The sequence below is a fragment of the Mizuhopecten yessoensis genome, unplaced genomic scaffold (assembly GCF_002113885.1).
Source record: "Mizuhopecten yessoensis strain PY_sf001 unplaced genomic scaffold, ASM211388v2 scaffold5737, whole genome shotgun sequence".
In the NCBI taxonomy this organism is placed as follows: Eukaryota; Metazoa; Mollusca; class Bivalvia; order Pectinida; family Pectinidae; genus Mizuhopecten; species Mizuhopecten yessoensis.
The window spans coordinates 69840-139405 of record NW_018406198.1 but is presented as its reverse complement, the minus strand read 5'-3'; the positions used below and the strand labels follow the sequence as shown (position 1 = coordinate 139405).

At 37.1% G+C, this 69566-nt stretch overlaps 3 protein-coding genes across 4 annotated transcripts in view; all 3 read left to right on the top strand.

The window, feature by feature from the left end:
• LOC110451026 overlaps nt 1-6157 on the top strand; it is a 14826-nt gene extending 8669 nt beyond the window's left edge. The window contains exon 3 of the mRNA XM_021498860.1: nt 2893-6157. Within this exon, the coding sequence (XP_021354535.1) occupies nt 2893-5336 (2444 nt within the window). The 3' untranslated portion in view covers nt 5337-6157. The remainder of the gene's footprint in view (nt 1-2892) is intronic.
• A 2890-nt stretch (nt 6158-9047) lies between these two features.
• Nucleotides 9048-26557, top strand: LOC110451025 (hemicentin-2-like). The gene is made up of 15 exons (XM_021498858.1): nt 9048-9340; nt 11837-11965; nt 12790-12841; nt 14558-14575; nt 14912-15079; nt 15632-15721; nt 16472-16738; nt 21021-21314; nt 21916-22034; nt 22688-22838; nt 23800-24069; nt 24588-24663; nt 25330-25396; nt 25743-25864; nt 26311-26557. The coding sequence occupies exons 1-15, from the start codon at nt 9104-9106 to the stop codon at nt 26393-26395; spliced, it is 2145 nt and encodes a 714-aa protein (XP_021354533.1). The 5' UTR covers nt 9048-9103; the 3' UTR covers nt 26396-26557.
• A 4748-nt stretch (nt 26558-31305) lies between these two features.
• LOC110451024 (sodium-dependent glucose transporter 1B-like) lies at nt 31306-66320 on the top strand. 2 transcript variants are annotated; one of them, XM_021498857.1, is made up of 4 exons: nt 31306-31424; nt 60458-60669; nt 61882-62167; nt 63784-66320. In XM_021498857.1, exons 2-4 carry the CDS (start codon nt 60466-60468, stop codon nt 64893-64895), a joined length of 1602 nt encoding a protein of 533 aa, XP_021354532.1. In that variant the 5' UTR covers nt 31306-31424; nt 60458-60465; the 3' UTR covers nt 64896-66320. The 2 variants fall into 2 exon arrangements, with proteins under 2 accessions (XP_021354532.1, XP_021354531.1); XM_021498856.1 differs by lacking the exon at nt 31306-31424 and adding an exon at nt 57223-57424.
• The last annotated feature ends 3246 nt before the right edge of the window (nt 66321-69566 follow it).

The following is a 69566-nucleotide window of genomic DNA, read 5'->3' as shown; positions in this document are numbered from 1 at the left end:
TTCAACAAGGTACTCTGTCCCTCCTGTCTTCAACAAGGTATATTGTCCCTCCTGTATTCAACAAGGTACTCTATCCCTCCTGTCTTCAACAAGGTATATTGTCCCTCCTATATTCCACAAGGTACTCTGTCCCTCCTGTATTCAACAAGGTATTCTCTCCCTCCTGTCTTCAACAAGGTACTCTGTCCCTCCTCTCTTCAACAAGGTACTCTGTCCCTCCTGTATTCAACAAGGTATTCTCTCCCCCCTGTCTTCAACAAGGTACTCTGTTCCTCCTGTCTTCAACAAGGTACTCTGTCCCCCCGGTCTTCACCAAGGTACACTGTCCCCCCTGTCTTCAACAAGGTACTCTATCCCTCCTGTCTTCAACAAGGTACTCTATCCCTCCTGTCTTCAACAAGGTATATTGTCCCTCCTGTCTTCAACAAGGTACTCTGTCCCCCCTGTCTTCAACAAGGTACTCTGTCCCTCCTGTCTACACTAAAATCTCATGGGTTATACAACTCTCAAAATTCATGCTATTCACAGAAGTTATACAAATCTCATACTATTTTTTGAAGCACAAAAGTAGAACAACGACCGAATGCGTTGCAAGCGGTCTGTCGGGATGTACTTTAAATGGTCTAACAAACTCTTTCTTGATTTCATTACCACAGCCATACACTTTGATTAACGATTCTAAACGTGTCAGAATAATGCTTGACAACCCCTTCAGATCTATATACCATACAAGCATAAGTAGTGACTTAGATTACGATCTGATTCACAGATCGTCATCAAAACTATGTTTACATGAACGCACCAGAGAAGACATGTTTAGCATTTATAAGTATTCGAATAAAACAAACGATGCTGTTGATGAACATTGCTTGAAATTGATAAAATTTATATCACTAGAAATACAGGCTAAGTATCATATAAGACAAGCTCAACCTTTTACTTAATGTTGTCAAAATATTATGTTTGCATCGAGAGGCACTGGCTTTATTGTGTTATGCCTTGCGAATATGAAAAAGATGAAGTGTTTATATGTAGTGTAAATAGGATGCAGTTTTTCACATAATAAATATGTAGGTTAAACATGATCAATATTTTTGTAAACATATAAAAACTGTAGTGTGAATGCGATAAAGATTAACTGCAAAACAAATATTACGAATACGTTTTTTCTCGTGAAAATATTTCTGTTTGATCATAAGTCAGTTTGTGTTGGCATTCCTGTCGTGCCTTGTCCGTAAGCTTCCTGTCCTACTATTGAACGTAGTCAGCGTTTGTGAAACTGTAACTGTCTGATAAGGTTTTAAAACATAAAACTGTTTTGAATATTTTCCAGACAGGTATACGTAATTGGTTTTTATAACATGTTTGTTTGATGTTTATTGTATAAACGTAATATATAGGTGACCCGGTCGTATTTACTCACGTGACTGGCGGCGTAGACGTTTACGTTGTATTATTTCTATTTAAAAATTCAAATTCATCATTTTCTTGTTTTTCAATTAGATTTGATAAATGTATTGCAATATAACAATGACTTTGAAGTTAAACTGCAGATTTATTTTCAACGCATTTTATAGAGGATTTTTTTTTCGTTATAATTTACTATTTGAAATATATTAGGAGTTATGGTAATATTTAAGTATAAATAGAATTTCTATGAATATTTCAAATTGAAATAAAATTAAAAAGATGAATAATATAAATCTATTATTTTTGTCACGGTAATACTGAGATTTGGGTCGATCAACTTATAATTTTTAATGTAGATATTGACTGCACACATCAAGGGAAGGTAAATCCTAACACGCTTTCTTTTGAAATTACACTCATTCAGTAATACACAAAGAAATAGGATGACATTAGTCAGCATACAGTCAGTTAACTTTTTTAAGCAAATTCCAACGAAATGCTTCATATCTTATACTGTTTGATTGTTTTTAAGTCGTCTTCTATTCACAAGAATAAGAAAAGCATAATATTTGTGTCGAAAATACCCAAAATAGGCATTATAAAATAGCTATCACTACAAAGGGTTCTCTATACCGGGACATTTCTGCTCAGTCAAACTTTCGCTCTTCGCCCGTGCAATCAATTTTCGCCCAGTAATAATTTTGCTCTCACATTTGATGCTATATATGTTAGGTCGTTTATCTATATTCGCAGTAATGATAAATTCGCCCTTACACCAGAGGGCGAAAAGGCTAAAAACTGCAGCGAAACATTCCAAGTGTACAGAATTCGATCCAGTTTTTTTTTTTTTACCTTATATTCATTGAATAGCATTAATTCTTCGCCTGACTCAATTGTTATGCAGTGTTGATATATTTTTACTTAAATATTATATATTCTGCATATTGTTTCATGCAAAACATCGATTGTGACGTCAAAATGGAAATTACGATAAAAGACATGACGTAATGCCGTCACAATAGACATGACGTAATGCCGTCACAATAGACATTACGTTATGCCATCACAATAGCCATGACGTAATGACATCACAATAGACATGACGTAATGCCGTCACAATAGACATGAAGTCAAACTGGCGACTTATCATAGAAAAAATATGCTTTACGTGAATATTCGCATATATTCCTGGTCATGTGATAAAAAATATACCAAATTCTTTCCATTCCAAAGGAGATTTAAGACACAAGTCAAGCAGTGTTTGATATTAGAGAAATTTGTTTGACGAAACTTTTTTGAAATGGATATGAATTCGAGACAATATATATATAAACATGATAGATCTAGCCCTATAGATAAGACATGGTTATTTTCTAGAGAAATGTGTTGCTCGAAACTAATATGAAACGGAAACGAAATCAACACATTTTATATATAATATATTTAGCACTATATATAAAACATCGGTATTTTCTATTACAGGTAACTTCTGGGGAATCGACAAGGCGAGTGGGGACGGCTGTCTCGGGTGCGGTGACCAGGAACAATTTGTCAACTGTGCAGACATCGCTATCGGTGACGACACGTTCTACGTGAATACAAATACCAACAGCATTAAGAGCGCCACCTATGTCACACACGTCGAGAAGTCACATGATCATGGGTCTCATTATCGTGGTCTTCACCATGAAAACGTATCTCGGACGTACAAGTCCGACAAACCGGAAGAATGTAATCGATGTTACGCATTGCCAACGTGGCAACATTTCCCGGATATGGATAACTGGTGTGACTCGAACTGCAAACTGGGAAATTGTCCTCCTTGTCGCTGTTATTGTGGTTGTCCTCGGATCAAATTCGATAACCCATGTGTCGGAACAGGAGAGTATGACACATTCGATAAAATGGCAGGTTGGTGCTGGAGGGAATGTTGCGAGTCGGAATGTCCAATCGACAAGTGCGCATGCTCAGAGACTGTAAAACATCCTTCCTCTTCCGGTTATGAAGTTCAAAAACAGTTTTTCGAGCTTCCATTAGTTAACTTAGTCCCCGGATCACAAGTATCACATCACCATGGCGACTCACATGAGAATACGAGCAGCGACGACAACGATGACAGTAACAACGAAAGTAAGAAGGCAACACCAAGTAGTGAAAGTGACGATAACGATGATGATAGTAGCGCTAGTGAAGATCAGGATCATGCGATGAGCTCTTTATATGGTGTGAATAGTAAACCTCCGGGGGAGGCCCTAACCAATGCAAACATTCTCGCGGACCTAACCCAGTTGCACCGGATCAGTCTCCCAGGGGTGCTTCATCCCAAAAAGCACAAAGTGTCATCAAATTCAAAGGAAAGGCATTCCTCTAAAGACAATCATCTACGCGAACTTAATCAGGGACCAGATTCAGGAGGGCAATATTCTTCTGGAAGGGGAAGTAACTCTGATGCATCTCGACTAAATCCATTTGTACTGAGCGAGGTTCGGGTGATGAAGGTGAACAAATCACAATCAAAAAGAAAAAATCATGTAACGGATTCCATCCGACCGAAAGGAAACTTTCTATCTCAGTTCAGTCTGAGAGAAGTGCACAGGACCAAGGTCAATACAACCTCACGTGGTGCGGAGACGTCGACTCATCACTTAAGTATAAGTTTGCCTCAGTTGGTATCATTTATATTCGGAGACAGGACCCACAAAAACAAATCTGATCATGCGGGATATTCGACCAAGCTTGCATCAACCAAGTCACCGCCGAATTCAGCGTCTGTAATGTCTAAATCAACATCACTCTCAATTTCCCCGTTTACGAAAACAACACCCAGCGAGCGGATCGCGGTAACTAAATCAAAATCAAGTCCATTCTCCTCTGCAACTAAGCCATCAACAAGTCCATATTTCTCTGCAACCAAGTTAGTATCAAACCTACTTTCTACTATAGGCAAGTCAGCATCAAGTCAAATTCCCTCGGTTACCAAGCCAGCATCAAACCCGCATCCTCTGCTAACCGAATCAGCGTCCCTCAAGGGGGTTAGGGCTAATGATAGGCCTTTAATGGGTGGATCATTAACAGCCCAAAGACGCACAGCCTATGCGGGCAACGAGCAAGTTCAATCGACTTATGTGTCCAGTGCCACGGCTAAACTTGAGAGTCGTCTGACTTCGAAGGACCCGCTACAGAAAGATAAGGTCGACTTTATACAAAGGATGGCTGTCGATCCTCGACTTCTGTCATCCGTTCTAGATCTTGATCAGTTTTCAACTGACACAGAAGAGAAACATCATGTCAAAACAACATCCACTGCTGATAATTCTACTAAGATGCTGCCGAAAATCAAAGCTGAATCTACATTTACGGTAAATCACTCTAAAACTACAGCGCAGCCGGAAGATATTAATAGCACAGACAATACATCTACGTCAAACACGTCTAATCATACACCACCTACTTCCGATATTACATCAAAGGTAGATAACTCTATTAATACAATGCTGCCGGAAGTCAATGATCATACTAGTGCTGGCAGTACATCAGGGAATAAGGAGCAAGATCACTTCACTACCGAGATCTTCCGAAAAGACAAGCATAAGATTACTCTCTCATCTGAGAATTTCTCGTCAGTCACCCAAACACCACAGATCAAAATGGTGTCTGATAGTGACAAACTCTTTCGGAAGGTTTCTAGAAATATCCACGAACAAAAGATGGTCGTTGACAATATACTTAAAAAGGAAACAGAAGTTAACGGCAATCGTCCACAGGCAAATGGTGTTACTTACCACAAACTTAACTTCGCTGAACCAGAAAAAATAAACGAGGCAGCTTCCGGTGACGCACCGTATGTTGTAGACGCCAGACTTCTGAACAAAATGTTAGAAACTGTTCAATCCTGGATCAATCACCCCATGTATGTTGTTCATTGATGACGTCATCATTGTTAGTTACGAAAAATATTGTAATGATGTCTCTTGTTACATATTGTTGTTTATCATGCGTGTCCCTTTGAAGATCGAGTGTTCTATATGTGTTTCGTGAGGGAGTCCTGGATTCATCGCCTCCAACAACCCTAGTTTAATTAAAACATTATCGCTAGAGTTGGAACCACCTGGTTCACCACTAAAGTAACCAAGTTGGATGAACAGATATTTTGCAATGGTTAGGAGCTCTTGGTTTACCCCTCTATCAACCATGCTCAGTACTTATGAAATATTGTTGCATGTTTATCCACCTTCGTAAATAATTTTAAATTATTATTCTACATGCATAAAGTACATTGACGAGTGTTGGACTGGAACACACACTGGTCGGGACGACTGCTTTTGTCGACCGGAAGTGTAAGTCGGGAAATATGGAAAGCAGAATTCCGTACGATACCTGTGGTATACATACAGAGGTCACATGCTTATTATGTATCTGGTTTGTATACGTGTCAGTTTGAGACATGAACAATGGAACCTTGATCATAAGTGCGTTAATTGTATAACATGTATTACCAGAACAGTTCTGAAAGCACGGTGGATCGGACGATTGAAGCGATTTTATAAGAAGTGCAATTTTCATAAAGTGAATTTTGTCGGATTATACAATTGCGGTGTTGATATTTGCATACTATAGTTTTCTGTGGTCGCTTTCATGTTTTGTTTGAGTACAAAATGACACAAATCAATCAACACCATTTTCTACCATACAGCGATCACCAAATTCCTGAAATATGAACTTGGTCTAGATAAATAAATTATTACTAAATGACAGGCGTGTATGAGTCTTTGTGTGAAACTATATTTATATTATATCCTTGATCTATTGTCTCTTTGATTGATAAAATGATGTATTGTTTAAGTAAACGCCCCAACAACAATAATCGGTCATTCAGTGTCGAACCGTGATATTTCAGGTAAGCTATTGTTATCATTCCGAATCTGTCTAAAAATGAAATACGCTGCAGAGCAAAATAGATTAACACAGAAAGGAGGAAACAGAAAGGCGTTACTTTAAATAGATAGTGATGACCATTCCGTGCCTGATACGCTTTCTACGTTCCAGAGAATATTCCTATTCTGGGCATCAAACCAAACGTCATACATTATAAGTGAAGTAGAGACAAGGCCACCAATACACGAGGATACACACGCTACCAAACGACAATAACAGATAGTAGTAAGACTTCAAAACTACAAAAAAAACAACAGAACATGATTCTAAAAAAAGAATAGATAAATAAATGATTTATATCAAAAGTATTCCATTTTAACTTTCTATAGCGGTTTGGTATCAATCTTAAAATGATGCTTTGGTGATCACTAATTATATAAATTGATGCTCGCCAGTGTTCCACATTCCATATCTCATTTTACTACCGTCGTCGAGATAAGCATGGAAAAAAACAAATGAGTCAGTTAAAATTACATTTTAATAATTTGGATTAAGTCAAGAAAGATAAATTACACGGATAATCACAACTAAACCACCTCTATTTTAGTAAATACGTTTGAAATTACATAAAATCATAATTATATTGTATAGCGCCCTTTGTTTTCTCAGAATGACACACATACAGTAAAACATAGTGACGTGCCGTAGGTCTTTCACGATACGTTATTTTTAGAATTTGGCTCTATACCCCTTTGTTTGTTTTCAATGAGTTGTCCTGACATCGATTTTCGTCATATTTTGGTAAAACTTTGCAAACAGGCAGAGAAATTATTCAGTCCGTTTATTTGTTATTCAGATATCAAATTTTGATCTCCGCCTAACAGTTATTTTGACGTCCTCCCCATAGACTCAATGTTAAATTTTACCGTAAAAGTGTTTGGTCAATTAAGTTACCATGGTTAAATTCAGATACTAATATCAATATTACCGACAGAAGTGTTTGATAATTTTTTAATTGTGTGCCTAATTTCATCAAATATTGAACAAATAGTAAATTAACATAGAACCCAATGGGGGAAATTACGTAACGTGAGGACTTATTTCAGTAGGATATACGGTTTGGAAAAATGGGTTAAATTTTTATTCCTTAACTGTCGGGTTAAATTTTTATTCCTTAACTGTCTGGTTAAATTTTTATTCCTTAACTGTCTGGATAGAGAATTCTGGACAGTGGTGACCGCATAGAATGCTTCATTATCAATCTTATTGTGATATACGGTAATGCGCTTTGTTAAACAAAGTTAATTATGGCCATCACTCACTACAGATAAAAGATACCACACGTGGCAACATTGTGTGTTTTATGGCTGACGAAGTTATAACAAATTACCGTCGTTTTAGCTTGAACAGACAAAGAATTGTTTTATTATTTCAGAATGGTCGTCATGGACATCTACAAAAATAATTGACCAATTGATCATTTAAAGAAACATCACTCAAATTCTACATCTCTTGTTAAGAAACACCACTGACACGTTCATAAAACACCTCTCCTACACCGAGCAATACCCCCAAACAATATTTCCACTGCCGACAGTCTGAAACGTTAGATGATCGTTTACAGAAATCTTACACCTCTTGTTAAGAACCACTGACACGTTCCTAAAACGTCTTTCCTACACCGAGCAATTCCTCCAAACAATGTTCTGCTGCCGACAGTCTGATATATTCACGAAGGAGATGATCGTTTACAGACAGCAAATAGCCATGTCTGGTGTAAACGAACAAATATGACAGCCATCGAGATTTATTTCACTACCGGATGCATGTGTCTAGGAAAACTTACCCAGCCATCTATCAAACTTATATAATAAGACTCTCCATTAAACAACTGACATGCTAGCAAGTTAAATAAACCAACCAACAAAAAACAAATACAAGTAAACAATACTTAAAACAATCATAACAAAGCTAACAAATAAATTGATACCAACTTGTCGTCATATTTATGACGTCGATAATGAACACTAGAACAGGAGTAACAGTTATCAAATTAACGTTTTTTAACACGATAATGTTCAAGCTTATTTTCAAATATTTACCATCGTATGGCATTGCCACTATTCCGTCTTTGCGTATTGCAGAGTTATCTTCTCTTGTGAGCAGGTATTGATTGTTCTGTCATTGGTTTGTGTGAGAAAATTACGTCGTTTTCTCAAAAATTGATGACGTTACTCTCACAAACAAATGACGTAACAATCAATACCTGCTCACAATAGAAGATAACTCTTTCATACGCAAAGACGGAACATAACCCTACCAAATTCAGTTGGCATTTATCTAGGCTATGCATGTCATGAACCGATTGTTGACGTCATCATTATCATGACGTCATAATTGTTACGTTGGATATCAATGACCCTTCCTGGGCGATGACCATGGCTGTTCTATTCATTGAAAAATATACACGATATATACATTATTTGAACTTAATGCTGAACAACAGTAAGTGTAATTCAATTTCCTATGAGATGAACAGATTCCAAAACAGTAAATATCAGTATTGAACTCCTTTCAGTTTGTATTCATAGGCAATTTGAATTCATTTTCCCTATGAATGCCAACTGAAAGCAGTTCAATGCTTAAATGAACGTTATTATTATTCTGTGTTTAATTGTTTACATATCTCTTGTTATACCGTGCATGTCACATTTACATTACAAGGGAGTCATTCGGCAGTAGCTTATCAGACACCAGATAAGGCGACCTTTCCGAAGGAACGAGCGTGACGTCATCCGTCCTCTAACAGTGAGGAATTATGGCAGGGGAAGGCAAAAAACCAGGTATGACCCAGGATGAGGCTTCCGCGGGGGTATCGGGCCCAGTACGAGGTAACCATGGAGTCTGGCTCTTCTCCATCATCGCAGTGATCGTGTTAGGTTTCTCAGTTTCCGGAGTGTTGTTATATATACAATTTAATGAAATAAGAACTCTGAAAAGTCGCGTGCTGACCCTAGAACTGTCATCATGGGCTAGGCAGGACGTCGGAGACCAGGTTAGTTTGTTAGTCTAGGTATTTTGTTTCTAATTCTGTACAGTCTGTGGCTCGACCCAACAGGAGACACACACTGTATCGAAATCAATTGCTATATATATTATTTCCCGATGTTCAAAATAACGAAATGTCAAAAATCGTTACTGTTGAAACTAATTAAGGATTGAATCAAACTTATTACAACCTCGGGTGTGTAAGGAACATTGTAAGTGTGATTCTGCATACTGGGACACGTTCGTAATGTCTGATATTCGCCCTTCACTGGTTAAATCTGTATTCGTCCAGTTAAAATTTCGCCTTAACATGTAATTACTATATATGGTAAACTGTATACTTTTATTCGCTGTCATAATATTTGCCCTCACTGCGGAGGGCGAAAAAGGCGAAAATTAAACTGCAGCGAAAAGTTCCTGGTATACAGTATATAAGGAATTCATTCATCAGATACTTCGTTTGATAATAGTTCCCAGATCAGTCAAAAATATACATAAAGGAATTATCATTCCCAGCCCAATTACAATGTAATATTATTTTATAATATCACAATAACAATTTTCCCTGTGAGAAATGACGTAGTAATCATTCATCGTGCCGTCATATTTTACTGGCTGTGGTATTAATATCACTGAACGATTGATCCGGAACATATCTTGTCTTTCCTTTTTTAATGAAGGCCGAGGAATCGCGAATGGTACGCTTTTAGTGTTGATTGTGATAACATTTTTTATAGATATTAGGCTATCGTACCTGTATGACATGTAAACACACCTGCTGTATAGGTTAAGGGTCATGATCATGTGTCCGGACATCTGACCTACATACAGACACGCCCCCATGTATCGTGACGGCCAACTGACCTATACATACTACATACTTGCATGGCATTAGCAGAGCACCACTGTACTGAAGTAAGGTCATTACGTAATACAAAAAGTTCTAAGTATTATACATTAACATACATTAATTACTTTACATCGCTGTTTTACAATGTATTGTGTCATGTACAATGTATGTAATCGCTTTGTCTTTTTGATTCTTCTTCGGTAATATAAAAAATAAAATAAAATAAAATATGCTTTATACCGTATTTTATAAATTAAACGGTGTGGATTTATTTCAAATGATTAACATTTCCGTGTATTCTATGTAATTTTTTTCCAAACCCTCAAATTAGAAAAGTAGAATTTTTAATACCATTAATGAAGTAACTTACAAAATGTCAATCAATCAATCAATTAATCAATCAAACAATTAATCCAGCCCTACCACTGAACATTGCGTCCATTAATGTTATATAGGCCTTAAATGCCGATAAACGTTTTGACATAAACGAATACAGGTGTGAACACAATCTAACTTTAACCTAAATGTCCCAGAATAAGTTCAACAGGAAACGAGGATTGACCTCTGGGCATTGTGATACGTGAGGTAGTGTATACGATGTACCACGTCACACAGGACGCTTCAGACCAGAACCGATATGTCGTATAGGTAATGAAACTGTATTCCTGATAAACTGATATAATTTATAATAGGATTGCAGTAAAATACTGAAAAAATGTTTGAGCTGCGCTAACTTCCGTTATTCGATTTGTCTGTAAACCTGCTCAGAATGATATCGCTATAAATGTGTGAACAGTTAACAGTTTACCATTGAACAGCTACACCAATAAAACATTGTCTCTTTAAAACATTCAGACAGAAATGTAGGTCATAGCAAACACTGGGACTAATGTTTCTTGTGTCGAAGCGTCCATTTAGAAAAAAAACCCAACAATAACATTAAAGAAATAACGCTAATATTATGAGTGCTTTGCTACTTATATAATACTACTAATAAGTCGAGGTTCTTATTTACCGCTTTATCACAACCAAGTTCGTAGGTCGCTCAAAGCGGTTCACAAATTATTATCCTTGGCCATAGGGCCTTTGCACCATTCAACAATATTCTAGCACTGCCCAACTACGTACTCATTTATAGCTGAGTAGACAGGAACAAGCGGGGTAAAGTATCTTGCTCAAGGATACAACACAGTGCCGTGATGTGACTCGAACCCACAAACCTTCGGTCACGAGCCCGGGGTCTTTTGGTGGCTTTTGAAAAATGAAGTCACCTATAATTTAAAAAAAACCGGAATATTTTCATTGCATTCTTACTACTAATATAGACCCTTCTTAACGTGTCAGTGATGTGCACATTAATCCCACAGGTCAGAGGTCAACATCACACGTCAGTAGTCCATATTAGTTTACACGTCAGAGGTCAACATCATTAAATAGGTCGAAGGTAATATCAGTTGAATCGTTATTGATCGAATAGAATGTCGAGGTCAGGTGCCATATTCTTGGTTGAATTTAACCACTAAATTCATTTCGCTAAAATCTGCACATGTAGTTTTTCCTAATATTGTATGCTGAAGTAGATTAATTGAAAGTTGTTTGTGTTACGTAACACATAAAGGATGGTGTAGGATTGTTTTAAATGTCCTGTTACAGGAAGGAACGGTGAGTTTGCTGACCAGTCCAGACTTCTTAGAGTCGCTAGCAGCACACCTACCAAAGAGGAGCCGCCGTCAGACCGCCCCCGACTATACTGCGTTGCTACAGCAGTTTGCAGCGAGTGAGGTAAACCCAATACTCGCCATTAATGTCGCGATATCACCAACATTATACACAGGACTTTCAATGTCTATTTCAAGATATTTTTTTGTCACATAAACAAGTGGTTGTGAGTGGAATGATAACATATTTCTCTGACTATTGTCAAGTTTTCAACGATGCCGTCCTGACGTCTATGGCGTCACATTAAGGTCAATATACATTGAACGCTTGAAAGTCCACCTCAAATAGTAAGGTGAATAGCTTTGAAACAATCGCTGACATGACTTAGATTATTGAACAGTGAAACAATTAGAAATATACTTTAATTAATGACCGAAGTCTTATTTTTGTTAAGAATTTACGCTAACGCAGTGGACTTTTTTCTATTGTATTTCCGTTTAGGACATATACGACTTACATTGTAATAAAACACCAACATTTACAACGAAGCTCTAGCGCGTTTGATTTACTATATATTTATCTGTGACAATGCACCAGAGGTAATATGCAGATAGTTGGAAGAAGAATGACAATCAGAAACAGACTTCTATGTCTCGTTAATAACACGTATGTAGGAGATACGACACGTTTAGCCTGATGTCCTATTCCTTTTGTTTAATAAATAAAATTGAAGGAAATCAAGACGACAGTTAAGGATATATGATATCTGACACTAGCATTTCTATCGCTTCAGGTAGCTCTCCATTAAAAACAGTTAAATACATTTCGTGAATGGTAATTAAACTAATTAGTTAATGAAACGGTTATATTTATATTTTTAAGTAATTAATATATGATAAAACATTTTAACCACGACTGTTATTCAAAAAATGTATTATGTTTTTCAGCTTCAAGTTTTGCGGACGTACTGTACAAACAGTACAAAGATATGTGTGCGAGGTAAACATTTTAATGATTATGATCAGAAACAAAGAAACCATTTCCAGTTTGTCCGATATAACTTTGTCATTATTTAAGGAAAAACATGTTTTTTTTTATGTAATGGAAATATAACACAAAAAAACGGAGTGTACTCTAATAAACCGCGAAGCGGTTTATGATGAGAATACACTCTGTTTTTTTGTGTTATAGCTCAATAACATTTAAAATATATTCAAGGTAATCCTTAAAACTTAATCTACTATACACAATCCCAGTGGAAATCCACTTTTATTGATGGACTCTTTTCTCTTAGAAATTGTTACGCCGCTGTATCAGCCAATCAAAAGCGACGTCACAAACGGAGACGTCATTTTTTATGTTATGGGCTGATAACATATTTTTTTAAGCCAATCAAAATGCTTGTAACCAGCAGGATTAAATTATAAAGAAATGAACAAAAATTTGAAACGGGACTTACAAACGTTTATTATTAGTGGTAGAGTGGCGCAGTGGATAGCGTACTCGTCTATCAAAGGCGGCCGGGGTTCGACTCCGATCGGACGTGAAAGGTATTGGGTCATCTCCCCGCCCACGTGGGTTTTCTCCGACCACGTACTTCGGGTTTCCTCCCGCATTGAAACCCACTTCGTGCTTCAATCGGAGTCAATAAGAGGCATAGAAATGTCTTTCAAAATACGGAAATAGTTTAGATGTACGCTATGTAGAAATGTTGTTACATTAAGTTTTGTATTTGCTAATGTTTTGCTTTGACAAAATATCGGGTAAGAGGCGGGAAATAAGCCTAGATTATCAAAAAGGTATGTTGGGTACGTGGGGTATGGGACGCCTACCCGAAGTCTCGATTCTGACCAAACGGTAGAATATCTATACCCCACATACCAACTTATATTATGACAGACTCCATTAGGGCTATGTATTGACTGTGCATGTCTAAGCAAGGTAAATTCTTGGACCCCTTCAGTAGAAAGTAGACCCGCTCTACAACATAATAAGTCTCCGGACACTTGCTACATAGCTTACTGTTCGTCAGGGTAGTGTATCTAGAACGCAAAGAAAGTGTAATATAAACACCGTACCGTTTGTAATATATACACCGTACCGTTTGTAATATATACCCCGTACCATTTGTAATATAAACACCGTACCATTTGTAATATAAACACCGTACCGTTTGTAATATATACACCGTACCGTTTGTAATATACACCGTACCGTTTGTAATATAAACACCGTACCGTTTGTAATATATACCCCGTACCGTTTGTAATATAAACACCGTACCGTTTGTAATATATACACCGTACTGTTTGTAATCTACACCGTACCGTTTGTAATATAAACACCGTACCGTTTGTAATATAGACACCGTACCGTTTGTAATATATACACCGTACCGTTTGTGATATATACACCGTACCGTTTGTAATAAACACCGTACCGTTTGTAATATATACACCGTACTCTTTGTAATATACACCGTACCGTTTGTAATATAGACACCGTACCGTTTGTAATATAGACACCGTACCGTTTGGGTTATTTAGCAAGTTTTCAACGCAAAGATAACTATCAAAAAAACTGAAAAATAGTTCAAACGAGAAATTATTTTCAAGAATAGCAACTTCATAAAATATTTGATTGTTTCGAAACCTTTAGTTATGTTTATTGCAAACAATTGTTTGACTTAATGCAAAAAACTTGTTTCCATTTTAGGTCAGCCAGGACAGAAAGGTAAGTCGATAGTCTACGGGTACTTCACTTCCTGATTGTGTATTTATTTCTAGGCTAAATCCGTCAAGCATTGTATATTTATGTTCAGAGCAGAAAGTCGTTTTTGTTGAGGACACACGACCGTAAATCTAATATTATACCTATTACCGAAATATTGTTTAGATTTTGAAAACGAAATGTGTTTTTCTTCTTTCTTTTCCCCCTTTTAACATGTAGTTGGGTACATTTAGAACAGGTAGGACCTTTTCTCAATCAACCCTCCACCAAATTCTTTTCAAAATCAGACCTACACGCCGTTTTCTATTTTTAAACCTGAACGTGTTTTATTTTCTGTAGGGAACCGAGGCACAGACGGGTTCCCCGGGACCAAAGGAGAAAAAGGACATTACGGTATTTCCGGTCCCACGGGACCTCGGGGATATGATGGTACACCAGGACCGCGGGGACCAAAGGGCGAACCGGGAACCATGTTGCAGGGTATGACGGGACCCAAAGGAGACAAGGGTAAAAACACAATATAACTCGTATAGATTGTTACTTACTTATAATAATTATTATTATTTTGATTGACGATCGATCACTATCCGATAAAACTGCATATGGCTAATAAGCATAATTTTCTGTGTTATAAAATAGCAAATACCACTACCGCTTTTTAGGGTTTGTAAACTTGATCGTCATATTTGATGAACGTTTTTTTGTGTGCATACAAATGACGTATATTAAAAGGTATAATATCGTATTTGATGCTTTATGATGTTTCACATGGTCGGGCCATAGCTGTTGGCGTTGATGATTGCAATGATCACAATCATGAATTCACGATGTGAACAATTGATAGAGCTATCGCTTGAGTGTTGTGATTGGGCTTTAGTCGGCTAACAACTGTTCTACAAAACAAATCGACATCAATAACGGTGACGTAGTACACAAATAGTGGATTGCAGTCAATTGCAGTCCGGAAAAGGGCCGAAAAGTACATGTTGGAAGGTTTAGCTAAGTTTCTATGTTTCCTTATGTTACAATATATGTTAATCAAACTCTGTTTTCATGCAGGAGACCGAGGAGAAATAGGCCCTCAGGGAGCCATGGGAACCGCCTCCGTGACGTCACCGGTGAACCCAAATAAGTGCTGCGACAATCTATGTAATGTCTGTTTGCTGTCCGTACTGATTTCATGCTCATCAAATTATCATCTCATTTTCTTTTGCCGGTGTTTGAGATTTGAGAGCAAAGTGTTTTCCTGATGTTCACAGTCTTTAAGTGATTTCACAACACCTGCCATGTAAACACAAACAAATTCAATGTTTTATGTTTTTATGAAAAGTAAATATAAGTGTGCGATTACAAAAAAGAAATATTTACAAAAATGAACATCTAAGTTATATCTTAGCAGCGGTTGAGAAGTTTGCATATTTAATTCAGTTTAATTTCTTTGTGTTTTGTAAGTTTTGGAGGACTCGGTGTTAAAAGTAAAATAGTTTAAGACTTTCAGTTGTATATTTCCAATTATGCCTTTTGTCAAGAACGAAAAATTCAATTAAGTAGGAAAATCCGTTGAATAAAATATTATTGCAAATATGTATTTTTTTCTGCAGTTCTATGTCAAAATGCGATTTTACATGATTACACATACTTATGAAGCAGATATATACAAGTTTACTTTAATGAGTTTGGTATGATCGACATTTAAAAGAAAGATCACACGATTTTAAAATATAAACTGATATGCTAGGACTGATAACTCTAAGGGAATTAAGACGCATTAGAGAATAATTATAATACAGGGAGATAACTCTCACATAAATCAGATGCATTTGGTAGCATACACCCTTAACAAAATACTGTTTTTATTAGTTCGTCATTTTGAAAACAGAATTTCATTTTTTTTTCCAGCGGCCCCTCAGTTTTTGCGTCCCCAGACGGCCGTAGTTACCGCCCCTTACGGCTCCTCAGTTATTCTGCCGTGTAGCGCCGTGGGATTGCCACATGCAGATATCTCGTGGGTCCCCCCGGTAGATCCTTTGTCACTCGGGAGGTATATCCAGGAGTACAACGGTATGGAGCTCCAGAACGTCAAGTATACCGACTCTATGACGTTTAAGTGTCGAGCTCACAACATTTTCGGAACCGTGGAGAAATACATCAAACTCATCGTTACAGGTAACATTTCTTTTCAATTGCTGGTAACATCAGTATGATTGAGGAAGGTTTGATATGCACACAGCTTGTAGAAAAACTAAATGATAATGAGTTTATTAATACTATTGCTGAATAGGATATTATTTGCCTGTATGAATGTTGGGTGAATGAAAATGACGATGTTACTTTACCTGGTTATGATGTTAAATCTGTTCCTAGAAATGACGGAAGGGGTGGAGGAATTGTTATTTATTGTAAAGAAACCATTAAGCAAATAGTTTCCATCGAAAAAGTTGTATTTGATCATTCTGTTATTATCAAATTAGATTCAAAGTATATGAAAGATAACAAAAATTGTTTTATTATAGCTAATTATGTGCCTCCGGCCAATAGCGTATACTATGATAATAATGACGTTGATATTTTTGAAGTCATAGAAGAAAATGTATCTGTGTATAATGAATACGGAAATGTGATTGTTATTGGTTATCTAAATAGTAGAACCGGAACAAGTAGCGATTTTATAGAAAATGACAATATTGGAAGTTTACCTTTCCATGTTTTATCGAATGTTTTTAATTACTTACCTGATATTAACGTTACTGAAAGAAAAAGTACAGATAAATTTGTAAACACAATGGGAAGAAAACTTTTGAATTTATGTTAAGCGAGTGGTTTTAGAATCGTAAATGGGCGACATCCGGGCGACGATAAAGGCAGTATTACATTCTATAATAGTTTGGGAACAAGTTTAATCGATTACGTTCTTGTTGATGAGTCAAATTTCGAAATTATAGGAAATTTTAAAAGCGGAGAGTTCAATAATTTTTCAGACCATTCGCCTATTGTGTTTACGGTAGAAATTAAGATTATAGAAGAAAATATACATGGTGATAATGAGCTGTTTTATTCTACGCGATGGAATCAGGAACATTTTGAGTTAATTAAAACAATGGTCAGTGATAATGCCGATAGTCTAATGCATACATGTATAAATATGGATATGTCTTTGGATAGTGTTAATAAAAGTGTCGCAGATTTTTCTGAATTACTTAGAACCATTGTTGAACCTTATTGCGTTCAAATTCCATCTTGTAATATATCTAAAAACTATAATAAGGGAGATAAACCTTGGTTTTCAGAAACTTGTAAAGTAAAATTCAAAGAATACAAAACTGCTCTCTCAGTCTTTAATAAGAACAAAATACGTGACAATCATACAAGTTTGATCGATAAGAAAAAGGTATACAAGAAGCTAGAATTAAGACTGAAAAGAGAATACAAGACCCAGAAGGGTAACATGATGAATTACTTGAGAAAATATAACCCGAAAACATTTTACAAAAGTTTTAAAAGAAAGACAAAAGCGAGAAAATGTGATTTGAAAAGAGAAGATTTTTTTGAACATTTTAAAAAATTGGCGTCTACTGTTCCTGATCGTAATGAGGATGTTGATGCATATATGAATGCTTATGATGATTCTGGTAATTATATGAACCCTTATTCTGAATTAGATGTAGAGATCACTGAGAGAGAGGTTTTACATGCAATATCTAATTTAAAACAAAATAAGGCTTGTGGTCTTGATGGTTTGTTAAATGAAGTGTTTGTTACTTGTAAAGATGCATTGGCACCATGTCTAAAATTGCTTTTTAATGGAATATTTAGTTCTGGATTTTTTCCAGATAATTGGAATATTGGAACAATTATACCACTATTTAAGAAAGGGGATGTGAATGTAACTGATAATTATAGAGGTATTACATTAGTAAGTTGTCTTGGAAAAAAATTCACTGCCATTTTAAATGAAAGATTAGTTAATGTTGATAAAATACATAATATTATCACAGATGTACAATTTGGATTTAGAAAAAAACTTTCCACGATAGATGCTATTTTCGTACTACAATCATTAATTAATAGAACTCTCAAAAAACGAAACAGACTTTACTGCTGTTTTATAGATTATAAAAAAGCTTTTGATTTTGTTAAAATCTTTGGTATAAAATGATTAAGGAAGGTATAGAAGGGAAATTCCTGAAAATAATAAGAAGTCTCTATGCCAATGTAAAATGTTGTGTTAAATTCAAAGGTGTTACTGAATTTTTCAAATGTGATTGTGGTTTATTCCAAGGGGAAATATTATCTCCCTTGTTGTTTACATTGTTTGTTAATGATTTAGAAATGGATTTTATAAAAAAATAATTGCTTATCACTAGAAATTCAAACCATTAATTTATTTTTACTTATGTATGCAGACGATATGGTCATACTATCGGAAACACCAGAAGACTTGCAGAAAATGTTAGATTCACTAGCAGATTACTGTAGAAAATGGAGCTTAACTTTAAATGTAGATAAAACAAAAATAGTTATCTTTAGAAATGGAGGTTTAATAAGAGCAAAAGAAAAATGGTTTTATAATAATGATGCGATTGAAGTAGTTGATGAGTTTAATTATCTTGGTCTCACTTTAAATTATAATGGAAAATTTACAAAAACAAAAAAAAACCTTGCAGAACAAGGTCGAAAAGCACTATTTGCCATAAATAATGTATGTAAAAAGAATTATTTTAATATAGAATCTCGTCTTGCTGTTTTTGACACGTTTGTCAATAGTATTTTAATGTACGGTTCAGAAATTTGGGGATTTCATAAAGCACCCGAAATAGAAAAATTGCATATTGGATTTTTGAAATCATTATTAGGATTAAGAAAATCTACAAACACTGCATTTCTTTATATTGAATTTGGAAGATCTCATTTAGAGCTGTTAAGAAAAGTTAAAATTTTTAAGTATTGGATTAAATTACAACGTTCTGATAACTGTGTGCTGAAAGCTTGTTATGATGATATGGTTGAAAATAAAGACCCCTGGATCCTTAACTTAAAACATGATCTTTCAAGAGTCGGCCTTGGATACATGTTTGTGACTGATAGTATTTATCATTCTAGTGAAGTATATAAGCAGCGATTATGTGATAGTTTTCAGCAAGATTGTCTAGAGAAAGTTCATTCTTCTTCTAAAGGAGTATTATATCAGCATTTAGTGGAAAGTATTAAATTGCAACCATATCTTCATAAGGCAATTAATTTTAATTATTTAAAACATATTTCTAAGATACGTTTATGTGCGCATGACCTGTCTATTGAACGTGGCCGTTACAGAGATATACCTAGAGAAGAAAGAAAATGCATTTTATGTAATGAAAATGATATAGAAGATGAATTTCATTTTATAATTAAATGTAATCGCTATTCAGACCTCCGGTCTAAATACATAAAGAAATATTATTTCAAAAGGCCTAGTATGTATACATTTGTTCAATTACTCAAAATCGAAAACACAAAAGAACTTAATAATTTAGGAAAGTATTTATCACTAGCGTTTAAACGTAGAGCAGATTTATTAAGAGGTCATCAATAGAACAGGTCATGTTAAGATACATGTTGTACATCAGTTTATTGTATACAAATTATGTAATACACTATTATATTGATAAGTCTTGTATGGGTGAATGATGGTGAAGAATGGTTCTGGCGTGTGTATGATGAATGACGTATGATTGCTGCTGCTGTTGCTGATATGGTGATGATGATGATGATGATGATGATGTAATGATGTGATGATGATGATGATGATGATGATGATGTGATGATGATGATGATGATGATGATGATGATGATGATGATGTAATGATGTGATGATGATGATGATGATGATGATGATGATGTAATGATGTGATGATGATGATGATGATGATGATGAAGATGATGAAAATGATGTGTGCGAGTCAGTGTGAGTGTTCTTGATGAGGAGGATGATGTGTGCGAGTCAGTGTGAGTGTGTCCTTGTGAGTGTCTTTGTCTTATCTGTAATTGCCATAAGTTGTAAAACTTCAGCAAATAAAGAACTATGTTAACTATGTGAACAGCTGCTCATTTGCTTACATGGCAGATACGCGCTGATTAAAAATCAGATCCCTCTCTGAAATGTCATTTGAATGGCATTCTCATTAGATAACCTACTTGAAATATGTATCGTTGATGGGATTTTAAATGACATGCATCACGAGACAAGTCTTAGCCATTGAGCACGCGACAATACGCTGTTGCAGTTATTTAACAAATCTGTGCAGACTGTCGATAAGGCGGGAACTTTAAACTTTGAATATTATTTGTAACTTAAAACACGTGAAAAACGTAAGTACAAGCATTGGACTATTTTCAAATTTAAAAACGATGTTACGTTATTGTTTGTAAATCTATATTTGACTACTCGACATTTATGACCAACTTGCAGACAAAGTGACAGCCTCGGTCTCACCGTCTCAGTCGTCAGTTGTGGGCGGGCCAAATACAAACGTAGATATCGTCTGCTCCTGGACCGGAACGCCGCCTCCGAACATTACGTGGACTCACGTGCTACCTGGCGGAAAATCTATTCCGTTGACGGCGGGGACGGCATTGTCTACCATAACAAATACTAGTACACTGCACGTGACGGGAGCTGGAGCGTTAGACGCCGGGATGTACCAGTGTACAGTAACTAACGGCATAGAGACGCAAACTAGCACGGCCAACGTAATCGTCCAATGTGAGTATCATAACCACATTATGTCGTGAAGGTTAAATTGACGGTGTTAATACTATTTATACAATATATCACAAATAAATGCACGTTCTTATACGCCGGGTTCGTAACCGAAAGGTTGCGAGTTCAAGTCACAGCACGGCACTGTGTTGTATCTTTTAGCAAGATGCTTTGCTCAGCTTGTTCCAGTTTACTCAGCTGTAAATGAGTACGTGGTTGGGCAGTGCTAGAATTATTGAATGCTAGCTGTGAGCGCCAAAATAGCAGCACCAGCTGTATGCTTCCCAGGGAGTTGAGGAAGTTATTGGCTGCTTGCAAGGCCCTATAACCACGGATAATAATTTGTGAATCGCTTTGAGACAACCTACGAACTAGGTTGTGATAAAGCGGTATATAAGAACCTCGAATTATTATCATTATTATTATTATTTGAAATATTTATTGGCAGATAAGCAATTCAACAACATTCTATCATTTTCCTACCGAATGTATTTAAATATTTAGACATTAGGAAATTGTCCGAGGTTAACCGAATATGTTGTACGATATTGCTATTATTCATATTGCGTTATGTCGACTTGAAATAATCCTGGTGTTCCCTCAGCAAAGCCAGGCATACTGACTGGTCCCCTTTCTCAAACCGTGTTGGCGGGGCAGACGATCGTACTCCGTTGTGACGTCATTGCCACGCCTCCCGCCAGTGTTGTTTGGACCTACCCTCATGTGAGTATCGTTTACTTTATCACAGTGTTAGATTTGTATGTTTACGTCTCTGATTGAGCCGGTCGTTAGAAATTCCATTCGTATGTATTTAAGACAGGGACTTTACGATTTGTATTTTAATGAGACGGAGGCTGTCACCCGAGATTCCAATATTCACGTGTCTCAATTTATAGCTGAAATTGCACCTAAAGGTATTTCTCACCATTTCCTTCCGTTTGGTAAGGATAAGTTGTATATTGGTTCATATATCAGAACTAGTGAATTGACGTTACGGTAACTAATACGATGTATGTTCTCCGTCATTTCATCTGACAAATGACCAGTGAAGCATATGCGTACTTAAGTGTAAAAAAATGTACGAGTTGACAATACAAAGTGCCGTCGATTCGGCTTCGCTATTAACTCATGTAAACTTAGTTGTTATAATGTACGAAATGACAGTCAAATCAACAAGTCGATTCGGCTTCGCTTTTTAATACCCAATTTATTGATGCCGACACGTACATATCGCTGGTTGTGTTATATAGACCTATATGCAATGTCTTAGTAGTAACAGGTCAAATCGTAAGTATTTCATTATGGATGGGGAAACGCCCATCATATGGCATGAACTTTGACAGTGATGGCCCCTTACCGTACTTGTTTGTTTGTAGACGGGAACAGCCCCTCCAAAGGACGTGCTTGTAAACCCGGACGGTTCCATCACCATCCAGAACATCAATGATTTTAACCAGGGCACGTACACCTGCTCGGCCACGAACGGCCTCGGTACCACCACAGCCACCGGACAGGTCAACGTCATATGTACGTAATCAGGTCAAAGGTCACAAAGTATGTTTCAACAGTCACGTGGGCTTTACTCTAGTCATCATGAGATTAATGATATGTTACCATCAATATATTTCCAAGAACAAGTTTTTTCATTGGGGAAAAAGTCAAGGATATCAAACGTTATGCACGTGCATAATGACTAAGTCGGTCATGGAGAACTTGGTGTCTACGCTATATATGATTTCTTTGTTCCCGGAAAGTACTTTTTTGCAAATAGTAAAGCTTTCGCAAAATTTACAAATGAAACTTTTCGTAAAAATGATCAAGTATACTATAAATCATATTGCACTTTGTTTTTAATCCGGTACTAGACTCTACGACTGTTTATTGTTTATAAAGTTGTTTATGTATAGTTTCCTGTATAGTTGTGTCGGCAGACACAAAGTTAATAACCCGAATCTTGTCTACAATCATATTTACATTGCCTGCATGGAAAAGCACAAAGTTGCTTGATTAACACCTACCCCGATCTTTACATAGAATATAACCTTCAGGCTAACTACTTACATTTTGTAGTTGTACGATCAGACGAACGGTTTCGATTTTACAATCATTAAGTTTCCATTTCTTGATGTTTACGTCCCTTACATCGACTGCTGACGGAAAAACTTGCGACAAAAGGTTTCCAAAGATAAAGGTTGAAGGACAAGTGTTATGACCGCAAGCATGATCTCATTGGGAAAATATCCTTTTTATTTGTGTTTTATGATGGATGATATTTGTGATATTATGTTCATTCATGAAACCTGTCGATTTGTTGTCATTACCCCGTTGTTTAGTTTTTAGGACGTGGTTAGTGTGGTCGATGAATGAAAGCACGCTTATCATTGAGGAACACCTGGCCATATTCTTCTTTGTTTTGTCTTAGTTTCCCAGATATTGAGTTTGAATTATGGTTATATTTACACTTCGATGTTTTCTTGTTTTTTCGTAGCTCCAGTAACGGTTAGCGTCACTCCAAGTAAACTTCCGGTGCACGCAGGTGATACATTTACTCAAATAGCTTGCTCCGGAACAGGCGATCCGAATCCGACATTGACATGGACAGCCGATAATGGTCAACCGGTGACATCTAGTGGCGGGAAATTTCTGTTACTGGGCAACGGAGAACTTATTATAACAAATGTAGACCCTGATAGTGACTCGGGGATATATACATGTACTGGGAACAATGGCAAAGAGACAGCCACGGCTCAAACCATCGGTAAGTAGCCATTAATTAGGGACCCCTTTACCACTGCCAAGAGCTGTTACTGTGCAACGGAAACTTGTTTTTGCTAGCATGACTATACAGCTTTGGTAAATCAGTTCTGACAGAAAACCATACGTTGCGGTATTGAAATGGAAATATAATGAAGGTGGAAAAATACCAGTATCTTGAGGCATAAATGAAAAGTACATTGCTGGATTGAACGACACTTTTTTTCAATTTCATGCTGTTTGCGTTCATAAAAATAATGACCTCGATGTATATCTTCGTACCGTCTTCGTTGAAGTTTTCGTGTGTGGAAATGTTCGCGTCGTGATTCGCTAAACTAATCAGTGTGTAGACGTTTTCGCGTAAGCAATGGTTTTGAAATCAAATATTCTATGTATCTGTAATCTATCTAATCTATAAATTTGCGTGTGTATGTTTTCGCATTAATGCCTTTAACGCAAAAAACGCGAGCATTTCCACACCGCGAAAATTTCCTGTTTTTCAGCATTTTTCTCTCTGTCTAGTGTATAACGATCTCGGCACACTCTCATGTACTACGACGTTTGCCGATTGTTCAACAACAACGGGCAGAGCATGCGGGTAAGTTAAGATACACGGACATCAAAAATAAACAATTTTTTTCATCGATAGGTGCTAAATCATTTTTTAGATAACTCACTGTAAAAATCGTTGTGACAAACACACGACAGAGGGCGCTGTCTAGAAAATTTTGACGCTCAAGGTGGCGCTGTATACGGATAGAGCCTATCATCATAAACAATGGAGAAATAGTATTGTTTTCAAAAATTCCAGAAAGGATTATTACGATGAAGGATTGTGAAGTCACAAACATGTGTAGTTTGTCTACACGCTAGGGTATGACAAACGGATTTAATGACTTATCTGGACGGACAGGGATAACGTTTTATCAGTGATTCGATACAGGGTGATTGTAATGTTAATAGCCATAGAAGCAAGCTATTGGTGCTGTTTGTAACGTTCGTTTTGATTGGTCAAATTAAAGTGCAAAATGTCCATTCAAGCAGTGACGTGTTTAATGTACAAATGCACCTACAAGGTCGACATCAGTTTGCGACAGACTTATTTTGATAGACATGACCATTCTGAACCTGACGTCTTTTAAGTTTTAATAATTAATTGCATGTTTAACGTTGACATCTCTGATATGGTATCATGCTTGTTCATTTTGCCATTATTAATAAATACAAAAATTAGTTAGTTTGATATAAACTTTCCCTACGACAGAGGGCGCTGTCCAGGAAATTGTGACACACAAGGTGGCGCTGTATACGGATATAAATTATATACGCCGGTGAGTGACTTATCCGTATCACTAAGGAGAATTGGTTTGTTACACACTAACATAGTCATTGATTTAAATAAATAGAAAATTTACTGAAACTGTGGTTATCAATTCTTTAAGTTCATAATTTTACACTGATTTGAAATCCTGAATCTAAAAAGAAGTTGTTTTTCAATTTTTGTAAAGAAAAAATATTCACTTAGTAGATTTTTGGCTGAAAATTTCTAATATTAAATTTTCGATGAATTAAATGGGTCATTATCATTTTTTGTAGGCAATTAAACTTTTTAAAATTGACACTTTGACAATTTTGATGTGTTCTTATTGTAACCGTGCACTTCAATCGGCTTTTTAGCAATCGGTGGTGTGTTTGTCAGCAAAACATGCCGGAACAGCAGGAAATGACGTCATCTGGCACATCATCAATGGCGGCAGTACATACGAGAGTAAATTAAGCAATGGAATCCAAAGTCAATTGTAAGTAAACAAACTGATCACGTGTACATGTACAGGGGCGTACAGGGGCGGGGCACGGATCCCCACCCAAGGACCACGTGTACATGTACAGGGGCGTACAGGGGCCCCAATGATCGCATATGTACATGTATTTTGTATCCTTGAAATTTAACTCTCTAAAAAAGCAATCTTTACCAATTTTGATTTTGTTTTAAAACTATGTTTATTCCCGCTTCAAGAGCTTTAAGCATAAGAAAAAATGTCTGACAAGGCGTAGTGTTTACTTAGCTAACCTGATGTAATATATATGTTTGTATATATTCAAATTATCGGAGCCTGATTAAGTTACTTGTATAATGATAAAATAATCAACTTTGCGGTTGAAGTACTGACCGGATGTAATTTACATTGTATATAATTTTATATGTATGCCCTCAGTTTTAATATGTTTGCTCTAATCATTCCAGTTCCGGTCCTCTAGCAGAAACTGCGCAGATCTGGGAGGAATCTTCAGCCCCCGCCCATCAAGCCGGCGTACCCATATTAGGATAATGGCTCAGCCCGGCCAGTTGATATGCCCATATAAGGATGGCGGGTCTAGTCATGCTATCTCATCACCTCATCATCGTCCACGTTGTCGTCGCTATCACTGTGAGGACTTCTTCAGATGTATCAAACAGTTGTTATTGTGTTGGATCTTTAAAATCATATATTAACAAGTTTTCTTTGTGTCTTCATTGATTATTTCCTTTTCATGTAATATGATTATCACTGTAGAAATTAGTCAAATCTCTGAGTGTCATTCATTTGATTGATATTTAATAATTAGATTAAGTGAAGTTAAACGTCCCCAGTTGATGGATTCCATTGAGGAATTTACTTAAATCCGACCATTGATCAAAGAGGTGACCATCATAGCGTACTGCCAAGGTGGTAATGCTAATGTTTTAAGCGTTGGGTAAGTTACCGCGAAAATATCCACACGAGATTTTTATTTATACATTATGTAGTTTATAGATATAGAGAACATATAGATTTCTGATCCATTGCCCAAACACAAATTCCATCACACCGTGATCAGTTTATAGGGTCATAACTCAAATATTTCCACTCGCGATAATTGCCCCTTTTACAGTAACTCTAACAGTAACGTTTACATATTTATCTCATTGTTAGGTTTCAATGAAAGCCCGAACATCTTATTGTTAGGTTTCATCGAAATTACGAACATCTCATTGTCAGGTTTCAGTTAAAGTACGAACATCTTATTGTTCGGTTTCACTGAAAGTACGAACATCTTATTGTTAGGTTTCACTGAAAGTACGAACATCTTATTGTTAGGTTTCACTGAAAGTACGAACATTTCATTGTTAGGTTTTACTGAAGGTACGAACATCTCATTCTTAGGTTTCACTGAAAGTACGAACATCTTATTGTTAGGTTTCACTGAAAGTACGAACATATCATTGTTAGGTTTCACTGAAAGTACGAACATCTTATTGTAAGGTTTCACTTAAAATACGAACATCTTATTGTTAGGTTTCATTAAAAGTACGAACATCTTATTGTTAGGTTTCACTGAAAGTACGAACATCTTTTTGTTAGGTTTCACTGAAAGTACGAACATCTTATTGTTTGGTTTCACTGAAGGTACGACATCTCATCATTAGGTTTCATTAAAAGTACGAACATCTTATTGTTAGGTTTCAGTTAAAGTACGAACATCTCATTGTTAGGTTTCAGTTAAAGTACGAACATCTTATTGTAAGGTTTCACTTAAAATACGAACATCTTATTGTTAGGATTCACTGAAAGTACGAACATCTTAGTGTAAGGTTTCACTTAAAATACGAACATCTTATTGTTAGGTTTCACTGAAAGTACGAACATCTTATTGTTTGGTTTCACTGAAATTAGGAACATCTTATTATTAGGTTTCACTGAAAGTACGAACATCTTATTGTTTGGTTTCACTGAAGGTACGAACATCTCATTATTAGGTTTCAGTTAAAATACGAACATCTTATTGTTAGGTTTCACTGAAAGTACGAACATCTTATTGTAATGTTTTATTGAAATTACGAACATTTTATTGTATGGTTTCATTAAAAGTACAAACATCTTATTGTTAGGTTTCATCGAAATTAAGAACATCTCATTGTTAGGTTTCAGTTAAAGTACGAACATCTTATTGTCAGGTTTCACTGAAAGTACTAACGAACATCTTATTGTTTTGTTTCACTGAAAGTACGATCATCTTATTGTTAGGTTGTACTGAAAGTACGAACACCTTCTTGTTAGGTTTCACTGAAATTAGGAACAACTTATTATTAGGTTTCACTGAAATTACGAACATTTTATTGTATGGTTTCATTAAAAGTTCAAACATCTTATTGTTAGGTATCACTGAAAGTACGAACGAACATCTTATTGTTCGGTTTCACTGAAAGTACGAACATCTTATTGTTTTGTTTCACTGAAAGTACGATCATCTTATTGTTAGGTTTCACTGAAAGTACGAACGAACATCTTATTGTTCGGTTTCACTGAAAGTACGAACAACTTATTGTTATGTTTCACTGAAAGTACGAACATCTTATTGTAAGGTTTCACTTAAAATACGAACATCTTATTGTTAGGTTTCATTAAAAGTACGAACATCTTATTGTTAGGTTTCTTTAAAAATAAGAACATCTTATTGTAAGGTTTCAGCTAAAGTACGAATATCTTATTGTTAGGTTTAAGTTAAAGGACGGACATCTTATTGATAAGTTTCACTGAAGATACGAACATCTTATTGTTAGGTTACATTAAACGTACGAACATCTTATTGTCGGGTTTCACTGAAATTACGAACATTTCATTAAAAGTACAACCATCTGATTGTTAGGTTTCACTGAAAGTACGAACATCTTTTTGTTAGGTTTCACTGAAAGTACGAACATCTTATAGTTAGGTTTCAGTTAAAGTACGAACATCTTATCGTTCGGTTTCACTGAAAGTACGAACATCTTATTGTTCGGTTTAACTGAAAGTACGAACATCTTATTGTTTGGTTTCAGTTAAAGTACGAACATCTTATTGTTAGGTTTCATTAAAAGTACGAACATCTTATTGTTAGGTTTCTTTAAAAATAAGAACATCTTATTGTAAGGTTTCAGCTAAAGTACGAATATCTTATTATTAGGTTTAAGTTAAATTACGAACATCTTATTGTTAGGTTTCCCTGAAGGTACGAACATCTCATTAGGTTGTACTTAAAGTACGAACATCTTATTGTTAGGTATCACTGAAAGTACGAACATCTTATTGTTTGGTTTAAGTTAAATAACGAACATCTTATTGTTAGGTTTCCCTGAAGGTACGAACCTCTCATTAGGTTTTACTTAAAGTACGAACATGTTATTGTTAGTTTTCACTGAAAGTACGAACATCTTATTGTTTGGTTTCACTGAAAGTACGATCATCTTATTGTTAGGTTTCACTTAAAGTACGAACATCTTATTGTTAGGTATCACTGAAAGTACGAACATCTTATTGTTTGGTTTAACTGAAAGTACGAACATCTTATTGTTTGGTTTCACTGAAAGTACGATCATCTTATTGCTAGGTTTTACTGAAAGTACGAACATCTTATTGTAAGGTTTCACTTAAAATACGAACATCTTATTGTTAGGTTTCATTAAAAGTACGAACATCTTATTGTTAGGTTTCATTAAAAGTACGAACATCTTATTGTTAGGTTTCACTGAAAGTACGAACATCTTCTTGTTAGGTTTAAGTTAAAGTACGGACATCTTATTGATAAGTTTCACTGAAGATACGAACATCTTATTGTTAGGTTACATTAAACGTACGAACATCTTATTGTTGGGTTTCACTGAAATTACGAACATTTCATTAAAAGTACAAACATCTGATTGTTAGGTTTCACTGAAAGTACGAACATCTGATTGTTAGGTTTCACTGAAAGTACAAACATCTTATTGTTAGGTTTCAGTTAAAGTACGAACATCTTAGGTTTGAGTTGAAGTACGAACATCTCACAATTCCCGTACCTACATAATTGTAATTTTCGTTCCGAGTGAAATATCATGGATAAACATCTGATAGTATTGCCAATCTAGTGACAAATAGCCGTTTAGTTGTAGATTACATGCTTGAGATAACGTTAGATATGCTGATGTATGGAACACGAGAGGTGTTAATACACTAATGGTATGGATCTGTCGCCATTATTAGGATGTAAGTACCGAATGGTACGAACAACATGTTAACATCAGATGCTATCGAGGTGAAAAAGTGTCAGTTAATGACTGCATAAACAGATATTGATTGTTACGTCATTGGTTTGTGTGAGAAAATTACGTCGTTTTCTCAAAAATTGATGACGTTACTCTCACAAACAAATGACGTAACAATCAACTGCAGATCTGATGCTTATCCATGTATGACTGCATAAATTATCTTGCACAGTTTCAACATTGTCATAGTGACTGTCTATCAGCTCACATATCTGAAGGGCGATTTGTCAAATGCGAGTGCGTTACAATTGTGAGTTTTTAGGTCACCTGAGCTCAAACTCGTCAACGTCGTCCGTTAACATTTTATATTTCAACTTCAGCTGAAATACTGTTGAAGGGATTTCATTGATACTTTATGGGAATATTACTGACATCTCCCTGAACAAGTGTTGTTATTTTTCGGGTCGATCAGAAATCCAATATGGCCGTGGCGGCCACCATTTTTAAAAACTAGTTCAAACCTAAAGTCAAGTTCTATTTGTTCGATTTCACTTAGACTTTGCAGGAATGATCGGCTCATAGTCCTGACAAAGCATTTTTTTTTTTGAGTCGATCAGAAATCCAATATGGCCGTCACGGCCGCTATTTTGAAAAACTATTTCAAACTTAAAGTCAAGTTCTACTGAGCCGATTTAACTGAAACCTGGTATGAATGATTCACTCAAGGTCCTGACAAAGTGTTGTTAATTTTCGGGTCGATCAGATTTCCAATATGGCCGCCATTTTGAAAAACTTTTTCAAGCTTAAAGTCAAGTTATTCTGAACGGATTTAACTGAATCTTGGCAGGAATGATCGGCTCATAGTCCCGACAAACTTAAATTAACATTATACTTAACTATTTTTTGCTCAAATATGTAGGGATGATTGACATCCTTATCTCCACTTCATATTTCAACAACAAAAATAAATACTGAAGTACTAAGGTGACCGTGAAGGCCCGTGTGCCTCTTGTTCAAAGTACAATATGAGAGCTAACCGACTATAGTATACACACTGTACGTAACTACTCGTGTAACAAAATACATCTGTCGACCTTCATCTGACTGCGATTCACCTGCTCCACAGCTGTTGTAAATAAATACTCTATAGTCAAATTACGTCACTCGGAACTCCTCGGTCTTTGAATGCATCCCAACTGAGAGCAGAACAGACAAACTCTCTAATCAAAACACCAACAAAATCGACGACAACGACGACAAGGAGTAAGGACGTATCAAAAACCACAACGAGGCTACAACGAGATTAGACAACGAACACCAGTCGATGTTAAAAGTGTGTAAGTTGAGTATTTAAAGTGACAATTTAGTGAAGTAAGCTTTTTTATAACCTTGTCACGAAATTCTTCATGATTCTATAGTTTTATACTCCTTATGAACCATTCAAGTCGAGCAATTGGCAAGAGACAATCTTTTCTTGGCGTTTGTAATCAGTAATTGCTAAATTAGCAGCAGCTGTCGGTAAAATGTCTTTCCAGCCGAGGAGAGAAGGTAAGTTGTCGCTTTATTCACCTAGCCTCTCTGGAATACAAGTACAAGCATTTATTCTGAATCGAAATCATATTCCAACAGCATCTCAAACATCGTTATAAATGAATGATCTATTTTACGTTTCAACCTATTGATATCGCACTTATTCTCCCTGTGGCACCCTCTCAGTGCGTCTAATTGAACATGTTCGTTTTTATTCAATTCCAAATGTGAACAGAAATATCTGATACGAGTTATGTATTATGATATTTATAATTCTAGCATGCGATATATTGTGCAAATTCAAGAATAGCTGACACTGTCGTTGTCGGTCGACAGCGTGGTACTGTACATGTTTACTGCTCACTGAAAGACCCGGATATTGCGCTATTTCGGTCGTAGCTATTTTTATCACCGGCTTTCCCATAAGATAAATCTGACCACACTGGACGTTGGCTTCGGGTCGTGTCATTATTAACTACGTAAACTTTAGTTAGAAGATATATACTTTCAGTATCGGCTCAACTTCAGGTTGTCATTTGACTAAATAACCCATTTAACTTCATCAAACAAGAAGCTTCTCACTTAACCGTCATTAAGATACCACTTAGTTTAAGGTGAATTTAGGAGAAAAATTAAGCCACACTATTCGCCAATTAATTTGAAAAGAAAGAGGTGCCCTTAAATCTCCCAAACTGTAAGAGTCCATTACAGAATACAGTATTGGGGTAGACCGACATTAGTCTGTCATACACTGTATTATGTATTTATAGAATACAGTAGTGGGGTAGACCGACATTAGCCTGTTATACACTGTATTATGTATTTATAGAATACAGTAGTGGGGTAGACCGACATTAGCCTGTTTTACACTGTATTATGTATTTATACAATACAGTATTGGGGTCGACCGAAATTAGTCTGTCATACACTGTATTATGTATTTATAGAATACAGTATTGAGGTAGACCGACATTAGTCTGTTATACACTGTATTATGTATTTATAGAATACATTATTGTGGTAGACCGACATTAGCCTGTTATACACTGTATTATGTATTTATAGAATACAATATTGGGGTAGACCGGCATTATTATGTTATACACTGTATTATGTATTTATAGAATACATTATTGGGGTAGACCGGCATTATTCTGTAATACACTGTATTATGTATTTATAGAATACAGTATTGTGGTCGACCGAAATTAGTCTGTTATACACTTTATTTTGTATTTATACAATACAGTATTGGGGTAGACCGACATTAGCCTGTTATACGTAGTGGGGTAGACCGACATTAGCCTGTTATACACTGTATTATGTGTTTATACAATACAGTATTGGGGTAGACCGACATTAGCCTGTTATACACTGTATTATGTATTTATACAATACAGTATTGGGGTAGACCGACATTATTCTGTTATACACTGTATTATGTATTTATAGAATACAGTATTGGGGTAGACCGACATTAGTCTGATGTACACTGTATTATGTTTTTATACAAAACAGTATTGGGGTAGACCAACATTAGTCTGTTTTACACTGTATTATGTATTTATACAATACAGTATTGGGGTCGACCGAAATTAGTCTGTTATACACTGTATTTTGTATTTATACAATACAGTATTGGGGTAGACCGACATTAGTCTGTTATACACTGTATTATGTATTTATAGCATACAGTATTGGGGTAAACCGACATTTATGGCCAATGTGTATAAAAGTGATGTTTCAAACGAATTCAGACCAAGGCAATCTTATAAGTAACAAGAGTCATTGGCAGTCCAAAATTAGTACTATCAAGTGGCAAAACCGGAAGTCGGACGATGGTGACAGACTTTTAAATCTTTTAGAATTCTACATTCAAATAAGAGTATTTTCTGGATGTTTAAATGATACCGCATATACCTGTTCAAGGCAACACGGACCGTATAAACTGTCACTGTCGTATGGTATTATCCCGCCACTGAAAAGTGCCAACTCCCAGTTGATGAGCTACTTAATTACAAGTCTTTGTCATTCTGTCATGTTCCTCCGGGTCCAGTAGTACTGGAGAGAGAGGTAATGTCCCTAAACGAGAGACGTGCGCTTAGAAAACCTCTGCACGATAACCCACACATCTACGATGCTATATAGGTCAGCTGTCAGCTTCTTCAACGACGTCTAAAGTGTTTAGCACTTCTGGAGTCTCTGGAGAAAGTTTGGTACAGTACGATGCAGTAACGTTTAACAGTCATGTTGCATATCCGTCAGCCTGAAGACGGGAACTATTATATAAATCAGAAGTTCAGCGTATTCTTGGATTAGACCAATCTTCGAAATCCCAGGGCTTCACTCTCGATACACGTGTCATCTTTACACCCTGGGGATATGTCGTAACAAAATCTCCCGCTCTGTACGCGACACCGTGTCAATGATACTTTTGTGTGATCCTGTGATGTAAACCAAAATAATCGGGCAGTAGAATAGTTGTAAATGCGCTAGCTTTGAAGTTGGGTGTCGTTCCTCTTTAATCGTCAAAGTACAGGTATATGTAAGTATTGGCCTAATGTAGATAGCACGCACAAAATATGCACATATGTAAAACAGCTACTGAGGCACGTCAAACCTCACCTGACGGTCACAGCTTGCACACCTGATAAGGGTTTTATTTTATATTAATAATATACAGCATTTAATAAAGCGTCCTTTCCAGCTAATAGTCTGGTCATTCTGTAATTTAATCTCAAGAAAATCGCAACAGAATATTTTACGACTGTTTCCTTTTAATTGATTGTATTTGAGTTTGTATTAAAAAATCTACCAAAATCAACCTTCGGGAAAATGGTTAGTTCCCGCATCAAAAGAGATGAAAACCAACGAGGAAAATTCCGTCTTTGCATATTGCATAGTTATCTTCTCTTGTGAACAGGTATTGATTGTTACGTCATTGGTTTGTGTGAGAAATTTACGTCGTTTTCTCAAAAATTGATGACGTTACTCTCACAAACAAATGACGTAACAATCAATACCTGCTCACAAGAGAAGATAACTCTGCAATGCGAAAAGACGGAATATCGCACCTACGGGCCGCCGTACATCAAGAAGAGCTCGCAAAGGGAGATCATTCGTAGTCATCCTCTTAGTGCCTTGGATAATATTCAGAAACAAAACAACGATAACGGAGCCGTATTATTTAATTGTAAGTTGACAAATGCACTTTTTTTTAAAAATGCAATTTATAATGATGAAAATAATAGCAGTTGGCTTCCAATATACGTTTAACATGCCCATCAACCATAAATTGTGTAGCGTCGTCTGCTATGTAACTACGGCCGCACCCGCAGAGAACATGTGTGTTAAACACGACTGATAACCATATTCCTGTCTTTTATAAATTCATCCAACATTGTTTCAATTATAAGAAACATAATTATGTGAAAAATTACATCGAAAAGTGGAAAATCAATAAAAACCTTGGTCCCTCCTTGCTAAAATGAAAAATGTATGGGAGCCCACGAGTGACATGATTTATACTCATTTGCGTTAATGCGTACGTAATTTGCAATTTATTAAATTCATTACGTTTTACAGCCAATCTTGACAATATTGATATCGAAACAAGTTACCTATTTCTAAAACACCCGATATTGACATTTCTCGTCTTGAGTGCATTAGTTTTACTGATTAAAGTCACAAAATTAACCCTTTTAACCGGCTTGTAACTTTTTTTGTCTGGGAAATTGGTGAAAAACGGAACCAGGAAAATTCAGCAAATGCAGATGTAATTACTTGAAATGTATAGGAATTTAAACAACTTTACTCTTTTTTGGCACGATGCTGTAAGATGTTTTTCTTCTTTTAGAATTACGGCTATACCAGTAAATATGGACGAATGTGTCATGTGTCATCAATCTCTCGAGAACGGACGGGATATAGCTGTGACCTTACGACAAAAAGGTAGTATAGGTATCAACGAAGCCAGCGCAAGGTACGTGGCGACTCCATACTTACTATCCCAGGTCAACAAGTACACCAAGATTGTCGCAAGTCATATGTTAATCCAAAATCTATACCCCTAAACCAAAAGAAATCTCAGGATAAAGAAGCAGTCTGCGTTCGAGTTCCCTTTTTGATTTTCAACAACACTGTCTTTTCTGTGGTCAATCTGCAAGATTGTCTGGAAACAAAAGAGGCCCTGACGTACTTCCAGTTCAAACTTCAGAATTTGATTGCACAATTTTGGATATTTGCACAGACCGCAATGATGAATGGGCTGCTGAGGTGAAGGGAAGGATAGAATATGCAGCTGATCTTTACGCTGCTGATGCGTTGTATCATCAAAGTTGTAGTGTTAACTTCCGAACCTTCAGACAGGTACCCCAAGAATTTCCCCCACAAACAAAGAAACAGAGGACACCAGTTGGAAGACCATCAGCAAAAAGAGAAAGTTTTATATATGCAACAGAGTATTTGGTTCAGCATGACAATGAACAAATTACCATCATCGATCTGGTAAAGAAAATGGCAGAACATTGTGGGGAAAAAATTGCATATAGTGTGTCACATATGAAGGATAAATTATAAGAACATTTTGGACCTCGGATTGTGATATCGGAAATTAATAGAAAATCAGACTATTCTCCAGGATTATTATGAGAATCAGACAAAGAGTAACACTGAATCGGAGACAAAATTCATCATCATGACAGCAGCAAAACTTCTTAAAAAAGATATACGTGCAATGCAAGCATCTAAGGATTACTACGGCGACTGAGGATTTGTCTTCTTAAAAAATATCGACTTTGTTCCAGAATCTCTTCAACTTCTGCTTAGGACACTATTTTCAAAAGACTCTGAACTACGTGGTAGCTTCCATTGGCCAAGCATTTATACAAAGTAGTGCCCTAAAGCAGTGCATTTCGCCCTACAAATCGGACTTGGTGTGCAATTACACCATCACTTTGCATCACGACTGCTGATAGATACATTATCAAAACTGGGATTTTGTTCTTCCTATATAGAAGTTCAGAAATTTGAATCGACCGTCCTATCACTGGCTTTGATCATGAAGGATGTCTGCAATATGTACCAGACAACGTTGACCATAATACAAGAACGCTTGATGGCAAAAATACATTTTATGATATGTGCATTATAGCTGGAGTTACTCCTGGAATAACCGGTTCCATCAAAGTTCCAAGACGGGAAGTATCAGCTGAGGAATTGCGTGTCATGGGAAAAATCAATGATGGACATCTTACATAGTGTGGCTTGGCCTTTAAGAACACCTGCTCCAATCTGGTCTCGATTCATGCAAATGGTGAGCAAGGGCAATCATCCAGGACAATCGTCAATTGTGTTCCTTCCTATGATAGATATGGATCATACAAACAGCTCATGCGCCTACTCAACCATACACGTTGTCACTTCAGAGGCTATACGTTATGGGACAACTCCAGTCTTGACCTTCGACCAGCCCCGTTTTTGGAAAGCAATGGAGATTGTTTGTAACGAACCTCCTGGAAGTGATATAGCTCATGTGGTTCTACGTCTGGGAGGTTTTCACACAGAGATTAGCTTTCTGGGAAGCATAGGTCGTATCATGAGTGGAACAGGGCTACAGGATGCGTAAGAAACTATATTTGCTCCGAATGCCGTCAGTCATATGCTCAACGGGAAAGCAGTAGCCAGGGCTGTGAGGGGATTTATGCTGGTGGATTTGGCTTAACAGTCTCTAATTGTAGAACAGATGTTTCAGGCACAGTGTGAATTCAGCGAAGAGTGTACAGAATATCCAGAACTCCTCCAAAGTGTTCTTGCCCTGAGAATCAATTGAATCGAATGATCTCTACCATACTGTCTGATTTGAACGATCATCTTCAGAGGTCAAGGACATCTTCTCTGTGGATCACTTTCTGTGTAATGATGGCGGTTCTTCAACGATTTCTAAAGGCTGAAAGGCCCGGAAATTGGGACTTACATTTACAGACAACTCAGGAAATGTTACCATACTTCGCAGCATCTGGACAACCTGTATACAAAATCTGCGTATATTTACCTCTCCAACATGCACAATCTTGAATCGGAAGACCCAGACGTTTATCAACACTTTCAGGATGGTCATCACGTTTTACGACGTAGTGACCGTTATTGGGCTGGTCTCTCTACTGATCTTGCGTTTGAACAAGTACTGATGAAAAACATAAAATCTTGTGGGGGTTTGACTAGAGGACGGGGAATGGATGAAGCCCAGAGAGCCCAATGGGTGCTATCTATGCCGGCGTATGCAGAGTACACTTCAGTAACGCAAAACATCAGATGATCAGCACAAGGAAACGTCAAAAGGGCGGATGGTGAGATATTTCAAGGACACCCAGACTATCATTGACTTCCTCAAAACATGAAATCCATTTGCAGAAGATCTTTCTTTACGGAACATCGTCACTGGAGAGGTTTCAGATGATACAGCAAATGCAGACAAAGCGTTAGAAATTGGGCAGAAGATCTTCAGGAAGATGGTGGACCAACCTGTTACTGAAAGTAATCACAGTTGGAACAAAACCCAATTCGAAATCTGGATTTGATCATGATCATATTGATGTGGATCCCCAATTGATGTTCCAGCGTCTTATACATGTAACAGCCGCAAATGGTCTGTTTGAGAACACGGCGGATGTTTTCAAGCATGAATTATCCAGTTTCCCATCATCGTTATTTGACAACAACGGATTGCCACGAAAGAGTTGCAAGTCACCACTCGCAGATGCAATATGGTCTCTCGGCACTTGTGAAGCTGACACCACCCTTGATGAAAACGTGCAGCATGGAGGCTCCCTTTTACAAAGAATGCCCTGGCGATCTGAGTCAACTTTCAAAGACATATGTCAAGTATACGTAACACATATCAACGCCAGGTATAATGACTCTGTCATAGTTTTTGACAGCTATCCAGACCACCCAGTCACAAAGGACATTACACACATGCGTCGGTCTAAAGGAATCGTGTCACCCAACGTCAATTTTGCGGAAAATATGCTATCCAAATCCAAGAAGGAAGCTTTCTTGAGGAATCCTGTCAACAAACAAAAGTTCATGGATATGTTGTCATCAATGTTGTCTGAAAGTGGTATAAGATGTCTGAAGGCTGTCGATGATGCCGATCTCATGATTGCACAGTCAGCGGTGAACTTCTCAAAAGAGCAGAAAACAGCAGTAATTGGAGAAGATACAGATTTGCTAGTACTTCTCTGCCATCCTACGGACCCGAATCAATACCCTATAATTTTCAAGTCCGATAAGCAAGTAGGAAGAAACCTAAAAATTCGGGATATTAGCAAAACCATCAAATCTCTCGGAGAAGACATTTGCAATCTGCTGCATTTTATTCATGCAATAACCGGCTGTGACACAACCTCGAGACTGTTTGGTATCGGGAAGAACATTGGATTAAAAAAATGTAAAGAAAATGCATATTTCACGGAACAAGGGAAAACTTTCATTCACAGTTCTTCTTCTCCAACCTCTGATGCGGCAAAATACCACAGTTTGAGAACTTATCTGCACTGTCAGCAATGGATAAACAATGGACAGAATCGTGATCCTACAGAATGGGGGAGGTATATTCAAAACGGTAAACTGTTTCCAGTCAAGTCGTCAATTGCACAAGCACCCGAACAGTAAATGAAAATGATTAAATGCAACTGCAAGCTCAACTGCGATACAAAACGGTGCACCTGTCGTAGAAACGGACTAGAGTGCTCAGCTGCCTGTGGGGAATGTAGGGGAATAAACTGCAATAATTCGATTCCTGTGACCACAGAAGACTTGGGCGAGGATTAGAATAATGCCCTGTGAAATATTGTGAGTAGTACAAAACAGTACGAGTACAAGTACAATTACATAAGACCAATGGACGATTTTGAAAACTTATTAACATCATTTTAAAAATGCTGCCATGTTGGTTTCCCTGTTTATGGTCAACAAGCGAAGAAATAGAATTAATTCCGTCCTTAATAATATTACACATTTCACAATAATACATACATTAAGATTGTATTTGATAAATATTCTAATCATACTGTTTTTTGATAAACAAAGGACATGAATTACCTTAGATTTGTGACTGCAAACCTTGAACTGAGCCATGTTGGCGTCAGTTTGAACACCAGGATGACGTCATAATTGAATATCTTTATTGGCGCCAAAGTATTGAAGGACACTTGACTTATCAAAATCATCCATTGTTTTTGGAATTATATAAAAGTCAAAACTTGCATTAAAATAGCAAATATTTCAGTCGAACGAACTGATTAGATCTAAAATTTGGAGGCTTGCTCATTGTTACCTCAGACTGTCACAGGCTACAATTATTAATGGCTATGTATGACTGTGCTGGTTATCGTAAAGTAAACATGTCGGTTAGAATGTGAGTCCCTGACTCCAGGCACACCGTAAAGTAAACATGTCGGGTAGAATTTGACTCCAGACACACAGTAAAGTAAACATGTCGGGTAGAATGTGAGTTCCTGACTCCAGACACACCGTAAAGTAAACATGTGTAAGATAATAGAAATTAAATGAATTGTTTTTAAATTCTTGTTGAAAAAAGGTGAGCTGAATTATTTTATTGCTTTTGAAGTGTCCTAAAATTCAAAAATGTACTAAAAATCAATATTGATATATTGCTTTTGAAACACATTGTTTTCAATGGACGACTGAAATATTATCGGAACAGTATTAAACAATTAAAATACAATTTTAATAAATTTTATACATGCGGTTATTGATTGATTCACATGATGTTATGTGTTCAGTATATAAATAGTCCCTACGCAATGTTTGTAAACAGTGGAGGGGGTTGTGGGTCAGAAGGTGAAAAGGTCACGCGCATTGATCTGGTTATATAAACTGATTACGCAGCATCAGCTTACTACAGCCGCTGCAGACACCGCCTACAACCACAAAGATGGACAATGGTCAAGGTCAGTTTTGTTGTTTAAAGTACAATCATTTTTGACCCGCCTCCTCCCCATATTCCTCCATCTGGTATTGCTGTACTTACCTGTTAATTATTATCCAGGTGGCGGTTTTATCCCCACCTAGGACCAAACTATTTTATGTACATGTTCCATATTGGTTTATGTTTTGAAAATATTTTCAATTGTCGTTTATACAAAGTAAACGGCCAATTTCAATTCAATCATGTGTTTGGTTATTTATGTTCAGTTTGGTCCAACAAGCTTGCCCTGTCTGAAGTCATGTATAATAACAATTTGGATATTTTTCTGATTCCCCGATAAGTCCGTTTGCAAGAAACAAGAAAACCTTCATCAGCAGCATATTTTATCAAAATAGTATCAGCAGAAGGGTGGATAATATTAATTATATTTTAAGTTCATTAACAAATGGAAGAAATGGGACATTACTTGATATTGCATATAGTATAAAACCCTGGTTTTCGCCAATATATACGTTATATAGGATTTATTGACAATATTTAGTCAAAATTATTAGTGAAACCATTGTTATATACTAAACAATAACACTCATTAAACTGCTTCGTTTCTTTTCCCTTTTCCCTTTTCCCCTTTCTCTAATTTTCGTCTTTTTGTCCTTCTGGTTTTCCGTGCTCGCTTTACAACGCATTAACCTACATAATCAAAGCGCAGTTCCTCCTCTGTACTTTACCATTAACAAAATTCGAATATAATCTATTCAATCAGAATCAAATCTATTCTATCTATATTTATGACTAAAAGAATCTTCCCCTACCTTGAGGGTGTGACAGATAAATCTCCAACCCGAGGGGCGATGTTCTAGTTCTACCATATAGTGACCACCTTCAACTAATCGAAGATTTTGTCACGAAGTTTGGTTTATGCAGCACAAATGACAGACTATATATATTACATAATTATTAATAATTTTTCGCTTAGTTAAAGTTAAGAAAGGAAAATTTAGTTCGAGGAGAGTCCGAGAGAGAGGTCCGAGCAAGCCAGGGATTCGGCAGCCCCCACCTACAAAGCTTTTTCGGAATAGGGGGAAAAGAAGAGAAGTGGTGAATTATTATGTAAAGTCTGTTGAAGTAACTATAATTACTCTGCATCTTAAATTTTATAGGTGTGCCTGGAAAGAGATGTTTTGAAAGAGTTGAAAGTGGGTGCATTAACGATGTCAGATGGTAATTTGTTCCAGTCTAGTATGGTCGAGGAAAAAATGATTGTTGTCTAGTTAGTGTTTTCGAGTATTGCTGTTGGTATTGGACCTGGTGGGAATTTAGGAATGTTTCTAGCTCGGTGCATCCTGTCAGTCGAGGATATGGCCACCATGCCCTGATGAATTTTATGGAACATCTTTAGGCGTGCATCTTTCCTACGATCTGACAGGCTGCCCCAGCCAAGAGTACCAATCATATCTGTTACACTAGAGGTATTCCAAAAGCGATTTGGCACATATCGGACTCCTCTCCTCTGGACCATTTCTGTTTTGTTGATATTATTTTTTGTGTACGAATCCCAAACAGAGCAAGCATATTCTAAAGAGGGTCTAACCAAAAATGTGTAAGCCTGTTCTTTAAATGTTGTTGAGCTAACTTTTAAGTTTCTTTTGAGAAATCCTAGAGTAGAATTTTCCTTGTTGCAAATCTGATATACATGAGAGTTCCATTTCAAATCTGATCTGAGGGTTACACCAAGGTATTTCACAGAATCAACATGTTTTAATAATTTTATTTGGACATGAAGATAATAATTAAAATTGACATGGGATTTTTTCTAAGAAATTATGAGAGCATAACACTTATCTGTGTGGAAAGCCATTAAATTTGTTTTCTCCCAAAGGGCTAGTTTGTCCAGGTCTGACTGCAGGGTCCTACATTTTTCTCTGACGTAATTGTCAGATATACGATGGTATCATCCGCATATAGTCTGACCGTGGAGTTCAAGCCAATTGGCATGTCATTAATATAAAAAAGGAACAGACTAGGCCCCAGTACAGATCCCTGAGGGACGCCGGATAAAACTGTTACATACTCAGAGTTGACGCCTTCAACAAGTACTGATTGGGTTCTATTATTTAAGAAGTTTGAGATCCAGGAAGTAGCTTTATCATCTATACCATAATGACTGAGTTTGTTGTTAAGAAGAGAGTGGCTGACCTTATCAAATGCTTTGGAGAAATCCATAACCAATTTATATGGTTGTTGAGTTGTCAAGAGTTTTGGTAATATCATCAACAAATTCTAAGAGTTGTGTTTCACAGGATCTGAATTTTCGAAAACCAAGTTGGCGAGGATACAAAATATTGTGAAGATCTGAATTTGACATGATGTGTGACACTATGACATGTTCCATTAACTTAAAACAAATGCAAGTGAATGAGATAGGTCTGTAATTTACAGGATCATATTTTTGACTTTTTTGAAATATAGGAGCAATATGGGCGGTTTTCCAATCTTGCGGAACAGTGCCAGATTGTAGGGTAGCAGTATACAGTAGAGGGTTGTGGTCATGGGTGATATTTTGTTAAATGGCTAACCCCTGTATAATGATATTTAAAAAAAATATGAAAATAAAACTGTACTAAAATTGGTATAAGTATGATGAAGTGGGCTATTTGAGCTTCACATTTGTAAAAATAAAAGAAGATTTTTTTCGGTTCGAGAACAAAATATTGGCCATAATCCGAAAGGGTGCCTACACATGAAAAGCTAGCTTTACAGGGTGTTGGATATATCTGATCTGGATTCATATAATTTTCTTTAGCTAAGACGTCAGGCGATATTTTTTCGGGTGTAGAGAAAACTGATTCGAATTGCTTATTGAGTAGGTTTGCATTTGAATAGGAATCTGAAATGAGCTTGCCATCTTCTTTTAGATAGGGGATACCTGTGAAGTCTGTTTTCTTGTGTTTTATGTAGGTCCAAAATTTGTTCATACATGTGAAAGTTCCATTGACCGAAGTCTCATCTGGAGTAACTATGTTTTCTTTATATTTCCAATACTCCTGCCGAATCTTTTTTTGGATGGAATGTTTCAATTCTTTTTATTTCTTTGTAAGATCTTTATCACCAGACTCTGTTGCGTTTACTAATCAAATGTTTAATTTCATGAGATATCCAGGGTTGGCTTTCTTTTGGTCTTGATATTTTGTGTGGTAGATGCATATTCACCAAAGAGTTCAAAAATGACTTGAAATCACACCAGATAGCATTAGTATCAGAAATAGGCTTCTTATTAGAAAATTGAAGCTTAAGATAAAACAAATCTAACTCTTTCTTAATAGATTCCTAGTTAGCTTTTTTGTCTAATGGAATTTGTCTCGATTTTTGTTTTTGTAGAAGTAGAAGCTCGGAATTCAACAAACACAATGTCATGATCCGAAATGCCAGGCATAACATCAACACGGGGGACTAAGCTAGGATGGTTGGTGATGATAAGGTCCAAGACGTTATTGTTTCGTGTGGGCTTTTCTACCAGTGGGGTTAGTCCAGCATCGTCAAGGGAGGTGCCGAAATTATAATGAAATTATATTGGTTGAGAGTGTTGGGTTTTAGAATTTTATGCTCCCAATCCCAACATGGGAGATTGAAATATCCTCCAATGAGTAGACTGGCATTGCGAATAGTACACACTTGCCTTTCTAATAGATGTGTTAAAGCTCATCAAAATTGAACTGTCTGCTGTTTTAGGGTTATAAAATGAACATAAATACAGGGTTTTACAACCTATCATTTCTATTTTAGCCCATGCAATTTCACACTCATCTGGTGGTAAAAGGTCATGTACTGCAGAAGAAACAAAATCTTTCTTTATTGCTATGAGCACCACACCACCTGTTTTTCCACCAACTCTGTCCTTTCTGTAAATGTTGAACCAATCTGAAAAAACTTTAGTGTCTTTAATATTTGGTTTCAACCATGTTTCAGTTCCAATGATGATATCGGGCTTGACACTAACATGATGAATAAGATGTTGCTTTGCTCGAATTGATTGCAAGTTTACTTTCAAAATACGTAGAAGATTTTTTAGAAAATGCTGTTTTCCTGACTAGAGTAGATGAGTGCCCTGGATTAAATACATTAGAAGAGGTCTTTGGACTTATCTGGCTATCAAAACTCTTTACAGAATCTAGAAATAAACTTTCAAAAGTATTTGGAGTACAGATACTGGGGGACTTTGATTTAAACATATTTAATTTGTCATTCAACAAAAAGGATTAGGCACAAGTTATCTCAACTTAGAAACGCCCTCTCCAATACATTTCATTATATTGATTACATGACAACAACAACAAATATATTTGTAATATATATTTATATATATGAACAAAGAAGAAAGGAAGGGAAAAGGGAAGAAAAGAAATTCAGAAGAATAAGAAAGAGAGATGATAGAATAATACTACTGACCTTATAATCTGTTACTATTTTTAATGCAGGTGTGGACTATATGGAAGATATTTTCATTGTCTTCATCTGACAAGTTTGGAGAATAACAGAATAACATTTAGAGAAATATTACAATAACGTGAGATATCATCAATCAAAATTTGTTTTTGGCTGATATACTGCATACAATCAAAAAAATAATGGACTGCATTTTCACACTCATTTCCACATGCACACATTGGATCACCTATAATATTAACTCTATACAAATCATAATTTAAACTACTACATGAATGACGCAATCTTGTATGTAAAATATTTAGTCTACATGAAAAAAATAGGCAACAAGTAACCTTGGTTACGCTGAATCGTTGATTTAAAAATGTTAACGGATGGCTGCTCTCTGACAGTATTTGGTAAATCGTTCCATAGTCGTATAGAAGAAGGAATAAAGGATTGGAATGAACTAGACAGTCGTAAATTGGGAACAGTGTAGTTTTCAGTATTTCTCAAGTTGTAGCTACTTTAGGAGGAAGAATGTTAGTTAAATAAGAAGGTGTTTGTTTATTATGAAGTTTGTACATTAGGGAAAGTTTCTTAAGTTTTCTTCTTTCAGATAGAGGTTCAAGTTGTGATTCTTGATACAGTGATTGTTTACTAGAAAAAGAGGGTAGGCCAGTAATAATTCTTGCTGCTTCTAGCTGAACTTGTTCAGGTTTAGTTAGATCTGCCAGAGAACAACCATCCCAAACTTCACAGGCATATTCCAACACAGGCAACACAAATAATTTATATATTCTTAACAAAGTTTTCCTACTTAACAAAAATTTAAACTTTCGTAGTACTGATATCTTTTTCATGCATGTTTTTTGAATTTCGGAAATATGTAAAGGCCATTTTGCATCTGCACTAAATACAACGCCTAAATGTTTATGACTTTCAACACAATTCAGAGTCTCAGTACCAAAACAAATCTGTAAAGGAAGTATATTTCGCAAATTAGATAATAATAACACATCAGTTTTCTGTTGATTAAATTTAGTAAGACAATCCCGTTACCATTTGTCAAGTTTTTCCAAATCTCTGTTGACACACATTTCAATATCAGCATGAGAAGACGAAGAATACATCAAAGAGGTATCATCAGCAAATAAGCGTGAAATACTATTTAAATTATCAACAATATCATTAATATAAACCAAAAATAACAGAGGACCTAACACACTTCCTTGTGGTACACCAGCACTTGTGTAACCTATATTAGAATACACACCTTTAAAAAGAACCTGTTGTTGTCTGTTTGAAATGTATTTTTTTAATCAATGTAGTAAGCCATCTCTTATACCATAAGCATGCAATTTATGTAAAAGACCCCATATGCCAAACTCGGTCAAAAGCCTTCGATATATCACCAAAAAATAGACAAATATGTTTTTTCTTCTTCTAATGAACAACATATATTATGGTAAATTTCTATAACTGATGGACAGTGGAATGATGAATCATAAAACCAGATTGCTTTTCGTAAAATAAAGAATGATCAAGGAAAAAGTTATAGATGTGTTTAAATACAACTCTTTCAAAAACCTTACCTATACAAGACAACAAAGTAATTGGTCGGTAATTTGACACCAAGTGTCTATCACCCTTTTTGAACAGAGGTAAAATAAAACCCTTTTTCCATATTTCAGAGAATATTTTAGAATTTAGTGACATATTGAAAAGAATTGACAATGGCTTACATATAGAATTTGCTGTAAACTTTAGCAAATGATGACTTATAGTATCATGACCAGATGCTTTTCCTAATTTCAGAATTTTCAAAATATCACTTATTTCATCACTTTCAACCACAATAGAATCAAGTACAGAATCAGTTCTGGAATCAAAACTGGGTAAAAATTTGCCAATATCATCTATGTTTGAGATAGAGCTAAAATAATTATTTAGAATATTTGCTTTCTTATCATCATCATGTTCAATATTTCCATTACAAGGATTAACTAGTGGCGGAATAACCTCCTGAGAACCCGACTGTTTTAATAATTTACGAACTAGTCTCCAATATGACTTCGGATTACTGGTAATAATATTATCTATAATATCACCAACACTATTATAAAACATTTCTCTTGCATATTTTTTCATATTATTAACCTTATTTCTTTGTCTTTTAAATTTCTCCAAGTTGGATATGGACTTAACACGTTTAACGGCGTTATGTAACCGGTCTCGTAGCTGAAAAGCTTTTCCTAATTGGGAATTCATCCACAATTTATCACGAGGTCTTATATAAACTGTTTTTGGGTACACATTCTTTAGCAAGTTTCAAAAATTGTTCAGTAAGTTCAACACATGCTACATGAATAGAAATAAAGTTTTGAAAAAATGTAGGCCAATCAAAAGTATCCATTAAAAAATTAACCTATTAAAATCAGCATGTTTATAGGCCCACATTTCTCTAGTGTAGGTACAAGAGAGATGAACAGGTATAGACAAAAATGCAATACATGCATCATGATCACTTATATAACGATCAATCGGAATTACATACGAATCAGTACATTTGGTAGGATCAATTAATAAAATAGGATCAAGTAACTATTTCTGGTTGTTCCACGACTAGTCGACTCATTAATAACGTCCATTTCCAACATGACTTAAAGTATGATTACGTGATAACGTTAGCATATCTACATTTATATCACCAACAATAATAATAACATTCGGGAATTTGAAGTTGGCCTACTGAATTAAATATTATTCAAAAGATTCAGAGGATATGAAAGCTTCACAAATTTGATGATAGAGGTAGAGATGATAAATAATAAGTACAAATTATAATTTTGTATAAAAAGGTGTCTTCAACGCTCAAACCATGCAATATTTCTGTAAGAAGCCGGAGCTCCCGAGAAAGACGTCCTGCCGCTAGCGCATGCGCAACCCACTCACTCATGTTTTTTGGTTGTCTAACCCGAGGCTCTGTTACACCCTTTAGGTAGGGGATTATTACTTTTCTCCCATCCTATTATTTCAGTCGCAACTCCACCGACGATAGTTTAAACAAAAACACACGTGGGGTATGAACATCGTCATTCACTTTTGATGACGTCACAATTACCGGTGACGCATTTATATGACGTCACAATTGAACACGTACTATTCGGTGCGAGGTTTTCTCCCCCTAGGGGATGACAAGTTGATGTAACTAATAATCATTTCACATCATCGCTTAGCAGCAGCTGTTTATCATGTCTATTTCCTCGATATCCAGGGGTTACGCTCAGTATGCGCATACTTGGATGAGACGAGAAGACTAGTTTCATCCTTTGATGTACGTCAAAGAATCTCGCGTTCGCGTAACGGTAAAACTGTGAAGTCGGCTCTCTCTCCTCTGTAATCTTCAAATGACAGGTATCGGCCTAATGATTGGTTAGGTTTCTTTTACCTGAGACCAATCAAATAGCTAGCCACGTGCCTTTAATTTTGCTATGACATATATCAGGGGTTTTTAATTTTTTAAATTTATTTATTTATTTCAATCCAACAGGCCATAAAGCCCACTTACAGGTTGATAACAAATAACAGTTCATAATAAATTACATACTACAATATCACAGACGAAATGTAAAATTATCAAACAATACATACATGATACATAAAATATAAACAGACTTTGTGTAATTAATTAAACAAATGTATTTGATTTCCGTTTGAAACGTTTTGAGTGATTCGCTAAAAAGACTATCTGGCTGAACATTAAGGAAGCTTAAATTTGCCTGACACCCAATCAAAACACTGTGTTTCCTTACGTCAATACGACTCTTGGTGGGATAAACACGCACTGCACCGCTAGACCAGTCGTACATACTGTTTACACACTTAAAAAGGAACAAATGATCTAAATACATTCTACGTTTTAAAAGAGGTGGTAAATTAAAATAAGCACCTATTTCTTAATAAGATAAAACATCACAGTCGAATTTGCTTTAAAGCATAACAATTTAAGAATTTTTCTCTGAACTACTTCTAATTGATGTGCCAGAGTAGTTCGATATGGACACCATATTTCACAAGCATATTCAAGTTTGTTTCTGACCAATCTAATATACATGTATAGCGAACAGATGGCAGATGTATCAGTACAATTATACAATTATAACGTGAAGATTAAAATAAAAAGTAGATGACATCCATACGCCCAGGTCTTTCACACAACTTCCACTCTTCAATGTTTCACCTCCGATTGTGTACTTAAAATCTATGGACCTTTTCTTATTTGTAAAAACAATATGGCAACATTTCTTCACATGCACTGACATTTTCCAGTCATCACACTATTTGTATACCTTGTCGACATCTTGCTGTAGTAGTTTACAGTCAGAAGCTTCTCCTACTGATTTGTATATTTTAGCATTATCTGCGAATAACAAGGATTTTGAAAACTCTACAACAGATTGAAGGTCATTGATAAACATAATAAACAGTTTTGGTCCGATTATAGAACCCTGGGGTACACCGGAAGTGACATTACACCAACCGGATGTTACCCCATTTACTGTTACACGTTGAAGTCTGTCACTTAAGGAACTCGTGAACCATTTTAACAGATTACCATTAACGCCATATAATGACAGTTTGTGTACTAATAATGTATGATTAATTTTGTCAAAAACTTTAGTGAAATCTGTGTATATGGCATGCACTTCCTTCTTCCCATCAAAAGATTTTGTAATGAAATCTGTAAAACTAGCAAGGTCTGTAACGGTTGACCTTTTTGGCATAAACACATGTTGTTCATTAGCTATCAAGGGATCAATACAATCAGTTTGGTAGGGTCAACCCATATGGAGATTTAACATTAGCGTCGGCCCCCGCTTGGAATTTCAAAACAAGATAAATCCGAAAAGGTAAGGGTATAGAAAGCTTAAATCAGGAACAGTTAGTTTCAGAATTCAGTTAATGATAAATGGGACCTCATTGACTTACACCTGTATGGGTGTTAAAGGTGCGGTAATACAATTCCTCCTAGAGCATTTAAATGACACAATTACTATAAAATTACATCATCATTGTGTGCAACATATTCCAACTGTTATTTTGATACCAAAAATAACATTATTTAAAGAAAGAATTGTTCTTTTTATTGAAGATTTAAGCAGAAAAGTGTGTGAAATTTCATTACTAATGAGAAAATTTCTATTTTCGACACATTAATTCACATAGTTCTAAAGCGATTCTATTTTTCAGACTTGCTTAAAAATTGGCTACTAACAATATCTTTGAATATCAGGAATTTCAAAAAAAAAAATGACAACTTTTGATCAAAAAATGGAAAAACATAGTTATCTTTCCACTTTTCCTTTAACTTGTGTTTCTTCATAACGAAAAGTCATTGGGTCTTGGTATTTGGCCAGTAGGTTGTTCACGTGAATAGATTTAAGTTTTGTAAACGTTTATGACCTTGACCTTCGTTCAAGGTCACAAAAATCAAATGTGCTAAAATAAAAGTTCTGTAACGGGAGTCAGACAAGGAGATCTTTCCTTGCTTTATTTGTTTAGAGTTAACAATATAAAATAATATCCCTACATCTTTTTACCATATGTAGTGGACCTCCTTGCATAACACCAGGTTGAGTGACGGGTATCCTAACAAAATGACAGATAACTGTCACAGGCAAAAGGGGTGTACCACGTATCAGGAAACATAAAACCTAAAGGCGTTCCAAATTTTCCACTTGAATTACATATAACCTAAAGATGTTCCGAGTATGAATCAGGCACCTTTGAGGTTCCCGAAGGGGTAAACTGTCGTATTATAAATTGCTATTGACTGATTTAGATATTTTATGTCTGACCAACGACTACCGTTAATATTTGCGTATAGTCCGCACAATTTTAAGGGGGAAATGAAGTGTCAAGAAAGGGGTGTACACGATACTCAAGAACAATCCAAAACCAGTCCTTGGTCGCGACCACTTCTCGTAAATTTTTCGAGGCTTTTCGGAAATGTTTTGAAATATACTCGCAGCAATAAAACTGCTAAATTTCGTTGAATAATCCCTGATTGCATTGCAAATTTAACAATAACGAAAAGTTGCAAGTTTAAGTCATATAATACTATAGAATCGGATAAATAAACTCGAGTAAAGTAGGCTCAACTTTTCAGGACGTTACGTTGTGAATAGATGATATCGCGACCAGTGGGACTCTTCAAATAGGAGGGGATTAAACTGTACTCGCTGGGGCAACGGACAACATGGCAGCGCCAAAACATTCAGATACGAATTTCCACGAACTTCCATGTAATGAACTGGGTAATATTTTATAGTCAAAAGGTATCACCTACTCCAAATAAGAAAATTGGGGAGCTAGTACACATATGATAGCATGTTAAATTGGCCATATATTGAAAAAGAGGACGAAGCTAAAGCGTCACAGTTGTGACGGACCGTCAGCGGCGTACAGAGTATCGTGTGTTACCTTTTATGTAAATGAAACGTCAGAAGGCTTGTTTTGGACAAACAATTTGATTGGAATGTCATCACTAAATGCATTTGATGTGACCTCTATTCTTTTGAGTTATTTGTGTTGGTTCAATACTACACATGGCAGATTGTTTTGCCCCCGTATCCTCGCATTCTCTCGCGAGACTTGTGCATTTTTCCAGCAAGAACTCTTCGAAGGGGAGTAATCGCGATATCACCTATTGATAAATACTGTACCACGTATCGGGAAACATAACGAAGAATTGTATCGCATTTATCACTCTGTGGTTAAAATGAAGTTCTTTGGGTAAAATCATGCTAAACTCTTCAATCTTGACCGTAGGAATGTGTCAAAACGACATGGGTAAAGTGGCGAAGTTAGCAAGTTTGTGTTGTACCGCAAAAAGTCAACGTCGCGTGATATATTAACCGGCAGGAATTTACAAGTGACATCCATGCGAATTGAACCGATTCAACTGTTGGCGGTCCTCGTCGGAATGACTGCCTTTAAGCGTCACACATTCTGCCGATATCGATGACCGATTCAGTCGGATTTACAGACGATCAGAAAACTGCTTGGAAAAGTGTATTTCATAACAAAAAATAGTAGAAGATTTATCCGTATATAAGATTGAATCTTTTCTGAAATTTATTGTTGTGAAAACAACATCGTTATATTCCAATTAACGTTACCTGTTCTGCCCATGCCAGGTGACCGTGTCAGCGCGCAGGTCTCCCCGTATTCGAGGTGTCAGTCAACGCTAACGTTGTATTTGCGACATGCTTTCTTATTAATTCCCTGTGTTGCCATGGCTATCTGAACAGCATGTATGTATTTACACCTGTTATTGTTTACCATTTTGATTGACAGGTGGAAATATATCCGTTGAAGCTTGGTCAATGATTTATCGGAAAATTATCATAAAGAATGATGGGGTGACTTTCATGTCATTCTGACATATTTTCATTGTTTCCAATGTCACCATCATGTGGTTTTAATGCCTATTAACAAAACGTTGGTGTCACTAGAGCTAACACCGGCTGCTGCTTCGGTCTCAAAAATATTTTATCTGTGTTAACCATCAAATCATACTCTGTTCACATCATGTTCTCCTTAATTATATCTGCGAAAGAAACGAAAGTGAAAACAAGAAAATAAATCAGATATCCCCTCCTCCCCCCACCACTGTTTTGATCCAGGGAAAAAAGAATGTAGAAAATAACTTTTAACGGCTGACGAATCTACCTCTGATTTAGAGTACTAACGTATACGAGTTCCGTACATTTATACCCAAACAATTATTCTGTGCCCATGGTGATTGGACAGATGCGGTATTTTTTATAGATTTTTTAAGCAAAAATAGCAGCAATTATTATTGATGTGAAAACAAAGGAATGGCAATATCACATATCTTTCTTTCGACGTTTACCTGAGCAGAAGCCAATATCCCTGTCAGCAGTACTAGTTTCCATGTATCCGGTACTTTAGTGTTTTCTGCATTTTCTGTCTCCTTTTCGGTACAGACGATTGGATTTTGCTTCAAAAACACTTTCGTTCTCCAATTGGTAAAGTTAACCCTCACACGAATCCAATATATGACTTAGGATATTGTCAGAGTCGTTATCCATCATGCGTTGGAGAATGACCACGTGAGGTCGTATCTCATAACAATCACAAGTCCTCTGAAATGAGTTCGAATCCCGTCAAATACGGGTCATTATTTTTATTTCGTTGTTTCTAATATTTTAATCAGATGACTATTTTTACAATTTAAAAACCAATTTGACAAAATACGTTTTTATTAAACACTTTAAAATATCGTTTTCACCATGAATATTTTTTTAATTTAATAACCAATGTGCTCCAAGACTATGAATCAGTTGGGAGGGAGTGGGTTGGTGTTGGCGGGGGATGGGGGTTAAATTTTCATCTGAAGCAAATTTCTCTTTTCAAAAATTCTTATTGAACCAGTTAGTTCCTTAAGTTATTATTTCCAAAATTCATAACATAGTTATGTTTCTATTCGTAATCTAACAATTTTATCAGATCGGCAAGATGAAAATAAGATGAAAATTTCCAATGTGTGCTAAATTACCTTCAAAACATGCACACAAAAATTAAACACTAATTTAATGTAAATGTTTCGGATATGCCCTATTACCATAGATATGAGGCTGAAGTTAGTTAGTTTTGCATCCAAAATTGAATATAGATATAATTGCTTGCTTGTATGCTATCATAAACATTGTATTCTACAAACGTTTTCAACAAATAGAATTCTTATAAAACAAAACAATAGAAATAAACAATAGTTATAGGGAGCGATCGCGAGACCTATACACAGCCCACCGAAACAAAATATCAGCTCAGACATAGAAATCTTCATCACGATATCTACTTGATTACTAACATCTCGGCTGTTTACGGGAAGGAGCAGTCGTGTTATGCCGTTCCACACATTGCACAGTGTGCGTGACTGGTGAACCGTGGCGGCTGGTATTTATGTGCCCGGTGGTATTTATTTTGACAAAGGAGCACATTGGTTTAAGTCGGATAATGACCTCAACCTGGAATTTCTTCTGAATACAACACAAAGATTCGGGCTAACGCCCTCATCTCAGTGTTGTATTCAGAAGAAATCCCAGGTTTCGGTTATTATCCATTACGTAACGGATGTCGTCATACGCATACTAGGGCTGTAGATGGGATTCCGTTTATGACGTTGTCCACATAATTTCAGGTTGATTAAAATCGCCGAATATCAGTACATTGCTGTGTTCGTTCATAGTATCGAACACTTTTTCGATAGATTTGTGTAATTCATGTATATAGGTAACGTCACATTCCGGGGAAAGATACACACAACAAACATACAGTTTGTGTTCGATAGACATTATCTCAACTCCCTCGAAGTCAGCCTGGAATTCTCGTTTATAGCCAAAAAGAGACCCCCCCCCCCGCCATTGGATTTAGTTGAGTTTGTAGAAATCCTATTATTTTGAAACAGATTTAAATATGAGGAATCGAACAGTTCACTATTTAATACACCTTCATGGATCGAACAGTTCACTATTTAGTACACCTTCGTGGATCGAACAGTTCACTATTTAGTACACCTTCGTGGATCGAACAGTTCACTATTTAGTACACCTTCGTGGATCGAACAGTTCACTATTTAGTACACCTTCGTGGATCGAACAGTTCACTATTTAGTACACCTTCGTGGATCGAACAGTTCACTATTTAGTACACCTTCGTGGATCGAACAGTTCACTATTTAGTACACCTTCGTGGATCGAACAGTTCACTATTTAGTACACCTTCGTGGATCGAACAGTTCACTATTTAGTACACCTTCGTGGATCGAACAGTTCACTATTTAGTACACCTTCGTGGATCGAACAGTTCACTATTTAGTACACCTTCGTGGATCGAACAGTTCACTATTTAGTACACCTTCGTGGATCGAACAGTTCACTATTTAGTACACCTTCGTGGATCGAACAGTTCACTATTTAGTACACCTTCGTGGATCGAACAGTTCACTATTTAGTACACCTTCGTGGATCGAACAGTTCACTATTTAGTACACCTTCGTGGATCGAACAGTTCACTATTTAGTACACCTTCGTGGATCGAACAGTTCACTATTTAGTACACCTTCGTGGATCGAACAGTTCACTATTTAGTACACCTTCGTGGATCGAACAGTTCACTATTTAGTACACCTTCGTGGATCGAACAGTTCACTATTTAGTACACCTTCGTGGATCGAACAGTTCACTATTTAGTACACCTTCGTGGATCGAACAGTTCACTATTTAGTACACCTTCGTGGATCGAACAGTTCACTATTTAGTACACCTTCGTGGATCGAACAGTTCACTATTTAGTACACCTTCGTGGATCGAACAGTTCACTATTTAGTACACCTTCGTGGATCGAACAGTTCACTATTTAGTACACCTTCGTGGATCGAACAGTTCACTATTTAGTACACCTTCGTGGATCGAACAGTTCACTATTTAGTACACCTTCGTGGATCGAACAGTTCACTATTTAGTACACCTTCGTGGATCGAACAGTTCACTATTTAGTACACCTTCGTGGATCGAACAGTTCACTATTTAGTACACCTTCGTGGATCGAACAGTTCACTATTTAGTACACCTTCGTGGATCGAACAGTTCACTATTTAGTACACCTTCGTGGATCGAACAGTTCACTATTTAGTACACCTTCGTGGATCGAACAGTTCACTATTTAGTACACCTTCGTGGATCGAACAGTTCACTATTTAGTACACCTTCGTGGATCGAACAGTTCACTATTTAGTACACCTTCGTGGATCGAACAGTTCACTATTTAGTACACCTTCGTGGATCGAACAGTTCACTATTTAGTACACCTTCGTGGATCGAACAGTTCACTATTTAGTACACCTTCGTGGATCGAACAGTTCACTATTTAGTACACCTTCGTGGATCGAACAGTTCACTATTTAGTACACCTTCGTGGATCGAACAGTTCACTATTTAGTACACCTTCGTGGATCGAACAGTTCACTATTTAGTACACCTTCGTGGATCGAACAGTTCACTATTTAGTACACCTTCGTGGATCGAACAGTTCACTATTTAGTACACCTTCGTGGATCGAACAGTTCACTATTTAGTACACCTTCGTGGATCGAACAGTTCACTATTTAGTACACCTTCGTGGATCGAACAGTTCACTATTTAGTACACCTTCGTGGATCGAACAGTTCACTATTTAGTACACCTTCGTGGATCGAACAGTTCACTATTTAGTACACCTTCGTGGATCGAACAGTTCACTATCTAGTACTCCTTCGTGGATCGAACCGTTCACTTTTTAGTACACCTTCGCGGATCGAACAGTTCAGTATTTAGTACACCTTGGTGGATCGAACAGTTCCTTATCTAGTACCCCTTCGTGGACCGAACAGTTCACTATCCAGTACACCTTCGTGGACCGAACAGTTCACTATTTAGTACCCCTTCGTGGACCGAACAGTTCACTATTTAGTACACATTCGTGGATCGAACAGGTCACTATCTAGTACAACTTCGTGGATCGAACAATGCACTTTTTATGACACCTTCGTGGATCAAAAAGTTCACTATTTAGTACACCTTCGTGGATCGAACAGTTCACTATTTAGTACACCTTCGTGGAGCCAGGTTTCTGTGATAGCTATTATGTCGTATTCTGAAGGACAGAAGTTTGAGTTTAGAGAGTCCAATTTATTTACAACAGTACTGGTATTTTTGTAAAAGCAAGTCATATATCATAAATATTTATTATTATTAAATAAGATTGCCCAATGCGGAATGTTTCGACGACATCTTATGAACCCTGGTCGATGGCCCGTCTCTAGGTACATGGACGTATGCATTGAATCTTGAGTACAAAAGGGGTGCAGAGAGTGTAAGTGAGCGTATAACCTCTGGAGTATTGAGGATAAGGAGAAATAAACAACATTTTAGCTGTATGCGTGATGATACATATTAGGACAAAAACCCATATAAAACGCTCACCTTAACGAATAACGATTCAAATTTTTTTTTTTTAAGCCCACGACAATTCATGCGTCTCTTAAACGCAGACTAAGTCTACATGATGTCTGTGTAAGACTGATCGAGTATGAGTTCTCACGTTTAGTGTTACACAGGTAACCTCACACTATCACTATGTGTGATACAGGGTACATGTATGAGTACTTCTAGTTTAGTTCAACCAGATTCTTGTTGTCTGCGCAAGCTACGCCGAGCAGAGATCAAGCGTCTGGTTGACCGAGACTAGAGTACTTACACAGTAACGTATAAGCATTAGCCATGTTGTAAGGCTTCAGGAGTTTATGCACAAAGTGTGTTGTTAGGGTTTATAGCATGTGACCTACCATCGGCTGTCATCCAGGTAAGACTCCTCATATGTAAACAAATAATGATTGAAACGAGTATACAGTCTTTGGTCTCTATTCTCCAAACCAACTGATCCTTGATACAACATGAAACTTAAACTAATATTAAGACGCATAGTTTACATATTATACATCACATGCAAGAAGATTATGTAAGTGGCAGCCATATTTAATTATCACGTGTACAAACCTATCTCATACATCCTTATTTGGTGATTTAATGTCGTCAATATACGAATTTTAAACTTTTGATTTAACATACACTATAAAAACTATTGACTTGTACCTTCAAATAACTGTAACATACCAAGTCACTTAACACTAGTATGTATATTCCACACGTGAACCAATCAAGCACAGTACGTATAAACGTAGCTAGCGTAATGACCACGCTGTACACACGTGTGCTCAGTAAACCTCTGTATCTCTATAGTGATGATAACACACGTGTGCTCAGTAAGCCTCTGTATCTCTATAGTTATGGCGTATTGCACACGTGTGCTCAGTAAACGTCTGTATCTCTATAATGATGCCGTATTACGCACGTGTGCTCAATTAATCTCTGTATCTCTATATAGTGATGATACCACACGTGTGCTCAGTAAACCTCTACATCTCTATAGTGATGACGTATTACACACGTGTGCCCAGTAAACCTCTGTATCTCTATAGTTATGGCGTATTACACACGTGTGCTCAGTAAACCTCTGCATCTCTATAGTGATGACGTATTACACATGTGTGCTCAATCAACCTCTGTATCTCTATAGTGATGACGTATCCACTCAATAGCAAACGTGTTTATCTGGAGTTCCAGTCACGTAGAAGTCAAAACCATGACCGACTCTTAAATAACACCTGTTCGTGATGGATTGCAGAGGATGCAAACTCTTAAAACAAGATGCATCAGCTAAGCTATGGGTAGGTGTGGGTAATAGGTATCACTCGTGAGGCCTCCAAAACTTTCGGTTCAGTACATTTACTGGTGACGGTATCTCAAACAAACAAACGACAAACACCTTCACTGTAAATATTTATTAACCACTGGCAAACATTGACAGGGAAAAAACAAGTAACAGAGGAACCCACACATTTGAAATATGTGTCTTTTTTTTTTTTTTTTTTTACAAAAGCTGTCATTACAGCTATAAATATTTTCGGGTTGCTAGAATTAGCTGGTATCTGGTTTCCTGTCTGTATTTGTATCGATTTTTAACTATTTACAACATGTTAAGGGTATCACTCTGTAAACAATATTATACTTTTGACGTGCATATTTATAAAATATCAAATTTCCGTCTTGGTATATCTCTCAATTCACCAAATCAACTAATTTAGTTCATCAAAAACTCACTAGGAAAGTGAACAATCAATGGCGCTGAAGTCACTAAAAACTGACAAGGAAAAGCAACCAGCCAGCCCATTAGATTCGTTAAACAATTGATTAAGTTTTCTAAATTGTAAGATTGTGAACAAAATACTCCACTGATTTTCACAGATACATAATTTTATTACATAAACAGGGATTTATCCGAGGTAAATACAAAGTTTTTATTTTTATTTATCCAAACTAGAAATATGCATCATAGGAATGTTTACCAATGCTATTTATATTATGGACACGTACATGTACATAACATAGTTAAAGGACAGCATGTTGATTAACTATATGCCCTATAGAACCTTTGGAACTCGAGGTCATGTATGCAACTTTCAGCAGCGTGCGCATTTGGAACACCACCTGCAGTAGCGTTTCCAACTAAGCGCATCAGCAACGATACACTTTATATCAATTATCTAGTAGAGGCGAATGAAAAATGTTTATTCATTGTTTTGATGTTTCAATTAAATGCTATATACGGCGGGCGGGGGGCGAAGTGAAAAGCGGCAGGGGTTCTATTCTCCAATCGGACGTGAAAAAGTAAAAGTTCGGGTGCCCAACCACGTGGGTTTTCTCAGAGTACCTCGTCCTTCTTCTCACATTAGGTTCCTCTGTGCGCTTTAATCCGGTTCAACAAGAATGATTTGTATAAGTTGGATAACTTGTTACATAGTTGTTGTGAACATTATTGTGTAGTATAAACACATCCGTTCGCCATCAGTTTTTTTTATCAAACGTCTTCAGCTTCATGTTTTACACGTAAGATATACAACGGCAAATGATTGCAATTTATATTCATTCCGGAGATGAACTTTTCAAGTATTACTCGTCAACTTCACCGAACAGCTTATATTTGCAAAAAATTAAATCAGGAGAAAGGATAAACGTCATGATCAGCTGTCACGACAGAGATTAATAAGAAAAAACAAGCTTCTTAACACATTCTTTCATTAGGAAATAATCGATGCAAGACGTCATAATTCAAGTATGACGTCGAAGAGTATTGTGACATCAGCAGATGTAGTTTCGATCTATCAAAAGATAAACCCTGGATAAAATCTATAGCCGATATCAGATACAAACATGTTTGACCATTGTACCATTATACATTTCTTAACTATTTATAAATCTATAACTGCTGTTTGTTTTAATATCCTATTGTGGTTTTGAACGCCTTGGTTACAGTTTCAGTTGTTAATGTTAGTATATTTGAAAAAAATGCCATTTTTGCTTCGGTATTCTCATAAAGAGTAACAGCGTTTGAAGATGCATTATTAGAAGTAAATATCATTTTAATTAAATAAATCTGTTATGTGTGATGATAATGTATGTCGGTATTGATGGCTCAATATCTCTTATTATAAGTATTTATTTTTATATTTCACCAACAGTTCCTCTGTGAACTCTATAACAACATCGACAGAATCTCTGTCAGGTGTAAATAAGTCGGTCTTAATAGGTGCATGACATTAAGTAGTTGTATTGAATGGTGTAGTAGTGACACGGTATCTTGTATATTAATATATAATTGAATCTTAGCAGTCAATAATCAATTAATTAGCGTTCCCAGTGGCTGAATTGTAAGTATAATGTTGGTCTTACCTTATTGACGGATTTGAAAAAAAAGTTTTACTTTTAAATGTTACAGGGTAAATTATGTCTGAACAGGAAACATTTGGGATCGATTACCGATCCGTGGACTCGAACGAAGGACTTCAATCCGGTGCGTGTTCTACCTTCACGTGCTGTCATTCCGGATCCGGCACGTGCGGTAACGTGGTCGTCAGATATAAAAAGGAACCTTTATTCCGACAGAATATCACGAGGTCGGCCTGCCTGTATTTATCACTATTTACACTAGTAAGTCAAAAACACCAATTTAACTGACTGAACGTCATTTCCTTTAATTACTAGAACATTATCATCCATAGTTCATAGCGTTAAAAGACATTTATTTTTAATCATTCATAATAATACATAGCCATGTTTATTTGCAACTGACAGATATTTGAAAACATGATTAACTTAGATGTTTTAATAAATATGCAATTTAATGTACCAGTCATAGTGATATTAATCAAGAGGGTATCAAATGATAGACAGATTATTGTTTGAAATCAAGTTTTATTGTAAAGCTGGTCTTTTAGGTTTGATGTTGAAATATTCTTAAACAATGTCGGACTAATGAAGTAATTGGCGAAAAATAAATGTATGATCCCGTTGTAATGGTTCTTCTGTTAAGATAGACTTTCCAAATATCTCTAGGCATATTGGTTTTCGCAACACAGGGGTCAGAACCACATACTATTCTACTGTAGAAATAGAGAGTTATTACATCGACCATTACAGTAATCATTATAGATAGTTGTCGAGTGTCTGGTACCTGTGATCTCTGGTTAGGAAGTTGAAGGCAGTACATATTTCCGTAGCAGGGTTACCGTAAAACGATACACGACCTGGAGATGTCGGACTAATGGGGATTCCGTCCTCGTTAACTAGACAACATAAAGACAGAACATGTGTAAAGATAGGACAACACGATACTGACCACACATACTGACCACACATACTGACTAACACGTACAGATTCTTAGTCTTGACACAAACACAAATTTCTTTTTCAAAACAATTTCCTGAAATCAATTTTGCCACTGTTTATTTTGTTGTTTGGGGGATGTGGTAAATATAGTCACCACGGCAGCTACACGTCGAGTCATAAACATGATGTCTTTTCTGGGAAGGGGTCGTTTCAATAACCCGTCATTGGATAGCATTACTCACGGCAACAGAACTGAAAGGGGGTGCATTCATATAACCACGTTCGATAGGAAATTGTTTCAAATGTTTGCAAGTCGTACTGTATAATAGTCCCTTCCTTTAGAGGTTTAGGTCTAGTGTGGATATCACTTAAATGGTTGCGCTTTGTTGCTGTTTCTTTTCATTTTATCGTTCAATATTTCTATAAACTTCCATGCCTGCTTTCGTATATTCTCGAATATTTCAATAATGTCACGCGGGTTTAGTTAATCAATGTCTAAATGTCATGTTAAATCCACTGTATATTATTTGCAGGGATTTGCTAAAGGTCAAATAGGACCCTCTCTAATAGACCTCCAAATCATCAGCGGGGTCGGTCTTACAGAAGGTGCTGCTCTCCTTACCACTGTCTACGCAGTGTATATGGCCGGGGCCTGTTTGGGCGGAGTAATCTACAACAAGATGAGGAGAACGTTCATCCTAGCAGGCTCGAATATCCTGTTGGCCGTCGCCACATTGGCAATACCTTGGTGTTCTTTCTATTGGCTTATGCTCGTCGCCTTCTCACTGTTCGGGTTAAGCTTAGGAGTGACTGATTCTGGTAATGTCCGCTTGTTCGTTTGTATTATAATTGCCTATTGCTTTCGATTTCGTCATGTTTATGAGTTTCCTTATGACTAGCAGTAGTAAGACAACAGCTTTGAGAATTGACAACCATCGAATAAACCACTTCTGACTTTTCCGATTTTCTTTTTTAACTGGTTTCCTATCGATTGATTGACAACTTATTAGACTATATATTTCAAGGACAAAAGCCGAATGCGAAATTAATTCAATTTTTAATGCATTGATTTGCCATCATAACAAATAAAATTGAGTTCAGTTGTTAACCGTTATCAACGCATTTCCTTTTGTTATGAACATAAAACCCTGATAAAATAATTGGGGATGAAAAGGTACGGGGTTCACCCTCCCGACTACGTGGGGTTTACCCTCCCGACCACGTGGGGTTCACCCTCCCGACCACGTTGGGTTTCCCCCGGGAACTCTGGTTGTTCACCCTCCCGATAACGTTGGGGTTTCCCCCGGATACTCTGGTTGTTCACCCTCCCGATAACGTTGGGGTTTCCCCCGGAAACTCTGGTTGTTCACCCTCCCGTCCACTTTGGGTTTTCCCCCGGGAACTCCGGTTGTTCACCCTCCCAACCACGCTGGGGTTCCCCCCCCCTCCCACCGGGAACTCTGGTTGTTCACCCTCCCGACCATGTTTTGTTTTCCCCCAGGAACTCTGGTTGTTCACCCTCCCGACCACGTTGGGGTTTCCTCACGGGAACTGTGGTTGTTGACCCTCCCGACCAGGTTGGGTTTCCCCCCGGGAACTGTGGTTGTTCACCCTCCCGACCATGTTTTGTTCTCCCCCGGGAACTCTGGTCATTCACCCTTCCAACCACGTTGGGTTTCCCCCGGGAACTCTGGTTGTTCACCCTTCCAACCACGTTGGGTTCCCCCCAGGAACTCTGGTTGTTGACCTTCCCGACCACGTTGGGTTTCCCCCCTGTAACTCTGGTTGTAGACCCTCCCGACCAGGTTGGGTTTCCCCCCGGGAGCTCTGGTTGTTGACCCTCCCGACCACGTGAGGTTCACCCTCCCGACCACGTTGGGGTTTCCCCCAGGGATCTCTGGTTGTTCACCCTCCCGACCACGTTGGGGTTTTCCCCCAGGAACTGTGGTCGTTGACTCTCCCGGCCACGTTGGGTTTTCCCCCGGGAACTCTGGTTGTTCACCCTCCCGACCACGTTGGGTTTCCCCCGGGAACTCTGGTCGTTCATCCTCCCGACCACGTTGGGGTTTCCTCCTGGGAACTCTGGTTGTTCACCCTCCCGACCACGTTGGGTTTCCCCCCCGGGAACTCTGGTTGTTCACCCTCCCGACCATGTTTTATTCTCCCCCGGGAACTCTGGTTGTTCACCCTCCCGACCACGTTGGGTTTCCCCCGGGAACTCTGGTTGTTCACCCTCCCAACCACGTTGGGTTTTTCCCCGGGAACTCTGGTTGTTCACCCTCCCGACCACGTTGGGTTTTCCCCCGGGAACTCTGGTTTTCATCCACAGTAACATTAATGTTCAAATTAGTTCGTATTGGACTTGTGTTCTGTAGGAAGGTTTGGTAAGGTTATCAACAACAGGTAAGGTTAAACACGTCTACATTTTGTTGCAGTTGCTAGCGGGGACCTGCAGTATACCTGGGGAAAGGACGGCCGCCCTTACATGCAGGGGATGCAGCTGCTGTACGCTATAGGAGTGACAGTTTCTCCACTCATTGCTGCGCCTTTCTTGTCCTCTTCAGTACCAACGGACTTCCGGCGAAACGAATCTGACATCGATTCATTTCTCTATACATCCAATGAAACAACATTATCGACTAATCTGACCTGTTTTGAAAGTGCATTGCACAACATGTCTACGAATGTTTCAAAGTCTACAGATCATATTACAAATGAGAAATCACAACTGTACCTGTCCTATATGTTTACCACAATATTTAGCGTGTTCGCCTGTTTAGCATTTCTTGCATTCTACTTCCGTTTTGAGCGGCAAACGCAAGATGTCATTCCTGAATTAAGCGTCTCCAAGGATTATAATACCAGAGATCTCCCAAGATCAATGAAATGTTTGGCACTAGGGTTGTTGGTCAGTATATCGGGACTTATCTGTTGTATAGACGATACGTTCCTAGGATTTCTGACCACGTTCTGTGTGAAATACCTCAAATGGACTAAGTCCCAAGGGGCGGTATTATCGTCAGCCTCTTGTTCAATTGTAGTTGTCGGAAGGATATTGGCAGTAGTGATAATACAGTTCATCAGTCCCATGACTCTTGTTGGGTTCCATTGTTTCGTTACGATGTTGTCGTTTGTAGGACTGTACATAAGCGCTGTACATGTATCCAGTATGGGAGTATATATTTCCGCACTTGGATTCGGATTCGGCAAGTCGGCCATCTTGCCGAGTGTGTTTTCCTGGATTGAAGAGATTGTCTCCCCTGTAAGTGGTAAAATATCGGCTATGGTGTTTTTTGTGATAACTGCTTTAACTGCTATTAATCCTGTTATACTCGGCAATATGATGGAGAATCTGGCCGACATTTGGTTCGCGTTGCTGTTACTGGCGGAGAGCATAGTTCTTTTGCTGGTTTATACTGCTGCAGCAGTGTTATCTAAGTATATTATAGCGGTGTACGGATACACGTACAGAGAACAGGAGATAGTCATAGAAAACTCCCCAGTCAACCAACCGGAAGTGACAAATAAATCAGATCATATGTTGTAAAACAATATAAGTCATTAAATATCTGTAAAGGTGAATTTTCCAAAACATGACATGACTCTTTACGTGCATTATAAAAAAAATCATTTGTAGTCATATCAAAAAGGAAATTCATGCTTTTAAGCTTTTGGAATAATAACCTAAAGTGCAGTAGTTTTAGTATGACGAAATAGGTTCCCGATAAAGAAGGTGGGAACTTTTTTCTTAAGTTTTATTCGTGGTTCAAAAAGTTCAACACACAAATAACACGGAATAAAAGGTAATACGTTTCATTGAGAAAATACAAGTTTTCATCCTTTTAGCTGTTTTGAACTCTAACAGGATTGTAACTTCTGAAATCAATGTAGTAAAGTTGTTGTAATTCTGTTCAGTGTACGGATAAACATCACAATAACAAGTTGTAAAACCTATTTCAACATACTCAACCCAAAGTAAACATCATTTTTAGGGCGGTTTCAGTAAAACTTTAGATGCAGTTTTCAATATACAGTAATTGGACTTAGCAATTTCGAACCGGCATATTATCGTAGGGTTACTAATGTCTACAACAGGAAATTTTCCCAATTAAATGCATCATGGCATTGCATTTTGAATTCTTAACATGTAGAATCTTCTTACATATATACAAAACTCTCACAATCTCTGTCGCCAGATTTCAGCGACAAATCCTAGTGTTAATAGATCTAGAGCAGTAGACAGCTGACCATAAACGGGCGACCCGATCAGAATTTTAGAACCCGTACGCGTGATTGTGGTAAGTTTTAGCGGACTACTCTACTCGGCAATCATTGTCATTCACAATGTGCTGGTACGAACCCATTATTGACTGTTTTACAGTCATTGGAATAATGTGTAACAGGAACAACATAATTTGATAAAGTACCAAATATACCGATCGGATATGAAACCCGCATACAATATACCCTATTTCACACTAGCCATCAGGATTGTTTTCATTTCATTCCAATCGTTCTTAACAAATTGCACAACGGGGCGATCGATTGTTTGTGGTATTTTTTGTGTGTTGTACGATCACAGCTGTAAATTATAAACTTATCAAGTCACACTGCAAATTCTAAGCAGACACCACTTCAAAGGCCAAGCCATCCTTTCTCTAAATTCATAATTCTTCGTTCCGTTCTAAATAATATAGTGGATCTATAGCTGTTCGAATTCCCTGAATAGATTTCTCTGTCTAATAAACCGAACACAGTAGATGACCATCTTCATTCCGTCTGTTCTGGTCCTATTCAATATGATTATGCAAGATCTCCTTTAAAAGGCTGTAAAATTCCTTCGTTCAAATCTTAAAATACCAGCCGAAAACTGCGTTTCAGTTAATTTTTTGACGTTGTTAATTTGCAAATCTACATTATCCGACAGTACAATATCAGGGCAGTGGTCATTGTTTTACTGTTATTGTTTACTTTTGTGCATTAAAGTGGAACATACATGGAAAACATCGTTCTTGATTACCTTTGTCAGGTTGCCTGAGAAATATTGCCTTAATACAAACCTAGGAAGTATATATCGATTTCATTCATCAGTTGAAAACAGTTAGCAAGAAGGAACCTGGGATACACTCACAAGTTCAGCAACATAAAGCGTGGCATGTGGCCGGATGGGTGCTCGCTCGCACTTAACAAAATGTAGCAAAATATATCAAACTGAGTAATAAAATTAGAAATGATTATGTACAGGTGTAATGAAAATGTCTCTATATACTACGCTACTTGGTGTGCGCGCGTTCGTGGACAAAAATGACTGCTAAGTGATTCTATTGTTTGTTCTTGTTCATCTGTTTCTTGTTAATCAATGAACCGTGACGTCCTATGTAATACTAACATTAACTGGACTTGTTCCTTAGTAATAGTTATCGGAGCGGACAGATGTACTAGAACAATTCTGACGTGCTGGAGAACGGTGAGTCGAGGAATTCGAAAAGAAGAGCAAGAATGTGATCATTATCTTACAATTAACGATAACACCCTGTTGTACGCTACAATTAACGATAACACCCTGTTGTACTCTACAATAAACGATAACACCCTGTTGTACGCTACAATTAACGATAACACCTTGTAATTAACGATAACACCATGTTGTACGCTACAATTAACGATAACATCCTGCTGTACGCTACAATTAACGATAACACCCTGTTGTACGCTACAATTAACGATAACACCCTGTTGTACACTACAATTAACGATAAAACCCTGTCGTACGCTACAATTAACGATAACACCCTGTGGTACGCTTCCACAACATTTTAATACTACTCGGTATCTGTTGTTTCTTAAACTAGTTAAGCAATTCATTACTAATCTGTATTTTCTGATGCATTTATTGTCCATAAATACCTTATTTTATTAATGTTAGTTAAAATACACCATTGGTTATTATGTTAATCACTTTGTTTAATTGACAAGATATGTAATTTCATTGATTAGTCATAAATGCTTAGGGTTGTTGAGATTAAAAGCATTTTTTTAAAAAAGTGGAGAATGTTAAGGACAATATTTCAGATATGTTTGAGTCTACGATAACAGATCTTCATATACAAAAAAAACCACCATCTTATCAAAGTTTAATTGTTGGAAGAGAAAGGAAACTGAATGTTTCAATTTTGAATATCGTGTAATATGGTGTTACTGTGAATAGCAAACAAGATGACGTACAAACGTACACTTTAGGTAAGGTATCAGGAGAAAGCACCAGCCTACCTACCTGTTCACAAGGAGATGTCGGAGCGCCAAAGTCTTGTGTAAATTCTCCAGAGTAAATATTAACAGGGGGAGGAAAGAAGGTTTAGCATAGGGCTTTCACCATTCACAACTGTAACTCCGTGCCCATAGGGCTTTCACCGTTCACAACTGAAACTCCGTGTCAATAGGGCTTTCACCATTCACATCTGAAACTCCGTGTCCATAGGGCTTTCACCATTCACAACTGTAACTCCGCGTCCATAGGGCTTTCACCATTCACAACTGTAACTCCGTGTCCATAGGGCTTTCACCGTTCACAACTGAAACTCCGTGTCCATAGGGCTTTCACCATTCACATCTGAAACTCCGTGTCCATAGGGCCTTCACCATTCACATCTGAACCTCCGTGTCCATAGGGCTTTTACCATTCACAACTGTATCTACGTGTCCATAGGGCTTTCACCATTCACAACTGTAACTCCGTGTCCATAGGGCTTTCACCATTCACAACAGTATCTCCGTGTCCATAGGGCTTTTACCATTCACAACTGTATCTCCGTGTCCCTGGGGCCTTCACCATTCACAACTGAAACTCTGTGTTCATAGGGCTTTCATCATTCACAACTGTAACTCCGTGTCCATAAGTCCTTCACCATTCGCAACTGTAACTCTGTGTCCATAGGGCTTACACCATTCACAACTGTAACTCTGTGTCCTTAGGGCCTTCACCATTCACAACTAAAACTCGGTGTCCATAGGGCTTTCACCATTCACAACTATAACTCCGTGTCCATAGGGCCTTCACCGTTCACAACTGTAACTCCGTGTCCAGAAGGATTTCACCATTCGCAACTGTATCTCCGTGGCCATAGGGCTTTCACCATTCACAACTGAACCTCTGTGTTCATAGGGCTTTCATCATTCACAACTGTAACTCCGTGTCCATAAGTCCTTCACCATTCGCAACTGTAACTCTGTGTCCATAGGGCTTTCACCATTCACAACTGAGACTCCGTGTCCATAGGGCTTTCACCATTCACCATAGGGCTTTCACCATTCACAACTGAAACTGCGTGTCCATAGGGCCTTCACCATTCACAAATGAAACTCCGTGTCCATAGGGCTTTCACCATTCACCATAGGGCTTTCACCATTCACAACTGAACCTCTGTGTTCATAGGGCTTTCATCATTCAACTCTGTGTTCATAGGGCTTTCATCATTCAACTCTGTGTTCATAGGGCTTTCATCATTCCCAACTGTAACTCCGTGTCCATAGGGCCTTCACCATTCGCAACTGTAACTCCGTGTCCATAGGGCTTTCACCGTTCACAACTGTAACTCCGTGTCCAGAAGGATTTCACCATTCGCAACTGTATCTCCGTGTCCATAGGGCTTTCACCATTCACCATAGGGCTTTCACCATTCACAACTGAAACTGCGTGTCCATAGGGCCTTCACCATTCACAACTGTAACTCTGTGTCCTTAGGGCCTTCACCATTCACAACTAAAACTCGGCGTCCATAGGGCTTTCACCATTCACAACTATAACTCCGTGTCCATAGGGCTTTCACCGTTCACAACTGTAACTCCGTGTCCATAAGGATTTCACCATTCGCAACTGTATCTCCGTGTCCATAGGGCTTTCACCATTCACAACTGAAACTCTGTGTTCATAGGGCTTTCATCATTCACAACTGTAACTCCGTGTCCATAGGGCCTTCACCATTCACAACTAAAACTCCGTGTCCATAGGGCCTTCACCATTCGCAACTGTAACTCCGTGTGAATAGGGCTTTCACCATTCACAACTATAACTCTGTGTTCATAGGGCTTTCACCATTCATAACTGAAACTCCGTTTCCATAGGGCTTTCACCATTCACAACTGTAACTCTGTGTCCATAGGGCTTTCACCATTCACAACTGTAACTCCGTGTCCATAGGGCTTTCACCATTCACAACTG

Coding starts and splice junctions, on each gene's coding strand:
- LOC110451024 (XM_021498857.1), top strand. CDS start 60,466: ATGTCTGAACAGGAAACATTTGGGATCGATTACCGATCCGTGGACTCG. Junction 60,670..61,881: donor ATTTATCACTATTTACACTA/GTAAGTCAAAAA, acceptor TATTATTTGCAG/GGATTTGCTAAAGGTCAAAT. Junction 62,168..63,783: donor CTTAGGAGTGACTGATTCTG/GTAATGTCCGCT, acceptor ATTTTGTTGCAG/TTGCTAGCGGGGACCTGCAG.
- LOC110451025 (XM_021498858.1), top strand. CDS start 9,104: ATGGCAGGGGAAGGCAAAAAACCAGGTATGACCCAGGATGAGGCTTCC. Junction 9,341..11,836: donor GGCAGGACGTCGGAGACCAG/GTTAGTTTGTTA, acceptor GTCCTGTTACAG/GAAGGAACGGTGAGTTTGCT. Junction 25,865..26,310: donor AATGGAATCCAAAGTCAATT/GTAAGTAAACAA, acceptor TAATCATTCCAG/TTCCGGTCCTCTAGCAGAAA.